Source organism: Tamandua tetradactyla, chromosome X (genome assembly GCF_023851605.1).
Source record: "Tamandua tetradactyla isolate mTamTet1 chromosome X, mTamTet1.pri, whole genome shotgun sequence".
In the NCBI taxonomy this organism is placed as follows: Eukaryota; Metazoa; Chordata; class Mammalia; order Pilosa; family Myrmecophagidae; genus Tamandua; species Tamandua tetradactyla.
The window spans coordinates 106,282,603-106,354,691 of record NC_135353.1 but is presented as its reverse complement, the minus strand read 5'-3'; positions in this window follow the sequence as shown (position 1 = coordinate 106,354,691).

The following is a 72,089-nucleotide window of genomic DNA, read 5'->3' as shown; positions in this document are numbered from 1 at the left end:
GAGGGGCACCCGTTAAAGAATAGGTAAAAGAAACTCAGGTATCATATATTTAACCAGAAGGCATCAACCGTAACACAGCAACACCGAGGTAAATATTGTAGATAAGGACAAGAGTTAAGTGGAGGCTTGGGTTATCTATTTGGTGAGGGTGTATTTATTGGTTATTTTTCTCTTGGAAACAATGAAATTATCTCAAATTGAGAGTTTTGATGGACTGCTGCCTTTGGACATTATACATGATCCCGAATGAGTGGAGGTGGCTGAAGAATGCACTGAGAAGTAGATTGGTGAATGATTGTGTGTGAGTGTGTGTGTGTGTGTATAATCAAATATTGTGCTGTTACAAAAAGGAATGAAGTGCTGAGGCATTCAATGATGTGAATGAACCTGTGGTTCATTTGATGAGGCAATACAAGCCAGAAACAAAAAAGCAAATATGGTTCAGTCTCATTAAAAAACACCTATAAAAAATCAGAGGGCCAGATTGTAAACTCTTTTACCAGTCACATTTATTCCAGAGCAGTGATTGTTATTTCTGGAGTTTGAGAGGCTTATATATGCATGACTTGGTATTTAGACATAATTTTGAAGCCGATCAGGTTAGGATTAAAGTAATTTCGAATATAGGAGTAAGGAAGACATTGTCTGTATTTTGGAACTTCATCTACTCTTTGAGACCAAAAGAAGAAAGGTTTATTTTCTCCAGAAGCCAAATTTTCTGCAGCATATAATCCAACTCAATCTTTTTGGATAGATCACTTAAACAATCCAAACACAAGGAGCCCAGAGGAAGAATGAGGACCTTTAATAATGTATACCTTAATGTAGTGCTTGGAGAAATCCAAGAGTATGCTAATCAGATAACCAAAATGTATTGACAGAGTCCTTGAGAGATGGGAGAAAAATATATGAAACTATTAAACTTTACCAACAGGGAATCCCCTGATACTGTGTCAAGCATTAAGGATATTCAAATCAATAGGCTAAGCCCTTAACCTTGACAGGGAGTGTTCAGATAAAGCTCATTTGTGTAGCATAGAAGCTTTGGCACTTATAGGTATGCCTAAAAGTGATTTCTGGAGGACCTCTTCTTTTGCTCAGATAAGGCCTCTCTTTCTCTAAGCCCAACTCTGCAAGTGAAATCATTGCCTTACCCCCAACATATGACATGACATCCAAGGGGGGGAAATTCCCCCTAGTAGCATTGGAGATGACTCCCAGGGAGGAATCTGGCCTTGGCACCATGGGTCAACAATGCCATCCTCAACAAAAAGGAGGAAAAGAAGTGTAACAGGTAAGATATCAATGGCTGAGAGTTCAAATAGAGTTGAGAGGTTACTCTGGAGATCACACTTATGCAAGCTTCAGTTATACATTGCTACCTACCATAACTTCCCAAACCCCAGCCAAAACCATTCTTGCCAATCCTAAAGAACACCTATGGCACTCTACAGGATTCTACAAAGTTTCTGTGCACTAGGGTAACTTTCCAGAAACCTACATTCTCCAGATGAGTCCCTGGAACTGATAAGTCCTGAAATGCAGAGTGGCCAGCCTCTCCAGAACTTCAAGTAGTTCCATCCTCCTATTCCATATTATCAATGGCCCTTTCAACATGAAAAAGTTAGAATGGGCATAGCCCACATACCCCTAGAGAGTGAGAGAAAGATCAAAGTTCTTGGTGCAGTTATACAGAGAAGTTAGGGTTTAACAAATGAATATGATTGCTGAATCATTATATTGATATTTCTTTTAGTCTCCAGTATCTTAGAGCAGCTAGAAGTAAAGACCTAAAATTGTGGAATTGGAACCCATACCAAACTCTGAAATCTGTTCTACAACTAATTGTTGCAAGGTGTTCTGAAATTTATTGTGCTTTTTGAATATATATATATATATATATATGTACATATTCTTCACAAAAAGTCAGTTTTGATGATAAAGGAAAAGCTGTATGATCATACTGTGAACCATTGATTGTACACTTTGGATGAGTACATGGTATGTGAATATATAACATATATCAATGCAAATTAAAGATTAAGAAGTGCAGACAAACAAATAAAAACACAAGCAACAAAGGAAAAAATAGATAAAATGAACTTCATCAAATTTATAAATTTTGCATCTCAAATGACATTATCATTAAAGTGCACTTACAGAATGGAATAAAATACCTGCAAAAAAATAAGAACTAAATAAATTCATGTATCTGAGTAGAAACTAAAGAGATTGGGTCAAAGAATAAAGTAATAACGATGTCTATCATTTGTTGAGTCCTGTCATGTGCCAGATGGTGTTTTAATCACTTTATGCAGGCCGTCTTCTTTCATCTTCATATCGATTCCATTAGGTAGGTACTATTATTATCACTTTTCTCATTTTTCCATAATACCTACATCAGAGGAATATTTTGATGATTAATGTGATGATGCATGTGTCATGATCTGGTTCATGTGTCAACTTGGCCAGGTGGTGGTGCCCAGTTGTCTGGTCGGGCAAGAGCTGGCCTATGTGTTGCTATGAGGACATTTCATGGACTTAAATCATGACCATGTTGGCTGTATCCAAGGGGAGTGTCTTCTGCAATAAGTGACACTTAATCTAATAAACAGAAAGCTTTTAAGGAGGATTCAGAAGAGGCAGTTACTCTTCTGCTACATACAGATAGCCTCTTCTGAGAGTTCATTGAGGACCTTCATTGGAGATGTCAGTTCATGGCCTGCCCTTACAGATCTTGGATTTTTACATCCACATGATTGCCCAACCAGCCTCTCCTGAGTTCATTGAGGAATTTCAGGGAGTTTCCAGCTCATGGCCTCCCCTATAGACCTTAGCCTCTACATCCCCATAGTCATGAGAAACACTTTTATTATTTTTATATTTACAGGTATCTCCTGTTGATTCTGTTTTTCTAGAGAACCTTAGCTAATATAACTTGGTATCAGGAGTGGTTCTTAAGGAATAGGACCTTAAAAATTGTTTTTTATGGTTGATTTTCTACTCTGACTAGATTCAAAGGCACTAATGACTCTATTTCCTCTAATAAGAATAACACTACCAATCCGTGGAGTGAGCTGGCAAAATATATAGTCAAAATATCACCATTTAATTCTGCTAGTTGTTCATGTCTATGAAGCCAGGCTCTGGGTGTGTCATGGTCAGGTTCATGTGTCAACTTTGCCAAGTAGTGTTACCTGTTTGTCTGGTTGGGCAAGTGCTGGCCTGTCTGTTTCGATGGGGACATTTCATAGAATTAAATTCTGATCGTGTCAATTGCATCCACAGCTGATTCCATTTGTAATCAGCCAAAGGGGAGTGTCTTCTGCAATGATGATGCTCAATCTAATCACTGAAAGCCTTTTAAGGAAGATTCAGAAGAAACAGGCTCTATTCCTGCTTCGGCTGGTGAGCCTCTCATGTAGAGTTCACCCTTTATTAGTTAGGGTTCTCTAGAGAAACCTAGAGAATCAACAGGGAACACTCACTAATATAAAATTTATGAAAGTGCCTCAAGTGACTGTGGGAACGCAGAGTCCCAAATTTTCAGGGCAGGCTGTGAAGCCGATGACTCCGATGGTGGGTCTGGATTAACTCTACTGAGAGTTAAATAAATTTTTGAAACTAGCTCCATAATCCTTGAAGAGCTGTGTAGTCTGCCTTCTCAACAGGTCAGATATTACTGTGAGAACTGATGTCACTGAGCTGGAATCCTGAAACAAAAAGGTGATGATTGGATTCGAGTTGGCAGAAGTCAGGTGACAACACTTAATGGTCAAGATCAAGGTGAATGTGGCTATCATAATGGACAGTAGACTCAAAGCAGGAGTCAGAATAATGTGACTCACAGAAACTTGTGGCATTGACTAGTAGATCACGGGGTACTTAGAAGTACAATAGAAAGAAAATCTATTAAACACTTGTTTGAGCTGTATAGGCAGAAAAGTTCTAGGTTAAGTGAATAGAAATCTAACTTGAATTACAAAAACAGAGAGCCGTGTCCCCTTAGTAAATTCCCAGACTTGAGACAGTTTAGAAACCCAGAGTCCCTTGAATGAGGGGGAGGCCAGATCCTGTTAGGGGAAGACCCTGTTACACTGTCACAATTTTTACAGTTAATCTTCCTCCAAGCCTTCCCCAAGGAGACCTACAACCTTTTAACAGATAAACTGTGCATTGGTGAAAAGGAAATGATCATATATTTGGGGAATTATTAAACACTGGTTCAGAAGTGACACTGATTCCAGGAGTCCCAAAATATCACTCTGGTCTACTAGTCAGAGTAGGGGCTGATTGGGGTCAGGTGATTGATGGAGTTTTCACTCAAGTCCATGTTACAGTAGGTCCAGTGTGTGCCTGGACCCATTCTGCAGTTATTTCCTCAGTTCCATAATGAATAATTGGAATATACATACTGAGAAACTGGCAGAATCCTCACATTGGCCCTCTGACTCATGGAGTGAGGTCTATTATGGTTGGAAATGCCATGGGGAAGCCTCTAGACCTGCCCCTACCTAGAAAAATAGTAAACCAGAAGCAGTAATGGATTTCTGGGGGGATTATACAGTAATGAATGCCACTCTTAAGGACTTGAAGGATGCAAGGGTGGTGATTCCCACCACAGCACCATTCAACTCTCCTATTTGGCCTGTATGGAAAACCTATGGTTTTTGGAGAATTACAGTGGATTATTATAAACTCAACCAGGTGGTGACTACAATTGCAGTTGCTTTTCAAGATGTGGTACGAGCAAATCAACATATTCCCTGGTACCTGGTATGCAGCTGTTGATCTGACAAGTGCTTTTTTCTCAATAGCTGTTAGTAAGGACCACTAGAAAGAGTTTCCTTTCAACTGTCAAGGTTAGCAATATACTTTCACTGTCTTATCTCAGGGGTATATCAACTTCCAGCCCTATGCCATGATCTTGTCCACAAGGAACTTGATCGTTTCTTCCTCCCACAAGACATCACACTGGTCCTTCAATTTGAGAAATCATGTTGATTAGAACTAGTGAGCAAGAAATATCAACTATCCTAGTCTTATTGGTAAGACGTTTGCATGTCAGATGATGGGAGATAAATTCAACAAAAATACTGGGGCCTTCCACCTTATTGAAATTTCTAGGTGTCCAGTTTTGTAAGGTATGTCAAGATATCCCTTCTAAGGTAAAGGATATGTTTCTACATCTGGTCAAAAAAAGAAGAACAATTCCTAGCTTGTCTCTTTGGATTTTGGTGATAACCAGCCCGTTTACTGAGTGACCTGAAAAGCAGCTACTTTTGAGTGGGAACCAGAATAAGAGGTGATTCTACAACACGTCCAGACTGTTGTGCAAGCTCGTCTTCCATTTAGACCACATGATTCAGCAGATCCAATGGTTCTGGAAGTGTCAGGGGCAAATAGGGATGCTGTCTGGAGGTTTTGGCAGGCCCTATAGGAGAATTGCAATGCAGAGCTTAACATTTCGAAGCAAAGCCTTACCATCTGTTGCAGTTAACTACTCTTCTTTTGAGAAACAGCTTTTGGCCTGATACTAGGCCAAACTGAATGCTTAACCAACTTACCATGAGCCCTGAGCTGCCTAACATGAGCTGGGTGTTGTCTTAACCACCAAACCAAAAAGTTGGCTATGTGTAGCAGCACTCCATAATAAAATGGAAATGGTATATATGAGATAGGGTGAGTGCAAGATCTGAAGGCACAAGTAATTTACATGAACAAGTGACCCAAATGCACATGGTCTGCACTCCTGCCACACTAACTTCTCTTTCCCAGACCAAAGCTATGGCCACTTGAAGAGTTCCTCACAGTGAATTGACTGAAGAAGAGAAAACTTAGGCCTGGTTTACAGATGGTTCTGCATGATATGTAAGTACGTACCTCCCAAAAGTGGACAGATGCAGCAATACAACCCCTTTCTGAGATGCTCTTGAAGGACAGTGGTGAAGGTAAATTTCCCCAGTGAGAGAACTTCGAGCAGTGCACATGGTTGTTCATTTTTATTTGAAGGAGTACTGGCCAGAGGTGTGTTTGTATACTGACTCATGGGCTATTACTAATAGCTTGGCTGGATGGTCAGGGACTTGGAAAAATCATAATTGGAAAGTTGGTGACAAAGAGGTCTGGGGAAGACGTATGTGGATAGACCTTCCTGAATGGGCTGAAAACGTGAAGATATTTGCAGCCCATGTGAATTCCCACCTTAAGGTGACTTCAGCAGAGGAAGTCTTTAATACTCAAGTGGATAAGATGGCCCTTTCTGTGGATACCAGTCAGCCTCTTTCTCCAGCAACTCTTGTCATTGCCCAATGGGCTCATGAAAAAAGTGGTCATGGTGGTAAGGATGAAGATTACACATGGTCTCAACAACGTGAACTTCCATTCACTATGGCTGACCTGGCTATGACCATTGCTAAGTGCCCAATCTTCCGGATGCAGAGACCCACACTCAGTTCCCAATATGGCACAATTCCCTGAGATAATCAGCTGGCTACGTGGTAGCAAGTTGATTACATTGGACCACTTCTATCATGGAAGCAGCAACTATTTGTTCTAATTGTAATAGATACATACTCTGGATATAGGTTTGCTTTCCCTGAATTCAGTGCTTCTGCCAAAACTATTATCTGTGGTTTTACAAAATGCCTTATCCATTATCATGGTATTTCACACAGCATTGCTTCTGATCAAGTATCCAATTTCACAACAAATGAAGTGCAGAAATGAGCACATGCTCATGGAATTCTCTGGTCTTACTATATTTCCCATCAATCAGAGGTAACTGGATTGATAAAACGGTGGAATGGCCTTTTGAAAACTCAGTTATGGAGCCATTTCTGTGGCAATATCTTGCAGGGATGGGGCAATATTCTCCAAGAGGCTGTGTATGTTTTCAATCAGAATCCACTGAATGGTGGTGTTTCTCCCATAGCCAGGATCCATGGGTCCAGGAATCAAGGCTTGGAAATGGGATTGACATCACTCACTACTACCCCTAGGGATCCACTAGGAAAATTTTTGCTTCCTGTCCCTGTGATCTTGAGCTCTACTGGTCTGCAGGTCTTAGTTCCAGAAGGCGGAGTGCTTCCACCAGGAGAAACAATGATACCATTGAACTGGAATCTGAGACTGCCACCTGGTCATTTTGGACTATTCATGTATCTGGATCAACAAGCTAAGAAGGGGATTAGTTTACTGGCTGAGGTGAATGACCCTGACTATCAGGGGGAAATAGAACTATAACTACACAATGGAGGTAAAGAAGAGTTTTCCTGGAATATAGGAGATCTCCTTAGGCATCTCTTAATATTACCATGCCCTGTTATTAAAATCAATGGAAAACTGCAACAACCCAATCCAGGCAGGACTACCAATGGCTTTGAAACTTCAGGAATAAAAGTTTGGGTCACCCCACTAAGTAAAGAACCACGGCCAGCTAAAGTGCTTGCTAGGGGTAAAGGGAACATGGAAAGGGTAGTAGAAGAAGGCAGTGATAAATATGAACTATGACCATGTGATCAGTTATAAAAATGAAAATGGTAATGGTATGAATATTTCTTCCTTGCTTTGTAATGAGTATCTATGTATTTATACATGTTTTCCTCTTGTTGCATTCACTTTATCATATGACATAAGCTGTTTTGTTCATGTTATAGCATTTAAGTTGTATGATATCAAGTTAAAGAGTGAATATCATCCAAAGATTTGCATTCTATTCTGGAGGGATCTAATGCATTTCTGGTTGTACATGGGACAGTGGAGTATTGTCAGGTGAAGAAAAAATGTGTCTGTTATTGTTTTCTATTTAGAGATTAAGTATGGTTTAATTATGGTGTACAGCTGCCTAGTTGACAAGGGGTGGAGTGTCATGGCCAGTTTCATGTATCAACTTGGCCAGGTGGTGGTGCCTGGTTGTCTGGTTGGGGAAGCATTGACCTGTCTGTTGCTATGAGAACATTTCATGGTCTTAAATCAAGACCACATTGGTGCATACACAGCTGGTTGCATTTGCAATCAACTAAAGGGATTGTCTTCTGCAATGAGTGATGTTTAACCTAATCACCAGAAGGCTTTTAAGGAGGATTCAGAAGAGACAATCACTCTTCCTGATTCAGCCAGCCAGCCTTTTCTGAGAGTTCTTTGAGGACCTTCATTGGAGCTGCCAGTTCATGACTTACCTGACTTACCCTACACACCTTGGACTGTACACCCCCACATTTATGAGACATTTTTATAAATTTTGTATTTGAAGACATCTCCTGCGATTCTGTGTTCTAGATAGCTAATACTCTTGCAATATACCTAGTAACTATTCCAACCTACTGAATCTTGGTAGTTTGGTTCCAATACCCAAGCTCTTAATCTCTGTGTTATTGAATAAGGTACATAAGGAGTAAGTGGGAGCAGAGAATACCTGTCTCTGGAAGTCAAGTACTGGGAGAGACATATTGCTATGGGAGCTAGGTTTGAGTTGTGAAGGAGTAAGAGATAAAATACCATTAGGCCTGATGGCAACTAACACCAGAGTGTTGGAGCATTTGTAGGGCTACTGCTTCCAATATGGTAAGGGTCAGGTAAAATACAGAATTTATCCCCTCATCCTTTCATGTATTGAACAAACATTCACCAAGAATCTAACTATGCTGTGTTATGAGAGATACACAAATAAGGCATTGATCCTCATCCCTTGGAGTTCATGACATATAGAACATATCCCCGGACAAAATACTGACATTATTAGGCAGTAAGTGATCATGCTTGAAGGTGCAGTGGGAGTTTAGCTTCATGTATGGGATGATCAGAAAAGTCTTTGGAGGGGAGAAGCCATTTGATATAAGCCTTAATGGATGAGTAGGTGGTTGACAATAGGAAATATGGGAAATAATATTCCAGGAAGAGGAAATAGAATGAGCAAAATCAAGGGAGAAATTGTGTATCATCTGGAATGCAGTACAGTTTATTTTGGATGTAGCATGGGATAAGAAAACAAGAAATAATAGCTAATGCCCCTAAACCATTTAATCCTCATGTCCACCCTGTCATTACAGCAAGGTGCTGTTATTGCCTCTTATATCAATCAGGGTTCTCCAGAGAAATGGAAACAACAAGATTAGATGTATAGATAGATAGATAGATAGATAGATAGATAGATAGATAGATAGATATAGATATAGATAAAAGAAGATATAAGATAGGGTCACACAATTATAGGGGCTGGCAAATCTAAATTCTGTAGGGCAGGCCACAGGCTGGAAGTTCTGGTAAATGTGATGGCAAAGTCTTGAGTGTGAATTCCTTAGGGGAATTTGGATGTATGGATATTCTGGTCAAGTTGATAACGAAGTCATTAGGCAGAAACTCTTCTGACCCCTATAACTCTTAGTTTTTGTATTAAAACCTCCAACTTGTTGGGTGAGGCCTACCCACATTATGGAGGGTAATCTCCTTTACTTAAGGTCAGCTCAATGTAGATGGCTAATACCATCTACAAAATATTTCAATGATAACAACTAGGGCAGTATTTGACTAAACAGCTGGACACAATAACCTAGCCAAACTAACATATATAATATATATAACTTCATTTTGTAGATGGGCAAACTGAAAGTCTAAGAGATTAAGTAATTTACTATAGGTCACACAAACTAAAGAGTGGTGAAGCTAAGATTAGAACTAGAAAGGATGGTTCAAGAAATCATGTGTTGAATATTAAGGTGTCTGGACTTTACTATGAGTAAAGGGAGCCACTAAAAGTGTTAAAGTTGAATTGGATTGAACCAAATTAACATTTGGTATCTCATTCTGGTAACTAGATAGGAGTGAGGTGAGATGAAGCAGATGATCCATTGGGAGGATATGGAAATTTAAGTGATTTGGACCAGAGAGGATGGAAAGAAATTGATAGGTTTGAGAGATACACTATGATTTCAATAAGCACTGAGCAAAGGCTTGAATAATATATTGAAGACTGATGTCATGAGGCCAATAGAGCTGAATTCTGCAGAATCCCTGTCCTTGAAATCATCACACTTTTTACAATTTGTGACCTTCAGACCTGAAGAAAAACAAATCAGGAATCCCAGGAAGGAAAAAGCTTGTACCCCAATTGTGCAGGTTATTCTTAGTTTTCTCCCCTAGATCCATTCTATGCCCTCCTCTACCCTGTTCCGTGACCTGGGAGGCTTACCTCTATAGATTACCTGGGTTTCTTTGCCCTCTCATTTCTGGTTGTTTTCACTCAATGAGAAACACTGACAGGACATTGGGAGGACAGAAAAGAGGTCTGGGTACTTATCTCCCTTCTCTTACTCACAAGGCCTACTCCCTCCCACCACAAACTGTCTTGGTGGTGGCTGCATACTTCTAGAAATAATAGGCACCTAAACTAGAAACAAAAAAGTAAAACTCTCACTATTTGCAATGACGTGATTCTATATTTAGAAAGTCATGAAAACTACACCAAAGCTAACAGAGCCAATTAATGAGTTCAGAAATTTAGAAAAACATGCAAAATTCAAAAATCGGTCATATTTATACACACTAGTAAGGAGTACTCTAAGGAGGAAATTAAGAAAAAATTCCATTTATTATAGCAACTGAAAAACTCAGATACCTAGAAATAAATTTTAACCAAGGATGTAAAGGACTTATACATAAATAACTTCAAAGGTTATGAAATGAAATTTTAAAAAAACGGAATAAATGGATTGGAAGAGTAAATTCATGGAATAAATTCATGGATTGGAAGAATAAATATAGTTACGAAGTAAATTCTACGCAGATTCAATGCAATACCAATTAAAATTCTAACAGCCTACATTGCAGAAATGAGAAAACAAATAATCAAATTTATTTGGATGGACAAAGGGCCTTACAGAATCAAAAACATCTTGTTAAAGAAAACAAAGTTGGAGGATTCACATTTGCTGACTTTAAAACATATTAAAAGGCTTACAGTGGTCAAAAACTGCATGGTAATGGCATAAGGATATATATATCAATGGAATAGAATTGTGAGTCCATAAAAAGACCCTCACATCTATGGTCACTTGATTTTTGACAAGGCAGCCAGGTACATTCAACTGGGACTGAACAGTGTTTTCAACAAAAGGTACTATGAAAGTTGGATATCCTTACCTAAAAGAATGAAGATGACCCACATCCCATACCTTATATGAAAATTAACTCAAAATAGATCAAAGACCTAAATGTTACAGCTAGGGCCATGAAACTTCAAGAAGAAATTGTAGGGAAGCATCTTCAAGATCATGTGGTAGGAGGTGGTTTCTTAGATCTTACACCCAAAGCACAAGCAATGAAAGAAGAAATAGATAATGGGGATCTCCTCAAAATGTAATGCTTTTATGCTTCAAAGGACTTTGTCAAGAGAGTGAAAAGGCAGCCTACTCAATGGGATAAAATATTTGGAAACTAAATATCTGATAAGGGTTTAATATCCAGACTATACAAAAAAATTCTACAACTCAACAATAAAAAGACAACCCAATTAAAAATGGGCAAAACAACTGGACAGACACTTTCCCAAAGAGGAAATACCAGTGGCTAAAAAGCACATGAAATGTTGCTCAACATCACTAGCTATATGCAGAGATGCAAATAAAAACCACAATGAAATATCATTTCACACCTATCAGAATGGTCATTATTAAAAAAAGAAAACTAGGGGGTGTAAGGGTAGTTCAGAGGTAGAATTCTTGCCTGCCATATGGGAGACCCTGGTCAGTTACTGGTCCATGCACTTCCCAAACAAACAAATAAGCAAGCAAAATAAACAAACAAAAATTCAACAAGTGGTTCTGCAATAACAGAATACTCAACATGGAAAAATAATGAAATGTGACCCCACCATACAGCATAAGAAATAATATCATAAAAAAGCAGAAAACTATAAGTTCTTGAGAGGATATGAAGAAATAGGAGCACCTATTCACTGCTGGTGGGAATATAGAATGATGCACATGCTTAGGGAGGCAGTTTGGCAGTTCCTCAGGAAGCTAGGCATGGAAACTGTCATATGATCCAGAAATCCAGTTACTAGGCATATATTCAGTAAAACTCAAAGCAGGGACATGAAAAAACACTTACACTCTGATGTTTATAGTGGCATCATTCACAATTTCCAAAAGGTGGAAACAATCCAAGTGTCCATCAACTGATGAGTGGATAAACAAACTGCTATATATACACACAATAAATACTATCCAGTTGTAAGAGGGAATCCTGCAACAGGGATAAACTTTGAGAACATTATCTTGAGCAAATAAGCCAGACACAAAATGATTAATATTGCTTGGCCTCAGTAACATGAATGAATTATAATGAGAAAATCCTGAAAGTTAAACTCCAGAATACCAGTTATCAGGAGATAAAAAGAGGGTAGACAATGGGAAGATGATGTTTAAGGTGTACGGAAATTTTAATAAAGTTTACGGTTTATTGAATATTTGGAAATGGTTAGAGGTGATGATAGCACAATATTGTAAGTGTAGTTATCAGTCTTGAGTGTGAATATGCTTGGAAAGGGGAAGTCTAGGGTCTTGTATGTCACTAGAATGAAAGCTAAAGAATAAAATATCAGACTGTGTATAACAACAAACCCTCTTGTGTATGATGACTGTGTTTCATTGTGCAATTATAAGAACATTCTTACAAGAACTTGAAAAAATATTCATCATTATTACACGGTGTTAATAATGAGGTGGTTGTATCAGTTTGAAATAATTATTACCCCAGAAAAGCCATGTTTTAATCTAAATTCAATCTTGTGAAGGCAGCCATCCTTCTAATCCTGATTCAATTCTGTAGGTTGGAAACTTGATTAGAATATCTCCATGGAGATGTGACATGCCCAATTGTGGATGTGAGACATTTGATTAGCTGGAGATGTGACTCCATCAATTCCAGGTGAACCTTGGTTAGTGTACTGGAATTCTTTAAAAGAGGACACATTTTGGAGAGAGTCAGAAACAACAGAAACTTCAGAGCTGACAGGCAAGGAGCCAAGAGAAATTTCAGAGCAGAGCTGACACAGATGCCAACACTTGGAGAACAGAGACACAGATGTTTGGAGATACTTGGAGTTAAGCAGATGTTTCTATGAGATGCTAAGCAAACCAGAATCTGGACATAGCCAAGGGAAGCCAAGAGATGAAAGCCAGCCTTGGAGAACTAAAGTGAGGAACCCCCACAGGAACAGAGGGTGAAAGCAACAGGCCCAAGGAGCAAGGGACCAGCAGACACTGGCCACATGACTTTACAGCTGACAGAGCTATTCCTGACCCTCCAGTTTTTCTTGAATTAAGGTATCTTAACTTGGATGCCTTAGTTCAGACATTTTCATAGGCTTAGAACTATAAACTTTGTAACTTGTTAAATTCTCCATTTGTGAAAGCCATTCCAGTTCTGGTACATCACATTCCAGCAGCTTGCAAATTAACACAGAGGTATATGGGAGAAATACAATTAACAATTGTGGTTAACAGTAGCATTTTAAGATTCTTTCATAAATTGTAACAAAGGTCTATATTGAAGCTAAGCATCAATATTGGGGAGTACAAGTAAGTGTTATAGGGTTTTTTTTTCAAAGCAAGGAGAATATCCTCAAGTTGATTTTAGTAGTGAATGCACAACTCTCTGATTACACTGAGAGGTATTGATTGTATACTTTGGATGGATTTTATGGTACGTGAATACAATTGTTAAAAAATTCCTATGAGGTAGACATTACTACCTCTATTTTACAGATGTGGAAACTGAGTTTCGTATAGGTAATGTAATACTTTCATATCCCACAGCCAGAAAGTGGCCAAACCAGGGTTCAAACTGTTGCTGTTAAAGTGTAAGCACTTTTTAATATGGTGCACAGAAAACCATGGATTGTAACAAAGACATGATGCAGGAGTTCCAGACTCCAGTCTTGGCTCTGCTGTATAAACTTGGATAAATAATTTCAACATTCCAAGCTTCAGTTTCCTCATCTAAAAACTGAAAATAATAACATATGTTAAATGGGTTGGTGTATTGCTGTGTGCTAAGTATCAAGAAATGCCAAATATATACAAAACTTACCCAAAGTACAAGATGCAGGGCACATCAGAGGGATTATCATAAATAGGATGTGACAAAGACAGACTCTGCATCCTACACTTGATTTCCTGTCCATTAGCAATCTTCCAGGGACTTGGAGACTACTGTTTTTTTCTTTTCTCTTTTAATCTTGGAATCTTACTTTTAAGTAAAACTTTAAATGAAAGCCTGATGTGTGAAGCAAAGAAAAACAATTTGTGGTCAAAGTGCAGTGAACTCAATGCATTAGACTGTAGAGCCCAGTCTATACAGTTGCCACTAGTAGTGCTTAAGACAGTGCTTAGTGATTTGCAGCTTGTGCTGGTTTGAAAGGATGTATGTCCCCTAGAAAAGCCATGTCTTAATCTAAATCCAATTTTGTAGATGCAGAATAATCCCTATTCAACACTATATGTTTGAATCTGTAATTAGATCTTCTCCCTGGTGAGGTAACCCAATCAAGAGTGGTTTTTAAGCTGGATTAGGTGGTGACATATCTCCACCCATTTGGGTAGGTCTTGATAAGTTTCTGGAGTCCTATAAAAGAGGAAACATTTTGGAGAATGAAGGAGATTTCTGAGAGAGCAGAGAACAACATAGCCATGAGAAGCAGAGAGTTTACCAACCAGTGGCCTTTGGAAATGAAGAAGGAAAATGCCTCCTGGGGAGCTTCATGAAACAGGAAGCCGGGAGAAGAAGCTAGCAGATGATGCTGTGTTTGCCATGTGCCCTTCCAGATCAGAGAGAAACCCTGACACTGTTCACCATGTGCCTTTCCAGATGAGAGAGAAACTCTGTGTTCTCCATGTACCCTTCCTCTTAAGAGAGAAAAGCTGAAATTTATTGGCCTTCTTGAACCAAGGTATCTTTCTGTGGATGCCTTTGAATGGACATTTCTATAACTTGTTTTAATTGGGATATTATCTCAGCCTTAGAACTGCAAACTGGCAACTCATTAAATTCCCCTTTCTAAAAGCCATTCTGTTTCTGGTATATTGTATTCCAGCAGCTAGCAAACCAGAACAGATTTTGGTACCAGAGAGTGGGGTGCTGCTGTGGTTTGCAAATACCAAACATGTTGGAATGGCTTTTTAAATGGATGAGGGGAAGAATCTGGAGGAATTGTGAGGAGCTTGATAGAGAAGAACTAGAATGTTTTGAAGAGAATCTTGGTAGAAATATGAACTCTAAAGATACCTCTGACCAGGCTCTAGACAGAAATGAGACATGTGTCATTACAGACTGAAAGAAAGGCGATCTTTGTTTTAAAATAGCAGATAATCTGGCAAAGTTGACTAGTGGTTTTGGCTGGAAGGCAGATTTTAAAAGCCATGAACTTGGATATTTAGCAGAAGAGATATCCAAATTAAATGTCAAAAGTGCAGCCTGGTTTCTCCTCACAGCTTATAGTGAAACACGACAGGAAAGAGATAAGCTGAGAACTGAATTCTTGGGTACAAAGAAACTAGAAATTGATGTTCTGGAAAATTCTGGGCTTTCAGTAAGGAAGACCCCAGAGAATAGTATTCCACATGAGGTCTTGGCCAAATGTGGAACCAGCCAGCCATTTCAGAGAAAGCCAGGATTGGACATGGAGTTATTCAGGAAGTATTTGTGGAAATTCCTTATACCTGGTGGGCATGATCCAAGGCTACTGTGTAGAAAGTCAATGAGAGCGCTTTGGGACCTGTATAAACAGAGCTGTGGCCAGTCTGGACTGGGGGTTTCAGAGAAGGGACACATTGGAAGAAAAATAACTTCACAGGCAAAACCATAAAGGCTTAGGTCTGATGTCAAGAAGCCTTGGGCCAGGGGAACAGACCCACCCAAGCCCATGGAGAGGGTGAGTTTGCCTCAAAGGCAGAGGATGGCTCTTCCACCTTGTTGCAGTGGAAGATCATGCCACCTCAGGCTTTCCACCACATGGAGGGGTTGAACATGTGCCACGGAGATGGCAGAGAACCAGGGTGCAGCCCTGATGCTTGGAGAGGGTGGAGCCGATAGTAAGGTGGTCTCCCCAATGTCCCTCAAGTTTGCATTCAAAGAAAGGCAGGCCTCTGTGCAGGCCTTTGGAAAGGGTGGGACTGCCACTGTCAGAAGCCCTGAAGATAAACGATTCTCAGACTTTGAAATCTAAGGGCCTTTGCCCCATGGGTCCGGTGACCCGTGTTCCTTCCTCCCTAAGGAAATGCATATGTGTATCCCATGACTGCTCCTCCTTTGTATGTTGGCAGCAAATAACTTGTTTTGAGTTTTTATAGGTCCAGAGGCAGAGGATAATTTTGCCTTAGAACAGACCATGCCTGTAACTAACTTTGATAGGAGTTTGCATGTTTCTAACTTTGTACTTCATGTGTATTGCTACTGAAATGGTTTAAGGATTTATGACATTGTTATGAAATTAATGTATTTTGTATATGGAGAAAACACATCTTTTTTAGAGTCCAGAGGGTGGAATGTGCTGGTTTGAAAGGATGTACAGCCCCTAGAAAAGTCATGTTTTAATCTAAATCCCATTTCATAAAGGCAGAATAATCCTTATTCAATACTATTTGTTTGAATCTGTAATTAGATCTTCTCCCTGGAGATGTAACCCAATCAAGAGTGGTTGTTAAACTGGATTAGGTGGTGACATGTCTCCACCCACTTGGGTGGGACTTGGTAAGTTTCTGGAGTCCTATAAAAGAGGAAACACTTTGGAGAATGAAGATTTCTGAGAGAACAAAGAACAACATAGCCACTAGAAGCAGAGAATTTAGCAGTCAGTGACCTTTGGAGGTGGAGAAGGAAAATGCCTCCTGGGGAGTGTCATGAAACAGGAAGCCAGGAGAAGAAACTAGCAGATGATTCCGTGTTCACCATGTGCCCTTCCAGATGAGAGAAAAACACTGACCGTGTTCACTATGTGCTTTTCCAGATGAGAGGGAAACTCTGTTTGCCATGTGCCCTTCCACTTGAGGGAGAAACCCTCAACTTCATAGGTCTTCTTGAACCAAGATATCTTTCTCTGGATGCCTTCAATTGGACATTTCTATAGACTTGTTTTAATTGGTACATTTTCTTGGCCTTAGAATTGTAAACTAGCAACTTATTAAATTCCCTTTTTTAAAAGCCATTCTGTTTCTGGGTATATTGCATTCTGGCAGCTAGCAAACCAGAACACAGCCCAATTTAGTGATATTAAAAGAAATTTCCTGGGCCAAGGTCATCATTTTTAAAAATTAGAAAGACTAGAATGAAATAGAAAATAAAATTTCAGAATGCATCACAGAATGAGTGGGTAGGAATGAAAATATTTTTTTCCATTTGTAATGTTTGTGTCATAGGCCAGATATAAAATGCATTTCACATTTATTTGTTCCAAAAGTTTGAGGATCACTATCCCAGCGGAATGTTAAACTCAGTTTATAAATCATGTTTTAATAGGTGATGCAAATGTAGTATATGACCAACTTGAATACAAAGTGGGCTGCCATAAGTTCTAGTATATGGCTTTGGAAGCAGAGAGAGCTTCTTTTGACATGGACACAACTTTGACCTGGGCCTTGTGGGGGTCAGTAGGGGTCTTCTCTAAGAAGAAGGTTGGGATTTCAGGGTTGTGGAAGGCATCCATATGTCAAGATAAAGATGTCTGAGCTCTATTTACAGACAAAATGATTTTATACTTAGAAAATCCCCTCCAGAATACAGCAAAGCTACTTTATCTGATAAATGAGTTCTGCAAAGTGACAGTATACAAAATCAACATATAAAAATAGGTGGAGATTCTATATACTAGCAATGAGTATCCAAGGAGATATAAAAAAAAACATTCACAAATAGAAACTAAAAGAATCAAATAACTAGGAATAAACTAACCAAGTATGTAAAAGATCTGTACACACAAAATCTACAAAATATGGCTAAAAAATCAAAGAAGACCTAAATAAATGGAAACATTCTGTGTTCAAGGAATGGAAGGATGACAATTCAATAGAAGAAAATATTTGAAAACCAAATATCTGATAAGGGTTTGATAACCAAATATATAGAGAAATCCTAACTCAGCAATAAAAACGCAAACAACCCAATTTTAAAATGAGCAAAAGACGAATAGACAGTTTTCTAAAGAGGAAATTCAAATGGCTAAAAAACACATGAAAAAACAATCATCTTCACTAGCTATTAAGGCAATGCAACTCAAAACCACAATTAGATAACATTTCACACTGCTGCTAAACAAACAAGAAACTACAGGTGCTGGAGAGGATAGGAGTTAATGGAAACACTTATTCACCACTGGGGGAAATGCAAAATGGTATAGGTGCTGTGGAAGACAGTTTCGCAGTTCCACAGAAAACTAAATATAGTTACTCTGAAATTCTGCTACTTGGTATATACCCAGAAGATCTGAAGGCAGGAATATGAATAGAAACTTGCACACCAATGTTCATAGCAGCATTATTCACAATTGCCAAAATGTGGAAGCAACCCAACTGTCCATCAACTGATGAATGGATAAGCAAAGTGTGTTTTGTATGTGTTGCTTTGAGGCTGTTATGTACCCCAGAAAACCCATGCTCCTTTAATCCAATCCTGTGGGGACAGACCTATTTTTCATGGGACCTTTTCATTAGGTTGTATTCATGGAGACGTGACCCACCCAATTGTGTATGGGACCTTTTGATTAGATTGTTTCCATGGAGATGTGTCCTTACCCATTCTATGTGAATCTTAATCCTTTTACTTGAATCCTCTATGAAGAGAGCAAAAGGCAGAAAACATAGAGAGAGCAGAGACATGAAACCAAGACAAAGACATCTGGAGAGAGCCGACACACAGAAGCTGAGAGAGAAAAGCAGAGAAGCTGAGAGAGTCATTTTGAAACCAATCAAGGAGAGAAGGTGAGCAGAAAGCACCATGTGCATTACCATGTGGCAGAGAAATTTCAGGCATGATTGGCGTTTCTTGAATGAGGGAAACCTCTTGTTAATGCCTTAATTTTCATGGCCTTAGAGCTGTAAATTTGTAACCTAAGAAACCTCCTTAGCATTGTAAATTTTTGTCACCTAAGCCAATTCATTCCTGCTACACTGCATTCCAGCAGCATTAGCAAACTGAAACAACATATGATGGAATATTGTTCAGCAGTAAGAAAGAATAAAGTCCTGAAGCACACAACAACTTGGCTGGACCTTGAGGACAATATACTGAGTGAAATATCAGACACGAAATAACAAATATATGATCTCACTAATATTAACTAACTATAATATGTGAACTCATAGGCATAAAATTTAGAATATGGGCTGCCAGGAGATAGAATGATGTTAGAGAATGGAGAGTGGTTGCCTAATACATGCAGAATCTTTAGCTAAATTGTACTTAAATGCTTGGAAATGGATAAAGGGAACTACAGTGCATTATTTTAAGAGTAATTAACAGTGCTGAATTCTATGTGAATGTGGTGGAAAGGGTAGTTAAAATGACATATGTCACCAGAAGGAAACCTAGAGGTTAAAATATGGGCATTTATAACACAGTGGAACTGTGATGGACAGTGACTGTGATCACACTACATATATATATATATATTCTTTTATGAACAAGAACAAATGTATGAAACTTTTACAAAGAGTTAATAATGAAATGGCTATATGGGAAAAATCTACCTATTGAAAACTATGAACTATAGTTAACACCGATAACTTTATTTTGAAAGTATTTTTAGTGCCATTTTATTGAGATGTAGTCACACACTATACAAACTATCCAAAGTATACAATCACTGCTTCACAGTAACAACACATAGTTGGGGCTACAATCCCATGATAAATTTTAGAACATTTCATTAACAGTGATATCTTAGTATTATTTCATCAACAGTAACAAATGTATCACAACAAAGCAAGGGGGTCAAAAATATCAGGAGAGAAGGGCAAGTTGTTGGCATAGTGAAATGTGGAATTTAGTTCACTCTCCAGATCAGCTAGTAAATAGCCAGGAACTATATGGTACAACGGTTGGGAGCACACATCCTATACCAGTCTGGGATGGGTGGAACAGCTGAAATTCCACACAGACCCCTCATTAGATAGAGCTGCAAGCACTATCAAGCTTCAACACTGCCCAATTCAAGGGCAGAATTAAGGCATATCTGAGATATTATGTAAATAGGCAAGTGAATGGGCATAATGCCCTAAAAGATATATCTACCCCAAGAAAAGGGAGCCAGGACACAGCTCTAGCCATGGCACTTCTTCAAGAATTTAGGCCCCAATGTCTGGAAAGCAGAAACAATCTAAGCCCACCTGTACTTCAGCCTCTGTCTCAACCACACCACTAGCAGGGTGAGGCTGATGAAATTAATGGCACCACATCATTTTATGCTGGAGGGGAGCTTCAGGCTGACAAATACCACATGCTTGGCAGGATAGGAAATGCACAGAGTCCAGAGGTTTCATAGAAAGATCTGCCAACCTGCTGGATCTCGCCCTCAGGGAAATATGATACAGGCTATTTTCACATTGTGAGCCTATCTAGTCTGGGAAAATCTGACTGGGGTCAATAATATCTGAGAAGATCCACCTGAAAAAGAAGGTTCCACACAGTCAGGGCAAGAAACAGAACAAGAGCTGAAAATTTTGATCAGTTAAACAAAACCTATGCCAGAGATCTAGAAACAGTTGAACTGAATGCCAAAGAACAGATACAGAGTTTCTCAACATTCAACAAGAAAAACCTAGGTCAACGAGTGAAAACAACCTCCAGAATAAATCAATTAAGGAAACCAAATGCCTAGATGCCACCAAAAAATAATGAGTGATACTAGGAAAATCAAAGAAATGGACCAGTCAAAGGAACAAAACAACACTTCAAATTAGATACAGGAGTTGAAAGAACTAATTCAGGATGTTTGAATAGACATGTAAAATAGCAAAAGAGATGAAGGATATAATGAAAACATTGGGCAAACATAAAGAAGAACTCAAACGTTTGAGAAAACAAATTGCAGACCTTATGGGAATGAAAGGCAAAAAGAAAGAGATGAAAAAACAATGGAGACCTACAACAGTAGATTTGAAGAGGAAGAAAAAAGGATCAGTGAACTAGAGGATAGGATATCTAAAGTCTACACACAAAAGGGAAAAGAATGGAAAAATATGAGCAGTGTCTCAGGGAATTGAATGATACCATGAAGTGCATGAATATACATGTCATGGGTTTCCCAGAAGGAAAAGGTAACATAAAATCTTCTGGAAGAAATAATCACTAGAAATTTTCCATCTCTTATGAAAGACATAAAATTACAGATTCAAGAAGTACAGTATAACCCAAATAGAATAGATCAAAATATACCTACTCCAAAACACTAGTTAATCAGATTGTAAAATGCAAAAGACAAAGAGAATTTTGAAAGCAACAAGAGAAAAGAAATCCATCACATACAATGGAATCATGAAAAGACCATGTGTGGATTTCTCAACAGAAACCATGGAAGTGAGAAGGCAGTGGTATGATATATTTAAGATTCTGAAAGACTAAACATATCAACCAAGAATTCTATTCCCAGCAAATCTGTTCCTCAAAAGTGAGGGAGGACTAAAATATTTTCAATGAACAGTCACTGAGAGAATTTGTGACTTAAAGACTGGCTCTACAAGAAATACTAAAATGAGCAATATATGCAGCTCGAAAAAGACAGCAGAGAGAGGTCTGGAGAAGAGTATGGAAATGAAGAATATCAGTAAAGGTGAAAAGAAAAAAGATAAGATATGATATATGTAATCCAAAAGACAAAATAGTAGAAGAAAGTACTGTATTTACAGTAATAAAATTAAATTTTAATGGATTAAATTCCTCAGTCAAGACATAGACATAGACTGACAGAATGGATTAAAAAATGGACCCAACTATATGCTGTCTACAGAAGCCTCAATTTAGTTCCACTTTTTAGATTGAAAGTGAAAGATTGGAAAAAGATATTTCACACAAACAGCAATTAAAAAGCAGAGGAGCTATATTAATATATGGCTAATCAGACTTCAAATGTAAAACAGTTAAAAGAGACAAAGCAGGACATTATGTTTTTAAAAAGGACCAATTCAACAAGAAGATTCAACATACAAATATTTATGCACCCAGTCAGAGTGCTCCAAAATAAATGAGGCAAATGCTGACAACACTGAAGGGAGAAAGAGACACCTCTACAATAATAGTTGGAGATTTCAATTCATGCTCACCTCAATAAATAAGTTTGACTTTACAGACATTTATAGAATATTACTCCCCACAACAACAGGCTATTTCTCAAGTGCTTATGGATTATTCTCAAGGATAGGTCATATGGTTGGTCACAAAGCAAATCTCAATAAATTTTAAAAGATCCAAATTATACAAAACACTTTCTCAGATTATAATGCAATGAAATTGGAAATTAAAAAAGTAGAGGGCCATAAAATTCACAAATACATGGAGGCTAAACAACACATGCTTAAGCACCCAGTGGATCAAGGAAAACATTACAATAGAAATCAATAAATATCTCGAGGTAAATGAAAATGAAGACACAGCATATCAAAACATATGGGCTGTAGCAAAGGTGGTGCTTGGAGGGAAATTTATGGCCCTGAGTGCCTATATTACAAAAGAAGAAAGAGCAAAATCAAGAATTAACTGTTCACCTGGAAGAACTAGTGAAAGGACAGCAAGTTAAACCCAAAGGAAAGAAATAACAAAGATTAGAGCAGAGGTAAATGAAATTGAGAATATGGAAACAATAGAGAAAAAATAACAAAACAAGAAGTTGGTTCTTTTGAAAAAATCAATAAAATCGATGGCCATTTAGGTAGGCTGACAAAACAAAGAGAGAATGTAAATAAACAAAATCAGAAGCGGAAAAGAAGACATAACAACTGGCCATGCAGAAATAAAGGAAGTAATGAGAGGATACTATTAGAAACTATATGCCAATAAACTAGACAAGGTAGATGAAATGGGCAACTTCCTAGAAAGGTATGGATAACCAATACTGACTTGAGAGGAAATAGATAACCTTAACACACCAATCATACACAAGGAAATTGAATCAGTTTCAAGAAGCTCCCCAAAAAGAAAGACCAGGATCAGATGGCTTCACATGTGAAATCTACCAAATATTCAAGAATGAATTAGTGCTAATCCTGCTCAAATTCTTCAAAAAAATTTGAAGAGGAGGGAAAGCTACCTAACTCATTCTATGAAGCCAACATTACTTTAATATCTAAGCCAGACAAAGATACTAGAAGAAAAGAAAATTACAGACTAATCACTTTGATGAAAATAGATGCAACAATCCTTAACAAAACATTTGCAAATTGAAATTTGCAGCACATTAAAAGAGTTATACTCCTTGACCAAGTGGTATTTATTCCAGATATGCAAAGCTGTTTCAGCACAAGAAAATCAATTAATGTAATACACAATATCAATAATTCAAAGAGGAAAAACCACATGATCATTGTGATTTATGTAGAAAAGGCACTTGAAAAAATTCAACATGCTTTCTTTCTGAAAACACTTCAAAGGATGGGGATAAAAGGAACTTCTTCAACATGATGAAAAGAATGTATGAAAAACCAACAGCTAACATCATATTCAACGTGGAAAGACAAAAAGCTTTCACTCAAAGATCAGAAACAAGACAAGGATGCCCACTGTCACCATTGTTGTTTAACATTGTGCTGGAAGATCTACCTGGAGCGATCAGACAAGTAAAAGAAATAAAATGCATCCAAACTGGAAAGGAAAAGTAAAAGTCCCACTGTTTGTAGATGACATGATACTATATATATAAAATCCTGAAAAACCTATAGTAAAACTACTAGAACTAATAAATGAGTACCATAAAGTGACATGGTACAAGATTAACATGCAAAAATCAGTGGCACTTTTATATACCATTGTGATGGTTAGATTCTGCTGTTAACTTGGCCAAATGATTATGCCCACTTGTCTGGTCAAACAAGCACTGGCCTTACCATTGCTGCAATGATAATTCATTGCTGGTTGATAAACTGGAAGGCTGGTGTATTAAGTCACCAGTCAGTTGATTGCATCTGTGACTGATTACATCTTTGATCAACTGAAGCATGTCACTGACAACAAGATAATTCAATTAGTTGAAAGCTTTTAAGTGAGAAGAGAGTCTAGTTCACTGCTTCTTCAAAGAGTGACACTTTCCTATGGAGTTCATCCAGACCCTTCATCCAAGCCGCCAGCTTCACAGCCTGCCCTATGGATTTTAGATTCTCCCATTCCCATGGTTACATGAGACACCTTTATAAATCTCATATTTACACATATCTCCTGTTGGTTCTGTTTCTCTAGAGAACACTGACAAACACAAATTCATACCAGCAGTGCTTTTTGAGAAACACAACCTTAAAAATAAGTTTTTACAATAGGTTTTCTACTCTGACTAGACTCAGAGGCACTAATGACTCTGTTTCCAATAATCAAGACGGCACTGATGGTCCATGGGGGTGAGTTGACAAAAGAGATACTCAAAATATCATCATTAGGTTCTGCTAATTGTATGCTTATACAAAGGGAGGCTTAGGGTGATAATGTTTTTGAAACCTTTTGGAATTTTGTGGAATCTAGAGGTATAATGATAGTAGTTTTTGTTACATACACTGGATACAGAGATAAGGGAAAGGAATGAGCTGAAGGCTTCAAATTTGAAACTTCGGTGCTGTATAAATGATGTAAAATTTCCATGTGTGCCCAGAAAGGGAACCTATTTCCTTTGTTCACAGACTTTTGAACTCTGAAAACAAAATGCAAAGCCTCACTGTGCACGTAGCAGATTTTCAATGTATGCTAAAATCTCAAACTTGCATGACATTGCTGTTAAAGTAAGGAATTTGATTGGAAAAGAATGGGATCCTGAACTGTGAGATGGTGACATGGCTTGATAATGATGGCAATGGGTAGATGGGATCCCTGGAATCTGCAGAAACTGTGCTAGCTAGATCTGTAATGAACTGCCTTGAGGAAAAGCTTCCCTGCCTCTAGTCTCCTCTAAAAGCCTGCCATCCAACTCCACAATTTGAGTTTAGCCCTTCATTGACTGCTAACCCTGCAACCACCTCCCCTGTGGGAACTGCCTTCACTCCTCTGCCTGGAGCAATTAATATTGGTTCAAGAGATGATATTGCAATGGAATGCCATGAGGTAATAAGTGTGAAAGATACTTCTATTACCTTTTATGACCGACCCCATCATCTCTCTTTCCTCTAAGACCTGTAACTAGACTAAAGTTCCAACAGATCCAAAAAAAGTGAGGTACAAAGTGTGACCCATGAGGAGGTATACTACTACAAAGCATCTTAATGAGTTTTCCAATTTATGTAGGCATAAATCAGGGGAATATGTGTGGGAATGGACATGAAGGGTATGGGATAATAGGGGAAGGAATATAAAGTTGAATCAAGCTGAATTTATTGAAATGGGCCCACTAAGCAGAAATTCTGTATTCAGTGTTGCAGCTTGAGAGGTTAAAAAGGACATTAACAGCTTGTTTGGGTGTTGGCTGAAACATGAATCAAAAGGTGGCCAGCATTACTTGAAGTTGAAATGCCAGAACTTCCCGGTATAATGTAGATGAAGGGAACCAGAGACTTGGACAGATTGTAATATTAGAGTGGATTTATTATGGAAGACCTGCTCACACACCACAGAAAAGTCCAGAGGACATGTCTTTCCCCAGAATCTTGAGAAATGAATTCGTGAGACTAACTCGATCATTCTTGAAGGTATCTTTAGTCATCCTACTCTATAGGTCAGAAATTACTGTGGGAACTGCTGTCACTGAGCTGGAATTCTTAAACATAACGGGGACGATCAGTTCCCCAGTTGGCAGAAGGCACCGAATCACTGTAGACAAATTGGATGTTGACACCATAATGGAAGGCAGACTCAAAACAGCAGTCAAAATGATCTGACCCCAATGAGACCTATGGCATTGGCTAGTAGATCATGTTGTCCCTAGAAGTAAAATAGATGGCCATCTACAAAAGTCTTTTTTGAGTTGTATAAGCAGAAGAGTATTAGCACAAGTGGACAGAAGTCTAAACTGAATTACAAAAACAGAGAGTCATGATCCCTTAATAAATCCCCAGGCATGAGCCAGTTTACAGACCCAGAGCCCCTCAAATAATGGGAGGGCCAGTTATCTTTGGGGAAGGACCCTTTACACTGCCTAAAATTTTATAGTTAACCTTCCTCCCAGACTTCCCTAAGAAGATCTACATCCTTTTACCAGGGTGACTGTGCACAGGAAAAAAGAAATGATCAGATATTTGGGGGATTATTAGACACTGGCCCCCAAGTGACACTAATTCAAGGAGACTCAAAACATTGTTATGGTCCACCAGCAAAAGTAGGAGCTTAAGGAGGTCAGGTGATTGATGGAATTTTAGCTCAGGTCCATGTCACAGTGGGTCCAGTGAGTCCCCAAACCCATTCTCTGGTCATCTCCCCAGTTCCACAATGCATAATTGGAAGCATAATACTCAACAACTCGCAGGAGCCCCACATTAGTTCTCTAACTCATGGAGAGAGTGCCATTATGATAAGAAAGACAAAGTGGAAGTCACTAGAATTGCCCCTACCTTACAAAATATTGAATAAAAAACAATACACATTACTGGAGGGATTTCAGAGATTAGTGACACTCTCAAGGGCTTGAAGGAAACAAGGGTGGTGATTCCAACATATCATTCATATCATTCAACTCTTTTATTAGGCTTGTGCAGAAAACAGATGAGTCTTGGAGGATGGCAATGGATTATCATAAACTTAACCAGATGGTGACTCCAGCTGCAGCTGCTGTTCTATGTGTGGTATCATTGCTTGAGCAAATCAACACATTGCCTTGTACCTGGTATGCAGCTATTGATCTGGAAAATGCTTTTATTCTCAACAACTGCCAGTAACAACCACTGAAAACTGTTTGAATGAAGCTGGAAAAGCCACCCGTATACCTTCACTGTCCTGCCTCAGGGGTATATCATTTCTCCAGCCCTATGTCAAAATCTTTTCAACAGAGACCTTGATTGTTTCTCCCTCCAACAATACATCACACTGGTCCATTATATTTATGATACCATGGTGATTGGACCTAGTGAGCAAGTAATAGCATCTACTGTAGACTTACCAGTAAGGCATTTGAAGGTTAGGCAATGGGAGATAAGTACAACAAAAATACAGGGACCTTCCACTTCAATGAAATTTCTAGGTGTCCAATGGTGTGAGGCATGTTTAGATGTCCCTTCTAAGGTGAAGGATGAGTTGTTGCACCTGGCCTCATCTATGACCAAAAAAGAGGCACAATGTCTAGTTGGCCTCTTTGTATATTGGAGATAACATATTCCTCATCTGATATGCTACTCTGGCCCAATTACCAAGTAACCAGAAAAGCTGCTAGTTTTGAATGGGGACCAGAGCAAGAGGTGGCTCTGCAATAGATCCAGACTGCTGTGCAAGCTGCTCTGCCACTTGGGCCATATGATCCACAGATGCAATGGTGCTGAAAGTGTCAGTGACAAATAGGGATGCTGTCTGGAGCTTTTGGCAGGCCCTTATAGGAAAATCACTATTCAGACCCTTAGCATTTTGGAGCAAAGCTTTGCCATCCACTACAGATAACTTATCTGAGAAGCAGCTTTTAGCCTGTGGTTGGGCCTTAGTGGAGACTGAATGCTTAACCATGGGCCACCAAGTTACCAAGAGACCTGAGTTGCCAGTCATGAGATGGCTGTTGTCAGACCATCAAGTCTTAAAGTTGGGCATGCACAGGAGCACAACATCATCAAATGGAAATAGTATATTATAGATAGGGCTCAAATAAGTCCTGAAGGCACAAGTAAGTTACATGAGGAAGTGGCCCAAATTTCCATGGCCCCACACCTGCCACATTATCTTCTTATTCCCATACCAAAGCTATGGCCTCTTGGGGAGTTTCTTAGAGTCAACTGAGGAAAAGAAAACTCGGGCCTGGCTTACAGATGGTTGTGGATGACATGCAGAGACTACCTGGAAGTGGGCACCTGTAGCACTATAATCCAATTCTGGGATGTCCTTAAAGGACAGTGGTGAGGGGAAATCCTATAAGTGGGAAGAGTTTCAAGCAGAGCACCTGGTTGTTCTTTGGCTTGGAAAGAGAAATGGCCAGAGGTACATTTGTATACTGACTCATGGGCTGCTGCTAATGGTTTGGCTGGATGGTCAGGGATGTGGAAGAAGCATGATTGGAAAATTGGTGACAAAGAAGTTTGGGGAGGAGTTATTTGAGTAGCCCTTTCTAAGTGGGCAAAGAACTTGAAGATATTTGTGTCTCATGGGAATAATCACCAGAGGAACATTTTAATAATCAAGTGGGTATGATAAATCTTCTTGTGGATACAAGTCATCCTCTTTGCTCAGCCAATCCTGCCATTGTCCAATGGGCTCATGAACAAAGTGTACATGATGGTAAGGATGGAAGTTGTGAATGGGTTCAGTAACATGGACTTCCACTCACCAAGGCTGACCTGGGTAAGGTCACTGCTGATTACCCAATGGTTTAGCAGCAGAGACTCACACTCAATTGCCAGTATAGCACCATTTTGTGAAGTGATCAGTCCACTACCTGGTGGCAGGTTGATTGCATTGGACCACTTCCGTCATGGAAGGAGCAGTGATTTGTTCTTATCGGCATAGACACGAAGTCCAGATATGAGTTTACATTCCCTGCATGCAATGTTTCTGCAAAAACTGCCATATGTAGATTTAAAGAATGTCTTATCCACTATCATGGTAGTCCACACAGCATTATTTCTGATCAAGGAATCCACTTCACAGCAAATGAAGTGCAAGAATGGGCACATGCTCATAGAATTCTCTGATCTTACCATATTCCCCATCATCCAGATTCAGCTGAGTATATAGAATGATGGAACGGCCTTTTGAAGACAGTTATGGTGCCAGCTCTGTGGCAATACCTTGCAGGAATGGGGCAATGTTCTCCAATAGGCTGTGTATGCTCTGAATCAATGTCCACTCTATGGTGGATTTTCTCTCATAGCCAGGATTCACAGATCTAGGAAACAAGGGCATAGAAATGAGAGTGGTACCATTCACTATCATCCCTAGTGATTCACTTGGAAAAGTTTTGCTTCCTGTACCTGAAACCTTAAGCTCTCCTTGTTTACAGATCTTAGTGGAACACTCCTTCTAGAAAACACAACAATGATTCCACTGAACTGGAAATTAAGACTGCCATTGAACTTGAAATTAAGACTGGCACATGGCCACTTTTGGCTTCTCATGCTACTGAATCAAAAGGCATGAACGAGGATTACTGTTCTGTCTTGGGTGAGTGATCATGACTATCAAGGGGAAATAGGACTGCAAATACACAAGGGAGATAAGGAAGTGTTTTCTTGGAATACAGAAGATCACCTAGGGTATGGCTTTGTACAACCATGTCTTGTGAATAATGTCAAAGGAAAAATTCAACAACCCAATCTATGCAGGACTAACAATAGCCCAGAAACTTCAGGAATGAAGATCTTGGTCACCCCACCTGGCAAAGAACCATGGTCAGCTGAAGTGCTTGCTGAGAGTAAAGGGAGTCTAGAATGGGTAGTAGAAGGTAGTGATAAATATAAACTATGACTATGTGACTATTTCAGAAACAAGAACTGTGATTGAATATTTCCTCCCTGTTTTGTTATGTGTATGTTTGCATTTGCACAATGTTTTCTTCTTATCATATGACATATAAGTTGTATTTTTCTTGTTTTCCTTTTATCATATTACATAAGTGGCTTGTTTATAAACTGGAAAGCTGGTATCATGAGTCATGAGTCATCAGTCAGTTGACTGTATCTGTGACTGATTACATCTGTAATATACTGAGGCGAATCTCCAGCAGAAGATAATCCAATCAATTAAAGGCTTTTAAATGAACAGAGAGACTCTTTTACTGCTTTTTCAGTCAGGGAGCCACTCTTTCGGAGTTCATTCAGTCCCTTCATCAGAGCCACCAGTTTCACAGCCTGCCCTATGTATTTTGAACTCTTCCATTACCACAGTTGCTTGAGAAATCCTTACAAATCTCATATTCACAGCTCTCTCTTGTTGGTTCTGTTTCAGTAGAGAACCCTGACTAACATAACTAGTAATGAGCAATCAAAAGAGAAATAAAAAAAATCCATTTACAAGTTCAACCAAAGGAGTAAAATATTTAGGAGTGAATTTAACTAAGGACTCAAAAGACCTATACACAAGAAACTGCAAGAAATTTCTAAAAGAAGTCATGGAAGACCTAAATAAATAGAAGGGCACAGCATGTTCATGGATTTGAAGAATCAATTTAGTTAAGATATTCATTCCACTCAAATTGATTTAAGGATTCAATGCAATTCCAATTAAATGCCCAACAAGTTGTTTTGCAGAAATGTAAAACCAACAATAAAATTTTTTGGAAGGGCAGGGTGCCTTGAATAGCTAAAAAAAATCTTGAGAAAGCAAAGTGAAGTTGGAGGTGTCACAGAACCTGACTTTATAGTATATTACAAAGCTACAGTTTGCAAAACAGCATGCTACTTTCATAATGATAAATATACTTATAATGGCATAAAATTGCATCTCCTCAAAATTAAACAGTTTTTTGAATAAAAAACTTTGTCAGGAAAGAAAAGGGCAGCCTATATATGGGAGACAATATTTGGAAAGCACATATCGTTAAGAGTTTAATATAGAAAATATATAAAGTGATTGTTTAACTCAAAGCAATAATACAAACAACCCAATCTAAAAATGATCAAAAGACATGCACAGAAACTTTTCAAAGAAGAAATATGAATTACTGAAAGGTATATGAAAAGATGCTCAACTTCACTGGCTTTTAGGGAAATGCAAATCAAAACCACAATGTGATATCATCTCACATCCACTAAAATGGCCACTATAAAAAAAAAAACAGAAAACAAGCAGTGTTGGAAAGAGTGTGGAGAAAGAGGCACACATATTATTGTTTGTGGGAATGTAAAATGGTGCAGTTGCTCTGGAAGGCAGTTTGATGGTTATTCAGGAAGCTAAGTACAGAATTGCCACATGATCCAGCAATCCTATTACTAGGTATATGTTCAGAGGAACTGACTGCAAGGACACAAATGGACATTTTCACAGTGATATTTATAGTAGTAGCATTATTTATGATGGCCAAGAGATGGAAACAGCCCAAAGTCCATCAGTGGACAAGTGGCTTAATAAGATATTATATGTGTATGATGGAATATTACACAGCTGTAAGACAGAATAAACTCATAAAGCAAGTAGTAATGTGGATGAACTTTGAGGATATTATGCCATGTGAAGTTAGCCAGAAACATTAAGACAAATGCTTTATGATCTCACTAATATGAACTACCATTAATGAGTGAATTTTGTGGATTAAAGTTAAGGATATTGATTATCAGGAGACAAAAATAATGCAAATATTGGTCATTTAGTGCTAAAGGAGTACAGAATAGGCAACAGGAGTGAACGCAAAAATTCAGAAATAGCACAATATTATCTGATTGTAGCACAATAATATAAATGCAGTGAATGAAACTGAATGTGAGGATGATTGAGGGAGAAGGCCTGGGAGCACATGTAACTCCAGATGCAAAGACAGAGTATAAAGACTTAGATGTTATAACTTAGGAATGCTTAGGGTGGACAATGAGGGTGATTAAATGTACAACTATAAGAACGTTTTGTGTGAGGGTGAAAAATGAATGTCAAATTGCGAGGTGTTGAGGGCAGGCCATGGCGGCTCAGCAGGCAGAGTTCTTGCCTGCCATGCTGGAGGCCTGGATCAATTCCCAATGCCTAACCGTGCACAAAAAAAAAAAAAATTGCAAGGTGTTGAAAATAGGATGTGTTCTAGTTTCCTAGCTGTCAGAATGCAGTATACCAGAAACAGAATGTCTTTTCAAAAGGGGAATTTAATAAGTTGCTAATTTACTGTTCTGAGGCTGAGAAAATATCCCAATTAAAGCGTCTCTAGAAATGTCTAATCTAAGGCATCCAGGGAAAGATACCTTGGCTCAAAAAGGCCTCTGAAGTTCAGGGTCTCTCTCTCTCAAGTGAAAAGACACATGGCACACAGGGGCAGGATTTCTCTCTCATCTGGAAAGGCATGTGGTGAACATGGCATCATCTGTTAGCTTTCTCTCTCCTGACTTCCCTTCACGAAGGTCCCCGGGAGGAATCTTCCTTCTTCATTTCCAAAGGTCTCTGGCTGGTAGACTCTCTGCTTCTCATGGGTATGTAATTCTGCTCTCTCTGAATCTCTAGCTTTCTCCAAAACGTTTCCTCTTTTATAGGGTTCCAGTAAACTAATCAAGACCAATCCAAACGGGTGGAGACATGCCTCCACCTAATCCATTCTAACAACCACTCTTAATTAAATCACATCTCCAGGGAGATGATCTGATTAGTTTCAAACATACAGTACTGAATAGGGATTAGAAGAAATGGCTGACTTTACAAAATGGAATTGAGGTTAAAACATGGCTTTTCTAGGGTACATACATCCTTTCAAACCAGCACAGAATGCTATGCAGGAAAAAATATAATCAATGCAAACTAGGATCTGTTGTCAACAGTAACATTATAATATGTTTTCAGTGAATGTAAAGGTATTATACAAAAACCAAATGTCAACAAATGGGGGATATGGGGGAGAGGTATGGGATTCTTTGCAAAAGAAAAAAAAATGTCTACATATAGATTGTTGTTGTGAGGCATGGCTATGTGGTTTTACCAGGAACCATTGATTTTTACTAGGGCTGGAGTATTAGATGTGCAAATAAAACTGTTTGAAAATGAACAGAAAGAAACAAGTGCTGGAGAAAATGTGGATAAAGAAACATACCTATTTTCTGTTGGTAGGGAAGCTGAGATGTGCAGTGACCCTGGAGGGCAGTGTGATAGTTCCATAGGAGGCTAAGAGTGGGGTTGTGCAACCTCATTGCTAAGTATATACCTGGAGGAACTGAGAGTGGGAACTTGAGTGGACATTTCACAGTGGTGTTTATGGTGGCAGTATTTGCAATTTGCAATGGATGGAGGTGGCCTAAGGGTACAATGATGGAGGAATGGAAGGGGGAATTGTGGTGGATACATACAGTGAACTACTGCGTGACTGCAAAGTGGAATGAAGTTGTGAGGCATACCACTTTGTGAATGAAACTGAGGACAGTATGTTGCATGAAATATCAGAAACAGAAAGACAAATATCATGCCTCACTCATGTAGAGTATAAAGCCAGAGAATTAATGTTGAGAGCATGGGTTATAAATTGGGGCATGTTTTGAATGGTCTTAGATTGTAAGCTCTTAAAGCAGTCACATTTAGTCTGCAGTTGTAACTATTGTTTCTAAATTCTGAGATACTGAGCCCTTTGTGTATAGCCTGGTCATTCCCTGAAAATTTGGGTGTTTGTGTGACACCTGTGAAACAAAGCTACATTTCTGCACCTATGAACGAAAACATTACCCTATACAGCAACTGTTTAAAACACTGAAAAAGTGATCAGACTTCAATTAGATATATAAATGAAGCTGATTTGGGCAGGGCTAAGGGAAATCAGAATACAGGGTAAATGATGACATGGCCCACATTTTAAAATTTCAACTTTTGTGTGAAGCTAAAGGAGATGTTTATTTGATGAAAATTAATATATTGGGTAGTTCATTGTTCTAGTTTGCTAGCTGCCAGAATGCAACACACCAGAGACAAATTGGCTTTTAATAAAAGGGGATTTATTTTGTTGGTTCTTCAGAGGAAAGGCAGCTAACTTTCCACTGAGGTTCTTTCTTATGTGGAAGGCACAGGATGGTCTCTGCTGGTCTTCTTTCCAGGCCCCTGGGTTCCAACAACTTTCCCGGGGTGACTTCTTTCTGCATCTCCAAAGGCCTGGGCTGAGCTGCAAGTGCTGAGATGAGGAATGCCGAGCTGCTTAGGCTGTGCTACATTGCGTTCTCTCATTTAAGCACCAGCCAATTAAGTCAAACGTCACTCATTGCAGCAGACACACCTCCTAGCCAACTGCAGATGTAATTGGCAACAGATGAGGTTCACATACCGTTGGCTTATGTCCACAGCAACAAGATTAGGTATGCTCACCTGGCCAAGTTGACAACTGAATCTAACTAACACACTCATTATCTAATTTAACTTGTACGTTCAGTTTATTTGAACACCATAATTACATGTAATCTTGAATAGGGTGAGAGATGTTGTTTTGTATATGTTAGTGTGATGCCCCAATATATCCCAGAGTAATTCGGTCAGAAAAAAAAAACAGTATTTGCAAAGTCCCTTTGGGGGACTGTGGAGAAAGGAGGAAATACTAACCTTCCCGGACATCTGGGAAAGTCCTGATATTCTCACAAACAGTGGGGACAGCCAATTCAATAGGCTGAGCCCCTGATCTTGTGATTTGCCCCTATGAAACTTATTCCTGCAAAGAAAAAGCTAAGACTACTTATAATTATGCCTGTATCACCCCCAGAGAACCTCTTTTGTTCCTCAAATGTGACTTCTCCCTCTAAGCCAACTTGACAGTTGAATTCACTTCCCTCCCCTGTACATGGGACATGACTGCCAGGGGTGCAAATCTCCCTGGCATGAGATTTGCTCCTGGGAATGAGCTGGGACCTGACATCATGGAATTGAGAAAGCCTTCTTGACTAAAGGATGGAAGAGAGAAATTAAACAAAGTAAAGTTTCAGTTGCTGAGAGATTTCAAACAGAGTCAAGTGGTTATCCTGAATGTTATTCTTATGTATTATATAGATATTCCTTTTCAGTTTATGGTGTATTGGTGTGGCCAGAGGGAAGTACCTGAAACTGTTGAACTGCATTCCAATAACCTTGATTCTTGAAGATGATTGTATAACTATATAGTTTTTACAATGTGACTGTGTGATTGTGAAAACCTTGTGCCTGATGCTCCCTTTATCCAGGGCACAAATAGATGAGTAAAAAACTAAGGATAAAAACAAATAAATAATAGAGGTAGATAAGGGGAAAAATTGGGTAGATTGAAATGCTAGTGGTCAATGAAGGAGAGGGGTAAGGGGCTTTGAGATGCATGAGTTTTTTTCTTTTTATTTCTTTTCTTGAATGATGCTATGTTTTAAAAATGATCATGGTGATAAATACACTCATCAAACTATGTGATGATATTGGGAGCTGTTGATTGTAGAGTTTGGATGGACTATATGTATGTGAAGATATCCCAATAAATATATATATCTTTATAAAAACAATAGCAGGAGATAAGGAATCTGGGATATTTGGGTTTTCCTTTTGTGTTTTTCTTCTTCTTTTTGGAATAATGAAAATGTTCTACAATTTATTTTTGTGATGAATGCACAATTATATGATGATACTGTGACCTATGGATTTTATATTTTTGATTGATTGAACAGTTTGTGAATATACTTCAATAAAACTGAATTAAACAAGTGATAGCCAAAGGAAGAGAGGATTCTGATGTGGTAAAGTAATGCCTGACTTGATTTTGTAGCCCATCAGCAATACTCCCACAAGCACTACTAGAAACACTTGGAATGACTTTGGGTGACAAAACATAATGAAATTTTTCACAGGTTTTTTTTTGGGGGGGCGGGGGGTTGTGTGGTATGGGAATCAAACCCGTGTCTCCTGCATGGAAGGCTCACTCTACCACTGAACCACCCATGCATCAATCTTTCTCTGTAAATAAGCATTCCTAATTAGAGAAGCAAACCTTGGAGATACCAAGAGAAGACATTACAAAGTAAAGCCTCTCCATTATGTACAACGAGTAGGGCTGTCCAGGGCTTGTTATATGTCCAGGCATACTGAGAAGCAGGGAAATAAGACAAACCTCATGGGAGGTGAATATATCATCTCTGAGTGAAAAGGCTGTAGTAGTGAAAATTCAAGTGATTTTCAGGGGAGAAAGCACAACTGATCATTTCATTCAGTTTAAATGTCCACACATTATAGGAATTTCAGGGCTAGGAGGTCACACATATATTGTCTATAGAATTCTAAGTGGATTCACATGTAAAGATAAAAGAAATGTATCCCTTCTCATTTAGTATCACTCAAATATAAAAGAAGCATATTCCTTCTTGGAAAAAAACTTCCTTATTGATAAAACCCAGCAAATCAAGATACAAATTAAAATAAATTTAAAAAGAAAAATAAGAACAAGGAACGGATAAACTATGAAAAAATAGTGTTGGTGAGCATAGATGCCATATAATTATAGCAACATAATTCAATAATTGCGGGACATATGGTTGTAAAAGAAAATATAAATGTTCTAAATTTTGCCCCAGTAAAATAATTGCATAAAATTTGGAAAGAAGAGAGAGCTAGGACAAAGTGTAAGAACTCTAAATATATTGTTGTTCATTTTATATAAACAGTCTATTTTGTTTAACAACTGAAATTACTTTTAAAAATTATTTCAAGTTCATAAAGATATTCAGAATACATTTTCATAGTTTAAATGTTAATTTTGGACAATGAATTTCTCGTGGTGAAGAAATAATCTGAATTTTACCAATTATTTAATATCTTTCCTTTCTTTTAAATTCTTGTAAAATACATTTAGTGCTATTTTTTTTAAGTGCATGACCTAAGGTAGGATATGTGGAGAAGGTGATGGGCCGCATGAGGATCCACCAGATTTCTCTTGGATTTGTTCACAGAAACCAAAAATTGAATCAGAGATGCTCTTGTCAGTACAGCTGGTAGAAAACACTTTCCTCATAATCTTAAATGTCTGCTCCCTTGAGAGTCATGAGAGCAGGGATGTGGCATGACTTCAGAGACTGTACACCATTTCTAGTCAGTGACTGAAAGCATCATTTCTAGGACAAAGGAAAGGACTTCAATCACAATGATGGGTGGCTTTTTGTTTAAGTGTCCTTGGTCAAATGGGGCTGTGCTGGTGGAGAAGGTGGTCCATTCTGGGATCTGTAGATAGAGCAAGTGGCACTGAGATGACCTGCAAGATGCCGATCTTGAGAATCAGGAAATATGGACCATATGGGGAATTGAAAAAGCTTTCTCTCTGTGTTGGAGGGAGTGTCTGTTGCAGAGATTGAAATGCATTTAGCCAATTTCTAAGGCAAGCCTGCTAGTACTTTGTTTTAATGAAAGGCATGAGGGGGCTTCCTGGAAAGGGTCCATTCTACAGGAACGACTATCAAGCATGGAAAATTGGCCCCATCTTAAAGGTTGCGTGTAGAAGAAAGAAATGATTCTAAACATAGTTTAGTAATTACTATTTGAATTTGACCCCCACAGCTAAGCCTACTCTCCAGGACTTTAGCCCAATTGCCACTGCATCTAGACATAGAATAAATGTCTAGTAATAGTATATTTTTGCACTACACAGAAGAAAATGGTGTCAACAATGGCAAGCATGAGGTAGCCTGAGGTAGTCTAAGTTAGTATCTTGGATGGCAGAGACCTTGGCTATGTTACCTGCAAAAGGGTGATGGAACAGCAGAAGGGAGAAATGGTGGACCTCACAAGGCTGGGGGATAGGAGAACAACTATCTATCAACCAGTGTGGAAGTATATCTGTAGTTCCACATTTGGCATGTGCAAATGAGTTTGACAGTGTAGTGAAAAGGATGTAGGCTTAGCAAGCAGATAGACCTGAGTTCAAATCCAGATGGAGGAACATAGGAAGAAACTAGTTCATGGGAGGATTTTATCCTCCCATGCATATCACTTCCACATACATTATTTTGCCCAAAGTTCAGACACACAAGTGCATCTATTTACAAAGGAAACCGAGAACTGTAGCATAGCTCTGTGCTCAGGAGGAAAGGAAAATAGGTTTGGTAAACAGCTAGCCACTCTGCCATAGCACTGCACTCAGCACTTTACATGGACTATCTAATTTAATCATCCAATAATCCTTTTGAGGCAAGTGTGATTATTACCCCCATTTTATAGGTGAAACTGAGAAGGCTGAAAGGGGTTTCATCAATTTGCTTGAGGCCAATCATCTAGTACACAGCAAACCCAGAATTCAAGTCCAGATCTATTCGGACTCTCAAAAATAAGGTTTCCTATGTGTTCATAAAACCTTTCAGGGGGTTTGCTAGGAATTGCATTAAAACTTTAGATTCATTTGGAGGCAACTGGCATCTTTACTATGTTGAGTCATTCAATCCATGAATGTAATATGTCTCTCCATTTATTCAGGGCTTTGATTCTTTTTCATCAGCATTTTGTAACATTCAGTATATATATATACTGTACATATTTTCTAATGTATACCTATTTTATCTTTTTTAAGAAATTGTAAATATTATTATGCTAATTTTTAATGAGGAAAGTTGTAGGCTTACAGAAAAATCATGCATACAGAACAGAGTCCCCATATACCTACTCCCATACACAAAATTTTCCCTATGATTGACATTTTGCATTAGTGTAGATGACACAATATTCTTATAATTATACTATTCACTACTGTCCATAGTTTATGTTAGGATACAGTCTTTGATTTGATTGATATGACATTTAAAGTTTTGTTCTAGAAAGAAATATACAACCTAAAACATCTCATTTTAACAATTTTCAAATATACAATTCAGGGGCAATAGTTACATATACAATTTTTTGCTACCATCACCATCATCTACTACCAGAACATTTTCAGTAGACCAAATGAAACTCTACCAATAAAGCATTAGCTCCCCATTCCCCATCCTGATGTCAGTTCCTGATAACCTGGATTCCATTTTCTGATCTGAATTTGCTTATTCTAATTACTTCATGTAAATGAGATAACACAATAACTGTGCTACATCATCCATGATGTATCATGTGTCAGAGTCTCATTCCCTTTTAAGGCTTAATGATATGTCACATTTGGCTCATCCATTATCTGTAGATGGACGCTTGTGTTGCTTCCATCTTTTAGCAATTGTGAATAATGTTGCTATGAACCTCAAAGTTCAAATGTCCGTTAAAGTCCCGGCTCTCATTTTTTTTGGCTATATATTGAGAAGTGGAATTGCCAGGTCATATGGTAATTCAATGCTTAACTTTTAGACGAAATGCCAAACTATCTTCCATAGTGCCAGTACCAGTGTACATTCCCACCAACAATGTTTGAGGGTCCCTATTTCTCTGCATCCTTGTTAACTTCCAGTTTTTTTTAAATAATAGCCATTCCAATGGATGTGATATGGTATCTCATTGTGGTTTTGATTTGCATTTCCCTAATGGCTGATGATGTTGAGCATTTTTTCATGTGCTTTTTTGCCATCCCTTGGAGAAATGAATACTGAACTCTGTTGCACATTTATAATTGGGTTGTTTGTCTTTATGCTGTTGAATTGTAGTAATCCTTTAAATATTCTGAATGTGTGTTTTCCAAATATAATCTCCCATTCTGTAAGTTATCTTAAAAAGATAAAAATTTATAAAGTTCTTTGATGCACAAGATATTTTAATTGATGAAATCTCATTTATCAACATCTTTTGTTGGTCTTGTTTTGTTGTAAAGTCAAAGGACTCATTGACTAATCAGGTTCTGAAGATGGTTCTTTCTGTTTTCTTTTGGAGTTTTATAGTTTGGGTCTTTGATCCATTTTGGGTCTTTATTCCATTTGGAGTTTTTTAAATATGGTTTGAGATAACAGCCCATCAGCATTCTTTTGAATATGGATGTCCAGTGTTCCCAGAACTGTTTGTTGAAATGGCTGTTTTTCCCCATTGAGTAGAATCGACACCCTTGTCAAAAATCAGTTGGTCACAGGTGTGAAGTTATATTTCTGAATTCTTAATTCCATTCCATTGGTCTATATATCTATCCATGTGCCAGTATTGGGTTGTTTTGTTTAGTGTAGCATTGCAATAAATGTGAAACTCAGGAAGTGTGAAAATTCAAATTCATTCTTCTTTTTTAAGACTTTTTTGCCTTTTGGGGGTCCCTTACCCTTCCATATGAATTTGATAATTGGCTAGCAATGTGGATTTAAATTTTGTTTTCTGCAAGTCATCATTTGTGTGTAGAAATGCAATTTTCTATATGTTGTTCTTGTATCCTGTGACCTTGCTGAACTCACTTATTAATTTTAGGAGCTAATTTTTTGTTATCTATAAAGAAAATATAGATAACATATGTTATCTTCATAGATAATCATAGACAATCATGTCATCTACAAGTAGGACAGTTTTTTTTTCTTCTTTTCCAAATTTTGTGTCTTTTATTTCTTTCTTTTTCTTAATGTGGTGGCTAGAATACCCATCACTATGTGGAATGAGTGATGAGAACAGACATCTTTGTCTTGTTCTTGAATTGTAAGTAGAAGCATTAAGTCTTTCACCACCAAGTATTATGTTAGCTGTAGATATTTTGGAGAGTCTTTATCAAGTTGATAAAACTCTTGATTAAATTCTTTATCATATTAAGGCAATTACCTTGTATTCTTAACTTGATGACAGTTTTCTTCATGAATGTGTTTTGGATTTTGTGAAATGTTTTTTCTGCATCAATTAGTGTGATCATTTGACTTTTCTTTTCTAAATTGTTGATTGATTTTTAAGCATAGAACCAGACTTGCATACCAGAAATAAACAACACTTCATCACATTGTTAGATATTGTTTGCTAATATTTTCTTGTGTACTTTTTGCTTACATTCATGAGAGATTTTGGCTTGTAATTTTCTCTTTTTTTGAACTTCCATTTTCTCCTTTTGATATCAGAATAATACTGACCTCATAAAACAACTTGAATAGTGGTTTCTCCTCTTGTTTTCTGGAAGAGAATGTGGAGTATTGATGATAGTTCTTTTTAATGTTTGGTAGAATTTTCCAATGAAACAAACTTGGCCAGCAGATTTCTTTTTCAGAACTTTTATTTTATTTTATTAATTCCATTACTTTAAGAGTTAAAGGACAATTGAAGATAGCTATTACATATTGGTTGAGATTTGATAGTTTGTGGTTTTTGAGGAATAAGTCTATTTCTTTTAAATTGTCCAATTTATGAGTATTTTTTGTGATACTCCCTTATAATCTTCTGAATGACTGTAGAACCTACAGTGATATTCCCTGTTGTTCCCTCCATGTGGTGGCAGCCAGATTCTCCCCAATCCCCAAGGGGCATTTTCCATCCTCCCCAAGACCTGAGGCAGCATAACTCTTCCACCACAATCAGGTGGAAGGTCCATTCTCTGCCTTTGAAGCAAACTCATCCTCTTTACGTACTTGAGTGGATCCATTCTCCTGACCTGAAGTTTCTTGACTTTAGACTTTAGCTTCCATAGTTATGGATCTGAAATTATTTTACCTTCACATTGTCCCTTTTCTGAGCCCCCCATTACAGACTGGCATTAAAAACATTAAAAAGAACTAGCATCAATACTCCACATTCTCTTTCAGAAAACAGAAGAGGAGAAAACACTATTCAACTTGTTTTATGAGGTCAGTATTATTCTAATATCAAAAGGAGAAAATTAAAGTTCAAAAAAAAAAGAGGAAGTTACAAGCCAAAACCTCTCATGAATGTAGGCAAAAAGTACACAAGAAAATATTAGCAAGCAATATCTAACAATGTGGCCAAGTGTTGTTTATTTCTGGTATACACATCCCACAGCACTCTTGTTGGCTTTCTATGTAGCAAGCAAGGATCGTGCCCATCAGACAGCATGAGTTTCCACAAATCCTTCCTTAATTACTCCATTTCCAATTCTGGCTTTTCTGAAATGGATAACTGGTTCCACATTTGGTTAAATCCTCATGTAGGGCATTATTCTCTGGGATCTCTCTTCCTAGAAGCCCAGAATTTTCAAGAACATCAATTTCTGGTTTGTTTGTACCAACAGTTCAGTTCTCAGCTTATCCTGTTCCTGTCACATTTCACTTGAAGCTGTGAGGAGAGACCAGGATGCACTTTCCATAATAATTTGGCAATTTCTTTTGCTAAATATCCAAGTTTATGACTTTTAAAATCTACCTTCCAACCAAAGCCACTAATCAATTTTGCCAGATTATCTAGCATTTTGAAACAAGGATTGCCTTCTTTCCAGTTTGCAATAATACATGTCTCATTTCTGTCTAGTTCCCTCACTAGAGGCATCTCTAGAGTCCACATTTCTACCAACAGTCTCTTCAAATCAATTTAGACCTTCTCTATCAAGTTCCTCACAACTCTTCCAGAATCTTTCCCTTATCCATTTAAAAAGATGTTCCAACATGTTTGGCATTTGCAAACCACAACAGCACCCCACTTCTCCAATATCAAAATCTGTTCTCATTTGCTAGCTGCTGGGATGTAGTATAACAGAAATGGATCAGCTTTTAAAAGGGGGAATTCAATAAGTTACAAGTTCACAGTTCTAAGGCCATGAAAATGTCCCAATTAAAGCAAGGCTATAGAAAAGTCCAATCTGAAGAGTCCAGGGATATATACCTTGGTCCATAAAGGCCGATGACATTCAGGATTTCTCTGTCAACTGGAAAGGCACATGGCTAATATGACATTGTCTGCCAGCATTCTCTCCAAGCTTCTATTTTCATGAAGCTCCCATGGAGTGTTTTCCTGCTTCATCTCCAAACATCTTTGGCTATGTGGGTTCTTGTGGTTCTCATTACCGTCTCATCATTCTGAAGTTTTCTTCAAGGTGTTTCCTCTTTTAAAGGATTCCAGTAAACTAATTGAGATCCTCCTGGAGTGGGTGGAGTCACATCTCACTTTAATCCAAGGTTAATACCCACAAATGGGTTAGTTACATCTTAGTGGAGATAATTAAATCAAAAGATTCCAACCTACATTATTGAATAGGGATTGAAAGAAAGAGTTGCTCCCTCAAGATTAGATTAAGGTTAGAGCATGGCTTTCCTAGGGCACATAAATCCTTTCAAACCAGCACACCTGTTTCATTCCTAATACTGGTGATTTGGTTTTATCTCTTTTTATTTTTTTTAATCTTACTAGAGGCATAGTGATTTTATTGAGTTTTGCAAGAAACAACTTTTTGTTTCATTGATTTTCTTTTTTTTAACATGTTCATTGTGAAATATAACCTATATACAGAAAGCAAAAATTCAAAGTACATTGTAGCAAATAGTTATAGAACAGATTTCTGTGTTTGATATGAGTTACAGTTCCACAATTTCAGGTTTTTCCTTCTAGCTGCTCCAAGTCACTGGAGACTAAAAGAAATATCAATATAATGATTCAGCAGTCATACTCATTTGTTAAGCCCTATCTTTTGGATTATAACTCCTCCTTTTCCTTTGAACATTCTTCCAAGTTTTAGGGATATTTGGGCTATGATCACTCTAACTTTTTCACATTGATAATGGGTGTAGGCAATAGGAAATTTAATGATGTTCTTGGAAAAGCTGGCCTCTCTGGCTTTCAGGGCTTATCTAGCCTAAAACCATCTGGAAGTTTTAAGTTTCAGGGAAAAAAATTAAGGCATGAAACTTATCTCAGATAGAGTCTTAGGTGTTCTTTAAGGTTAACAGAACTCATGTTGGTTGGGGTTTTGCAAACCTTGGCAACTAGCAATATCTAGCTGAAGCTTGCATAAGAGTAGCTTCCAGAAAAGCCTCTCAACTCTATTTGAACTCTCTTAGCCACTAATACCTTTTACTGTAACAATTATTTTACCCATTTTGGCAAGGAAGGTGTTGTCAATCCCACAGTGCCAGGAACAGTCTCATCCCTCGGATTGATATCCCATGTTGCCAGGGAGATTTTCACCCCTGGATGTCTTGTTCCACATAGGGAGGAAGCTAATGATTTTACTTGCATAGTTAGGCTTAGTGAGAGAGAGGCCACATCTGAACAACAAAAGGAGTCATCTGGAAGTAAATCGAAGTAGGCTTAGCTTCTCTAACTACAGAAATAAGCTTCACTAGAGCAAGTCTCAAGATTAGGGGTTGGCCTATTGACTTGAGAGTCCCTAATGCTTGAGACAGTATCAGGAGCATTCCTGGTGGTAAAGCTTAATAATTCTATAGTTTTCTCCCATCCCTCGAGGGAATTTTTCAATACTTTTTAATTATCTACTCAACATATTGTGGTATATATCTGAGTATTATATTAAGTTATACAGAATTAGAAGCTCACATTCCCACTCTGGGCTCCGTGTGTTTAGGCTGTTTAAATGAACTATCCAGAGAGGCTGAGTTAGATTTCATGCTACAAAAAAATTAGGTTTTGGACAAAATAAAACTCTATTATTTAGGTCTCGTGCAGTAGGTTAAGTTGTAAAATACAAAGAACATCATCCTTTACCCTGATTTACTTTAGTCCCGACCAGATCAGCTTCATTTTTAGCTCTAATTGAAATCTGATCTCTTTTTAAATTTCTTTAGGATTTGGTTTATGTAGAAAGGCTGACTTTCAGGGCAGCAGGACTCTGAGTCTTAGGTGTCACATAAGAATCCACAGGTCCAGGAAAATGCCAGATTATACATTTTATTGCACAGTATCTCAGAAACTAGAAATTCACTTACAACTCCAGAGTAAATGTGGATGCTATAAGAACTTACAAACTATGTCACCTTTTTCTAAATGCTACTATATAATATTTGTTGTTTTGTTTCTGGCTTATTTTGCACAACTTAATATCCCCAAGGCTCATTAACTTTGTTGGCTGCCTCATAACTTCATTCCTTTTTGTAGCTGTAAACAGTCCATAAAATGTATACACCTCAATTCAATTTTCTGCTGCTCTGTCAATGCACATTTTGGCCAACTTCACCCATTGGGCATTATGGATAATGTTCAAAATAAACAAAGTATTTCTTACAGTATTCTCATGTAATTGTACAATCATTAACACTCTCAATTTTAGACAACTTTCATTAGTCCAAATAGAAAAATAACAGATAAACATACTCTCAACAAATAGCAAATCTAAGCCTTCCCTTAACTCTTGTCCCTCTCCCTCCAATTATTTATCCCTGGTATTGCTGTAGTACTGTTTATGCCTTCTTGTTAACTATAGGCCATAGCATGCAATAGTAATTTCCCCCTGTACTTCTCTATTATTGACTCTCTACAAGATTCATACCTATGAAGTAGTTCATTGAAGAACTTATTTATATTCATATTGTTAATTGGTGGGATACATGGCTCTTTACAGCCCCATTCATTCATATTCACCTTCATTATGGCAATATTACTTATAAACCCACTAATGAACTACCACCAATTCCATCCTTTCCCTTACATCTAAGTTCAACCTCATTGAGTAATTCTTCACACATCTCTGGTTTCCCCTATATTCTACATTATAAGCCATTGAGTTTACCTTTATGAAGGTCATATTCGTGAAATAATACAGTATCTATCTTTTTATGTCTGGCTTATGTCACTCAATATTATGTCCTCAGTGTTCATCCATATTTTCCTATGCTTCAGGATCTCATTTCATGTTCTTGTTGCACAATATTCCATCATAGGTATATACCACATTTTGTTTATCCACTTGTCTGTTGATGGGAATTTGAAATTATTTCCATCTTTTAGCAATTGTGAGTAATGCCACAATGAATATCACTGTGCTAATGCCTGATCATTTCACTGCTTTCAGCTCTGCTGGTTATATACCAAGTAGTAGTATTGATGGGCCATAGGGAAACTTGATATTTAATTTTTTGAGGGACCACCAAATTGTATTTGACAGCACCTGTAAAGTTATAAATTCACAGCAACAGTGAATAAGTGTTCCAATTTCTCTACATCCTCTCCAACATTTTTAGTTTCCTTTTTGCTTAACAGGAGTCATTCTTATAGGTGTGAGGTGATATCTCCTTGTAGTTTTCATTTGCATTTCCCTTATAGCTAATGAAGATGAGCATCATTTCATGTGCTTTTTAGTAATTCGTATTTTCTCTTTGAAAAAATGTCTATTCACATCTTTTGCCCATTTTATAATTAGGTTGTTGAGTTGTATGATTTCTTTATATCTACAGGTTATCAAACCTTTAACAGGTATGTGGTTTTCAAGTCTTTTCTCCCATTGAATTGACTGTCTCTTTACCTTTTTGATAAAGTCCTTTGAGGCACAAAAGCATTTGATTTTGAGGCATTTCCATTTATCTATTTTTCTTTCATTGCTTGTGCTTCATGTGTAAACTTTAAGAAACTACTTCCTATTACTGGGTCTTGAAGATGTTTACTCATAATTTCTTCTAGGAGTTTAATGATACTGGCTCTAATATTTAGGTTTTTGATCAACTTTCAGTTAATTTTCTTATAGCATGTCAGGTAGGTGTCTTCTTTCCTTCTTTTGATCATTGATATCCAGTTCTCCAATGTCCATTTATTGAAAAGACAGTTCTCTCCCAGTTCAGTGGTTTTGAGAGACTTGTCAAAGATCAATTGGCCATAGCTTTGGTGATCTATTTCCACACTCTCCATTCAATTGCATTGGTCAATACTTCCAAATTTGTGTCAGCACCATGCTTTTTTGACCACTGTAACTTTAAAAGTTATTATAAAAGTGTTAGTCCTCCCACTTTGCTCTTCTGTTTACCATACCATTAGCTATTCGAGGCCCCTTTCCCTTCCAAATGAATTTGATAACTAGCTTTTCCAAGTCTTCAAAGTAGGTTGTTGGAATTTTGATTGATATTTCATTGAATCTGTAGATCAATTTGGGTAATATTGACATCTTAACTATATTTAACCTTCTTACACTTGAGTATGGAAAATCTTTCCACTTATTTAGATATTCTTTTATTTCTTTTAGCAATGTTGTGTGTAGTTTTCTGTGTACAGGTTCTTTACAACCCTAGTTCAGTTTATTCATAGATACTTGATTCTTTTAGTTGCTATTTTGAATGGATATTTTCCCTAGTTGTCTCCTCATCTGTATATAGAAATATTACTGATTTTGTGCATTAATATTGTATCCTGCCACTTTGTCGAATTTGTTTCTAGCTCAAGTAGATTTGTTATACATTTCTCAGGGTTTTCCAAGTATAAGATCATGTCATCTGCAAATAATGAAAATTTTGCTTCTTCCTTTCCTATTTGGATCCCTTTTATTTCTTTCTCATCCCTGATTGCTCTAGCTAGAACTTCTAGTACAATGTTGAATAATATTGGTGACAGTGGGCATCCATGTCTCATTCCCGCTCTTAGGGGGAATGCTTTCAAACTCTCACCATTAAGTAAGATATTTACCATGGGTTTTTTCATATAAGACCTTTATGATACTGATGATGTTTTCTTTAATTCCTAACTTTTGAGGTGATTTTATCAGAAGAGGATGCTGAATTTTGTGAAATGTTTTTTTCAGCATGAATTGAGATGTTCATATGATTTTCTCTTTTGACTTTGTTAATGTACTGTATTATATTGATTGATTTTCTTGGATTCCTGTTATAAACTACACTTGGTAATAATGTATAATTCTTTTATTGTGTCGTTGGATTTCATTGTTAGTATTTTGTTGAAAACTTTTTCATCTATGTTCATTAGGGAGCTTGATCTGTAGTTTTACTCCCTTGTAGCATCTTTACCCAGTTTTGGTATCGGAGTGATTTTAGCTTCATAAAATGAGTTAGGTAGTGCTCCTTTTACTTCAGTTTTTTGGAATAGTTTCAGCAGGATTGGTGTCAGTTCTTTTTTGAAATGTTTGATAAAATTTCCCTTTGAAGCCATCTGGCCCTGGGCATTTCTTGTTTCATTGATTTCCTCTGTTTTGCTAATTTAAGTTTCATTAATTTATGCTATCTTTATTATTTCCTCCCTTCTTCTTGCTTTGTATTTGTTTTGCTCTTTTTTCTTAGCTTCTTGGGATAGGAACCTAAATTATTGTTTTGAGAATTAATGCTGTTTCTAATGTAAGCACTTAGTATAAATTGCCTTTCAATGCTGTTTTAGTTGTGTTTTTCATTTTCAATCAGCTCAGTGCATTTTTATTTCCCTTGGGACTGTCTTTCACCCACAGATTGTTTAAATATGTGTTCTTCAACGTTCACATTTTTACAGATTTTCCTCTTGTCTTTTTGTTTTTTATTTTTTAGTTAGATTCAATTACAGTCAGAAACCATATTTTGATTTCAATGTTTTTAAATTTTTATGGTTTGCTTTATAGTGCAAGTTTTGTTCTATTTTAGAGAATTTCCATGGGGCTTGAAAAAATGTATATTCTGCTGTTGTTGGGTAGAGCACTGTATGTATGTCAATTATATTCTGTTGGTTGTTTGCATTGTCTAGATCATCCATATCCTGTGTGATTTTCTGTTTAGTTGCTGAAAGGGACTCTTGATATCTCCAACTAATGATCATGAACTTATCTATTTCTCCTTTTACTGTAACCAGATTCTGCTTCACATATTTTGAGACTCTTTTGTTTGGTGCATAAACCTTTAAGACTGTTATATCTGCTTAGTGATTAATCCTTTTATCTCCTTCATAATTATATAATGTCCCTCTTTGTTTCTAGTAATTTCCCTTCCTCTGAGATTAGTTTATCAGACCTTAATTTAGCCGCTTCTGCTTCTTATGATTAATGTTTGTGGGGTGTATCTTTTACCACCCTTTTAAAGTTCAACCTACCTATGTCATTGTTTCAAGTGGATTTCCTATAAATTGTATGCACTTTTTACCTACTCTGCCAGCCTCTGTACTATTATTGATGTATTTAGACCAATTATACTTAAGGTAATTTTTTATATATTTTTGCTTGTCTGCCCTTTTACTATTTCTCTGGTATCCTCTATGTCTTATTCCTCTTTTACTCTTTTCTTGACTTACTGTGGACTACTTGAAATGTTTAGAATTTCATATTGAATAATTTATAATGTTTTTGAGTATAATGCTTTGTATAGTTTTTGTACTGGTTGCTCTGTGTGATACTATATAGCTTATAAAAATCCATTGTTCTTATTAATTGGTATTAACATTTTAATGCTTTGAGAGAAGTGTACAAAACTTGCTTTCCTATGGTCCCTTTGCCTTCTCCACTTTTATCATTCTCTTGAGTACTTGAGTATCATACTATGTTATACTCTTTGTTTCTACCACCAATTATGATTTAAAATTCATAATAATAATAATCTACTGTTTGTGCCCAAATTTCTTCTCTTTCTGTGCTTCTTCTTTCCTGATATTCTAAGTTTCCTTCTTTTATCTTTCCTCTATGTTTAAAGAGCTTCATTTAGTCAGTCTTTAAGGGTAGATCTTCTAGCACCTATTTCTTTTGGTTTTCTTTTGCCTGAGAATTAAGTTCATTTCCTTTTTATTCCTGAAGGATAGTCTCACTAGATATAAAATTTGTGAATGACAGTTCTCTTCTTTCAACACTTGAAAAATGTCATTTCCCTTTGACCTTCATGATCTCAAATGAGAAATCACCTGTCATTTAAGTTGGTGTTCCATTATATACAATGCCTCATTTCTTTAGGACTGATTTAGTTTATTTTTGCCTTTAATATTCAGAAATTTAATTATGATGGGTCTTGTCATACATTTTTGGGGGTTTATCCTGTTTGGGGTACTCTCACTATCTAGCTCCTCTAGGTTTGCATTTTTAGTCAAATTTGGAACGTTCTCAGCCATTATTTCTTCAAAAACATTTTCAATCCCACTCTTGTTTTCTTCTCTTTCCATTATTACAATTATTTGGATGTTTAATCTTTGGTTATTGTCTCAGGTCTCTGAGACTCTGTTCAGTTGTTTAGTTTTGTTGTTTTTTAATCTATTTTCTCTCTGTTGTTAAGACTGTTTACATTCAATTGATCAGTCCTCTAGTTCATTCTATCTTTTGTCATCTCCACTCTACTTTTGAGCTCATTCAGCAAGTTTTTTTATTTCTGTTATGTTTTTCCAGTTCTATAATTTACATTTCATTCTTTCTTATACCTTTTATATCTTTGTTCACATATACTATTCTGTAATTGTTTCAGGAGTCTTTGTAATTGTTTCATGAAGTATTATTTTATGAAATTTCAACATCTGATTCATCTTTGTGTTGGCATGAACTGAATGACTTTTCTCATTGAAACTGTGATTTTCTTGCTGTTGTTATGATGGGTGATTTTGTTATTGTATTGTGGATATTTTGACTATTATTTTAGGAGACTCTTGGTTCTGTTTAAATCCTTTATTTTATCAGAGAGTTACCTTCTTAGATTTAACACCACTTTTATAGGCTGGGGTTTAATGACAACTTAAATATCAGAAACTTAGTGTTATTATTTTGCTGTTACTGGGGCTCACTATGAACGCAGAGGTGGAATATATTTTCCCTGGCAGAGACATTTTATTTGTCTCTGTTGGGAAGGGCATTTTCAGGTTTGCAGAAACAAAGGGACTTCCATGGTTGCCCATCCCTTGAGTGTAGGAATCCACCCTGTTTATGGTAATAGTGTTTCCCAGATTGGGTGCCTGCTTTAATAGGTTCCTTCTTGCTGGTTCTTCCTGGCTGCCTGTTATTCCTGTAGGGAGGGTTCTTTTAGGCCCACGGGGGAAAGAGACTTACAGAAACTTCTTATTCTGGACTCCACTTGAGGTGGGATGGGGGTGGAGGGAGCTGTCTTTTCTAGCATCCACTTCCCTCCCTTCATTTTCAGACAATTTTGATGAGCAGCCTTGGTTAATGATGCCTGGGAAATTATCCCTGATGCTCTTCTCTTGGTGGCCCTATGAAAGTTTATGAGAAGAATCTTGGACCTCAAAGAGAGGATCTGTGGAAATAGAAGATGGCATTTAATAAGACCCTCTTCTTTCCTTGTGCCTAGGAGCAAACAGAAGCATACAGGCTAACATGTGATGAAATTTGTCCTTGTGATCTGGACTGCATGCAGACTGAGGAGGGTCTTACACAAATCACAAGCATAATATTTATGCTGCTCTGCATGCTGTCATGGGATCAGGTATGTGAAAGTGCTTTGTAAATGCTCAGAGTTGAAAAAGTAGCCCAATTGTAAAATAGGAATATTAAGTTCTATATTACAGAATAAAAATTAGGATGAAATTAAGTCATTAAAAAATGCTTGACAAGAATTGAAATCATGCAGATGGCATGAATAGAGTGTGGGTTCATATCACACAATACTGAGTGAACCCAGTAGTCCATTATGCATTTATCACTCAATTAGTAATCTGTTCAGATGTAGGGCATCCTAAATATCTCTGGGCATATTCCTTCAGAAGGTCAAATGGCTATTGTATAGTCAGACATAAGATTTCCCCTACTGAATATGGAATCAGAGCTTGGAAAGTCAGGTGAATTTATAAAGTGTCCTAAACTGACCAAGGCCAAAAATAAAATGGTTTTGTAGATTAGACTGTAATATGTAAAATTCTTAGATTTGAGCTATTTACTGTCCACAGTAACCTCCAAGTCTCTACTGCTGCAGCAGACATCTCCCCAGACAACACACATACAATCCCCACTCTAACCTCTATTCCTCTTTCTAATACACACATTCCTTAGGCACATTCACACATTCAGTTGTCTTCCATTTGTCCTTTAAGGTGGAAGATTTACATGGTGAAACAGCACAATATTTTTGAAAGTCAACATATTTTCTAATGAACAGGAGCATAACTTTTGCCAAACTCTTAAAAAGGACTGTGAACCAAGAGGTTTAAGTACAACCAGTCTTAAGATGTCAAAGTTTTGAGATGGCAATCTTACTTTCTTCCATTCAGAGTACTCAGAGGGCTCCCTAACCAATGCTTAAGTTCACACAGCTAAGAAATGAAGCTCCTGGAGTTTGAACCCAAACTTGATGGAGTTAAATAAGATCAGAAACTGCTCTTAGGCAAAACTCTAGGTCATTTTTATAAAACATTGTTCCAGAATGATGTAGGGGCATAGTGCCAGTTGTTGGGTCCCCCTTGCCCCTCCTCTCTAGGGCTAGGCCTGTGCAGCCCCAAGTTTCCTGGAATGCTTATGAGACTTCTATCTTTTTCAATCTATTTTTTTTTACCAGCCTGAGTTATAGTTTTCAGCATTTTCAGGGACCTGGTTAAGTCCATATCCCCTGTCTCCAGAATCACATAAGAGATTCACATACCTATTGGAACATCAAGTGTGCCTCACAAAATTTTCTCTTTAAGTAACCAATACTATCAGATATTTCTATTTCAAGTTATTTTCCCATGAATCCAGCTCATTATCAGATTACTAAAATAAAAGAACCAGAAGGAGCTTAAGCCAGAAACAACCATTTTCTGGGAAGAGCTTCGTCCATGGTCATGGAGTGAGTTAGTGGCAGAACCAGACCAGAAGCCAGAGTTCTTGACTCACAGTCAAATGCTCATCTTCAAAAGTGTTAATTGACAGTCAAGTGGACAGTTCTTTTCTAACTTTCTCTCACTCCCCTGACCCTCCCCTACCAGGGTGCTGTTACCTTTGTGAGATGCTAGAAAGAATAAGAAAGGCAAAAATAGGGATAATGAGCATACAAGGATGGACCAAGGAGGAGCGCTGTTCTGCCCAATAGGCTTTGTGGGACTGTCAGGCCCTATCTCTCTCTCTCTCTCTCTCTCTCTCTCTCTATCAGAAGCTCCTGTGATACTCTGTCTTTACTGTAACCAAGCTTAGGGCATTAAATTGCCATCTTGCGTGAAAACAAAATCTCTTAACCCAACAGGCCATGAAAACCCAAGAACATACTTGTAAGACTTCATAATAAATATAGAAATTCCCATTTATTGAATATATCCTATGTGCCAGAGCATTTAAAAATTGTTAAGTATATTTAGCACATTTACTTCTCTCTATACCCTAGAGGGTAAGTACTATCACTATCTCAATGAAAAAACTGATCTCCCAATTGATGAGGTCAATTGCCAAAGGTCACAAAGTCAATTAACACCAATGTTGGAGCTAAAACCCAGAGGCCTGACTATAATGAGCAAGCACTTTCCTAATAATAGGAGTTACCTTAGGTTGAATTTTGTACTATGTGTGGAGCACGGTTCAGGCTCTTAGGTACAATATTAAAGTTCTCACAATAAACCTGTGAATTCAATAATAGTGTTCCCATTTTACAACAGAAGAAACTCAGGCTCAGAAGTAAATGTGGCTTGCCTAAGATCACGTATCTAGCAAGTCAAAATTTCAAGCCATGTCTGTATGACTTCAAAGCCCACATCCTCCACCAAGCTGCCTGTTTCTGATATTTGGAAGTGTGGTACAGAGATGGTAAAGAAATATTTCAAAGGGAAGTCTTCCCTTGATAGTGGTTTGGAAAGCAGATTATAGATCTTACATGTAAAAATTATGTTATTATAATTTTAGGAGGCAAAAATTAACTCAAAGAATAAGAATGTGGGCCAGGGGATGTGGTGTAAACTTATTAGTCTTCTAACACTTACGTCACATTCTAGAAACACTTAGGAACAATAGAATTGGGGAGGACAGAAATGGAAGGATCCATCACTGGGATCAAACTGTGCTGGAACCTCTTAGGGTATTGAACTTCAAACTTCTCTCATAGAGAAGTATCCTCCACCATGCTTACAGGAGCTCATGACATGATTTGCTATAAAAAAGAAAACTTGTTTTTTTTTTTTTCACTTCTGTTCAATGATTTCTTTTCAGTTTATAAAGCAAGATTATCACCACAATTTGTGTGGGGCCAGTCCGAGTCAGAGAGATGTGAACTATGCCTTTCCCCTCTTAAGCATGCAGAAGAGAGTGCTGGAGCCTTGCTACTGGACCAAGGGTTTCTATCATTCTGGTAAACCTACCCCTTCCATCTTTTGTAAGAGCCTCTGGATTTCAATATGATCCTCTCTGAAATGAAGAGTAATGATTGCATGCCCTTATTATTAGCTCTGAGACTAGGATTTGTATCTTTGTGCCTAAAGTAACTTAGCACAGTATTTGGCCCCAAATCATGCTTTGAAGGTGCTATATAAATGAATAAAATCAATTTCACAAAGCATTTCCAAGTCTCATGTCTAGTAGGTGCAAGGCAGGCAAAGCAAAAGCTCAGGGTTTAACCAAATTTCTAAGGTGAGCTCATCTAACCTCCTGTAATAATATTCACCCAACTAGTGTTTCAGTCCCTACTTAAATACCACCTGTTACAGGAGCTCATGAATAAACAACTCACTTAAAAGGTCTTCCTTGTGTTGACCTGAACTCTGTCTCTTTGGCTTCCACCCATGAGTTGTAGGTTTCTTTGGGACTACACAGACCCTGTCTTCTATTCCTTCAACCCTGTGAAAAATTCTCAGCTTCCAATTCCTTTGATGATTCCATATGCTACCTGAACTATTTTTATTTCTTTTCTCTTCAGACCCTTCCTTTGTACCCTTCTAGTTTTGCTCTGTCACTTTTGAAGAATGTAGACCAGAGCTGGAAACAAAACACCAGCTGGGAAGTATAGAATAGAGAAGAATGTTACCTCCTCTGTTCTGAAAATGGGCATCTTTATTGACACAGCCTAAAAAGAAATTTGCTTTATTATGTGTTCTAGTTTGCTAGCTGCTAGAATGCAACACACCAGAGATGGATTGGCTTTCAATAAAAGGAAGTTTATTTAGTCAAAAATGTGTAGTTCTTCAGAGGAGAGGCAGCTAATTTTCAGCTGAGGTTCTTTCTTATGCAGGAAGGCACAGGGTGATCTCTGCTGGCCTTCTCTCTAGGCCTCTGGGTTCCAACAACTTTCCCTGAGGTGATTCCTTTCTGCATCTCCAAAGGCCTGGGGTGAGCTGTGAGTGCTGAGATGAGGTATGCTGAGCTGCTTGGGCTGTGCTACACTGAGCTCTCTCATTTAAGCTTCCAGCCAATTAAATCAAACATCATTCATTGCAGTAGGCACACCTCCTAGATGACTGCAGATGTAATCAGTAACAGATGAGATTCAAATGCCATTGGCTCATGTCCACAGCAATAGAACTAGGCACCTTCACCTGGCCAAGTTGACACTTGAACCTAAATACCACACTATGTTTTGTAGAAGTCACTTCACCTTTTTTATTAAAGATCTGCAATCCATGGTCTGTGGACCAAATCTGGCCACTGCCAGTTTTTTGTAAATGAAGTTGTATTGGAACACAGCCATATTCATTCATTTATGTATTATTTATGCCTGCTCTCTGGCTGGAACTGCAGAGTTGAGTAGTTGCTATAGAGATATATGGCCCACAAAACCTAAAATATTTCATATCTTGCCCTTTACAGAAAACATTTGCTGACACCTATTTTTAATTCATACTAGGGTCATTGATTAAAACCTCCATCATTCATGCCAAACTCATTAGTAAAAGAAAACTGAATTTCCAGACTGAGACTTAGAGAGCCCAAATCTGCACAACTTGTGTGTACCAGAGATGGATTTTGAACCCATGTCTGTTTGTTTCACAGCCCAATGCGCCTTCATCATATGATCTTCTCAGTCCTCACCACCACCACTTCAAAACTAGGATGTGCTATGGTATTATGGCTCCATAGATTCTGGCTCCCATGTTTGAGTTTGTGATATCAACTAGTGTCTGCCCAGTCAACTGCTTTTGGCTCAGGTCAGCTCAGCTTATTTCCCTCATTCCTTCCCCAGCCAACCTGCCCAAACTTATCAAGAGCCGAGCCTCCCCTGTCAGTGAACAGGACAGGCTTTCCAGAGAACAAACCTTTCAATAGCCTTTGTGTACACCAATAGGAAACCAGGCTGATCAAAAACCAGTACATACCAAGGCAAGTAGAAGGCACTGTCTATTCTGTGCCAGGCCCAAGGAGGAGTAACTAGTGGGCTGACTGATGGATGGTGTGCTTTCTTAGACACTATCGCTCATGCCCTTGAATCAGTCAATCTTTTAAGGACAAAACCATAAGAGAAAGAGGTGGAGGGAGGGTGAGAGAGAGAGCAAGAGAGAGAGACAGAGACAGATACAGAGAGAGAGAAAGAAATAAGGAGAGAGAGAGAGAGAGAGAGAGAGAGAGAGAGAGAGAGAGACCTGATCAGGAAGAACAAACTTCCTTTGATTTATCCATGTCCTCATTAATTAATCCTGCTTTTTGTGGTTGGTCACCCATTTAGAACAATTCCTGGCTTCTAGCAGAACTGAGCACAGTTGCCAAGACATTTCTGTCCAAGAGGACCTCACTGAACCTCAAGGAAGGGGCCCAACTATGGCCAATCCTACTCCAGGACACACAGGCAAGTGGAAGTGTGAAAGAGAACCAGCCAACATAGACTTCTTTCGGGCTTTTACCTACCCCTGATCCTCACTCCCTTTCCCCTACTTACCTGCAAGAGGTCCCAGCAATGAAAAGCAGGCATGCATAGGAAAACTAGGACCAAGGTATTGTAGCTATCCTCTAAACCTTGGCATCAAATAATTCAAATGGCCCTAAGGGACCATGTTGTCCAATCTTCTAATTTTACAAATGGGGAAACTGATCCCCCAGCAGATCAATTCAAATGCACAGAAACCTTGATTTTTCAGGCTGAAAGAGCCTTTAGAGGTCATTTGTTTAATCTCCTCACTTACAGATAAGAAAACTGAGGAGCAAACCACTTTCTTCCAGGACAAGAGTTGTGCCTGATACATTTATGTATCTCTAGACCTACAAAGTGCCTTGCATATTGAAGGACTCAAGAAGTGTTTCTTGAAACAAAGAGACATCAAATCATAGGGAAGAATCTTTGACACTATATTGTCTGCCCATTTAATAGGTGAGTACACTAGGGGGCCAAAGAAGGAAATGGTTTGTTCTAGATGAAGTCAGAAATAAAGCTGGGACTAGAACACAATTAACTTAGGGCACAGTCCAATAAGATCTCAAGACTATTTTTCTGCGCAAAACTGCTGGTAGGGACAGTGCTCAACATCTAGGGAAGAACATGCCTGCTGGTTGGATGTATTTCTCTATAGCAACTGGTCTGCAGGACTCATGCAATTATAAGATGACCCAATAAAATGTTAACATACATATAGTCCCCAACTTGTCCCAGGTAATTTCTCCTGGAAGATTCTAGGGAAGCACTTCCTTTCAATTGAGCTTAATTAGTTTTAAGCCAAGCCCCTCAGTGAGCTTGGGCAAATCCCTCTCTGGCAGGAATTTAGAGTGGTAGTGTAGAATAGAGAAAGAGCATATGCATTGACACTAAACCACTGGAAAACATGGGTTTGAATTCCAGTTCTGTTATTTGCCAGTTGAGTGACCTAGTTAAGTTATTTAATCTCTGTGAAATTTAGTTTTATTTTCTGAAAAAATGACAATAATAATTTCTGTGCAGTTTACCTCACAAAGTAGTAGTGAGATTTGAATAAGAAGGTAATGTGTTGAAAAATGATTTTAAAATTAACACTTTAATTAACAGGAAAGATTAGTTAAAGGCAAAATTATTGAGCACAAAAGCATACAATTACAGTAAGAATGATCATCTTTTACATAATAGTAATAATACTAAAAATGATACCTCTCATTTATTGAGTCTCTGTCAAGTATCAAACATTAAGCATAGTCTTTCATTGAATTTCTGAAGCAAACTTTTACTTAGGTATCAGTATGTCCATTACACAGATGAGATAACTTGTGGCCTATGGGTGTCAAGCAATATGCTGAAATTCTCCTGGTCAGCATATGGTCTTGTAAAATGAATCATTTTTTTCCCTACAGAGATTTTACATTCATGCCTATCTGCCTTCTTTCCTTCCTTCTTTTTTTCCTTCTTTCTTCAAATATTTCATGAACACTCACCATGCATTGGGGAATACAGTAATTCATAAATCCAGCTCATGCACATAAGGGGATCAAATCTTATGAAAGACACAGACATGAAAGTGGGAATTACAGTACAGTGTAAAATGTACTCCAGTTGAAATCAGAGGTATGAATGCCTAAATCAATCTGGAGAAATGGTGGAAGTTTTTAAAAACAATTGACATTTAAGCTGGCTTAATATTAGAAGTTCATCAGAAATGAAAATTTGGAAAGAACAATCCAGGTAGAAAGGATAGCATATGCAAATGCATGTCATGTTTGCAGAAGGCTGACATGGGCAAAATTGGAGGAGGCTTTAAGGAGTAGAAAAGTGAGAAAGAGCCAGATTATGAAGGGCTTTGAATAAAAGGCAAAGGAGCATCAAATCTAGTCTGAAGGTTAACAAAATTTTTTTAAGTAGAAGAGTGATCTAGTCAGGTTTGTAGTATAAACTCATTATGTAAGAATGTGGACATTTTAGGCCTGGGCCTCTTTTTCCTGTCACAAGACATCCCTGACCCTTCTTGTGTGTTCTTTGCTTCAGTGTCAGGAATAGTAGACATTGAGTCCAAGATCCTCACTCTGCTTTTTAAAACTTCACTGATCACTCAGAAGGTTCTATTCTCTTGCCTTCTCCTCTGATTGTTTCTTTCTCAGACTTAATGGCCTGGATCTGTAGAACAGTGTGTAAAACATGCACTGGAAAGGAATAGAAGGCCTGACTTTAAAGCTTTTTCTGTCACTTCAATTGTGTCCATGGAGGGCTGTGAAAGAAAGAATTGGGCAGAGGGCAGAATCAAGGAAAATGGAAAATAACAGGCAAGAGAGTTTCTGGAAAAGAAGAGAATCTTTATCTAAACAAGAATGTAACTCCACTATCAGGACAAGCAGTCTTTGCAATTTTTGTCCAGCAAGATCCATTAATTACTAAAGATTAGTGTCTGTTGTGCATTTCCCATGCTTTTGTTTCCTGAAGGAGAAATACTGTTGTGGTATTCAGTTTCTATTTCAGCATTATTTTTGGAGTGTGGGTGAGAGACAGATAACTTGTCGTTTAGTTTATAGGTTATTGGATCATGGGGAGCCATATTTGGAGTTGATGAAGTTGATTACATGTTACAAAGAGTTCCTGAATTTTGAGATGGGTAGAGTTACTGCATGGAAATTTGGGTTATTTCTCATAGGGAGGAGGTGAAGATATTTGGTATGAGTGAAGATGTATGTATTTGAATATATGAGGATGTAAGAGGAATGAACAGTGGAACAATATGTTAGTTGTCTAACAATCTCCATTCTGCCCTTCTTTCTTTAAAGAAAGAAACCCTAAATTTTAGACAGCTACATGGCCATCCACTGAATGACTATATTTCCCAGTTTCTGTTGAAGCTAGGTATGATTATGTAACTAACTTCTGGCCAATAGAATGTGAATGGAGGTAATAAAAGTTACTCTAAGGTTGTTCCTTAGAGGACAGGTAAACTACACTCTCTTTACCTTATCTGAATTCCTGATGACTGGAAATGAATAGATTTATAAGAGTTGGAGCAACTATCTTAGACTATGAAATGGAAGCTCCATGTTATGGTTGGCAGAGAAAAAGCTAGAAAAAACCTGGATTTCTGCATGACCTTGTAGAGGAGAGAACAGCTTGAGATACCTACCACTTGAATAATACATGAAAGATGAATACATTTGTATGTAATTTAAGCCAATGATCTCTTGTGGTCTCTTTGTATGACAGCTTGGATTGTACTTAACTTATAAAGTGGCAAGTACGGTTACTATCTCCATTTCACAGAATAGGAAACAGAATTTCTGAGAGGTCAAGTGATTTAACAAAAGTAATCTAGCTGGTAAGTGGCCGAACTGGGATCCAACTGGAGATTTGTTGCAACTTGGCAATTCCCTCTACCTAGAATACTCTTCTTTTAGGCATCTAAATTTCTTCAGATATTTACTAAAATGTTGTCTTGTCAAGCAAGGCCTTTCCTGACCACTTCATCTAAAATAGCAACCCTAAACATACATACTGTTCCTTTCCTCTTCATAGCACATATTACTAGCATACTTTTTACCATTTTGGGAGTATGCTCCCCTATAGTATTTAATCTCTGTGATAGATATTTCTAAATAGTCCACCAATGTATCCCTAGATCCTGATATACCATAGGTATACAGAATTATTTGTTAAATGAATGAACAAATGAGTGAATGAATTTGAAACCTGTAGTAGCTGCAGAAGACAGTCAGGCATGAGGAAGGGAAATTGGAAAAATTATCTTATGCAGCAGGAGCAGCATTTACAAAAGCTCAGAGGTGAAAGAGCATTAGGTGAACTACAGATAGTTCAAACTGACTAGAGCCTATTTCTTTGAAAACAAGGTGGAGAAGTAGTGAGATAGAGGCTACTCTTGAAGGACTTTGTAAACCACATAAAAGATTATAGAATTGATTCTGAGGCCAATGATGAACCAGTGGAAGGTTTTAAACAAGTGAAAGACAATCAGATTGGAACTTAGCAATAACTTTAAGTCCTTTACTGGTTGATGCTTTTAACGAATGAGAACTCTGAAACTCAAATAAGTTAAACTGCAAACCCAGTCACATAGTGAATGGCAGAGATGAAGCTAGAATCTAGGCTTCTTTGACCCAAAATATTTAGCTTAATTTCTAATCACTATGTCTATAAGCAAATTGCTGTGAGTGGAAAAAATAATTCTAGACTCCACTTCATCACCTGTTAAAGGAAAGTAATGACAATACTTACCTCCAGCAGTTGTAATGAGTATTAAAAACATAAGTAAAGCTCCAATCTCAAGGCACATATTAGGTACTAAATTAATACTTATTGGCTGGAAAACTCTGCTCAGTTTTATTTTGGTGAAGTGGTACAGTAACACAAGTGGAAAGAACTCAAATGTTTTGAAGTCAGGCACACCTGGGTTCAAATCTCATCTCTACCATTTCCTTGCTGTGTGACTTCATTAAGTTACTTATCTGATCATCAGCTTTCTTTTCCCTTATGAGGGGATGGTAACATCTGACAACTCCCAAATGAGGGCCTGAAGTCACAAATTGTCATGCCTCATTGAAAGGCTGTGTTGGAATGCTGCTCTTATGTGGATTTCAGGGTAAATTCTAGGATGCAATGTTGCCAGGCAGAAGTGGAGAAGCACACGGCATACCTCTCCTGATCACAGCCACTGCATGTTAAGTTCACACCCTACTGTCACCTATATTTCAGCATCACCCTCTCTGAACTACAGCAACCAAAGTTAGAAAGCATGAGATTCTAAAAACTGGCACATTTGGCCTAAAAGCAAAATCCCAGTATAGATTCAAGGTCTTAACCATAACTAGTGATACAATATTCAAATCAATCTTACATGAATGTAAGTCATTAGTGCTCAATATAGATGCTTAACAGAACCATCTAAGGTAATTAAAAAAACACAAGTATTTGGGTCTCATTCTCAGAATGCTAATTTAGTAGTATTGGGGGTGAGCTTGGGAATGGATATTCCACCCTTCAACAGCACTCCTGTTATAAAACTCCTGTGAGTCTAACATTCATGCATAGTGGAAAACAAATATTTAAAGGTCTATGCTGAATCAGACATGACTTCATAAATCCTCAAAAAAACTTGCAATGTAAGTACTATGTACCTCATTTTACAGATGAGGAAACTGAGGCTCAGAGAGCTAAAATGACTTGTTCAATGTCACAAACATAATAGATGGCAGAAACAGAATTTTAGCTTAGGCCAATCTGAGTTCAAAACCTTCCAGCCCCCTACCGTAAAGCCTTAGAAGTCCAGCCAGAGGAAGGATTAGGACTTTGGAAGAGCTACAACTATAAGGTTCTACTTGAGGTGGGCCTCAAAGTATGAGAAGAAATTCCCTGTACTGTAACATCTTGTATGCAGCAACATAGCATACTGGGTCAAAGCATAACTGCAGAAGCCAATCATTGTCTAGGTTCGGTTCTTAGCTCTACCACTTCTTAGGTAAATGTACAGGCTGAGTAATCTGTCTCAGTTTTGTCAGTTGTCATAATAGGAATAATAATGGTATTTACCACACAGGATTATGAGGAGGATTAAATTATTTTAATATTTGTAATGGGTTGAGAACAATATCTGATGTAGAATAAGTGCCATATAAGTTTTTACAAAATAACTAAGAATAGAAACATATTTCAAAGTCACCTCATAACCCTACTCCCGTCATCACTGAAGACATTGATGTTATTAGTGAAGGCAATATAAAACTGGATAAATTCAACTTAATTACACAATATGAAAATAAATATAAGATCTGGCAAGGTAATAAACACAACAGAAAAACCCAATGCCATTTGAGCAGACCCAGAGTCCTCAAATAGATGGGAACAAACAGAAAAGGTGAAAGGGCAGGCCTGCATAGAAGACAATAAGCAGAATCACTGGACTTGGAAAGATCAAAGCCCAACTCTATCACCCAGGTGAAAGAATGAAATTACTAAGATCATTTACCACCAAGCCTTGGTTATCCAAGGGAAGAGTAGTGGAATGAAAGAATTGGAGGCACAAATGAAAATCATTGGTAAAGTTTATAACAACAATTTACATTTTTCTTAGATAGCTCAAAACAATTACCTAACATGTAGTGAGTCTTCAGTAAATGATACTTTTATTTGTTATTGTTATTATTTCTGTGTTCTTACAGATGGGGGACATCTCTGATATATATAGGCTTGATTAATGCCACACAAGCATAAGGAATGAATTGAAGAACAAGGGCTTAAATCCTGACACCAAGTATCCATTCTAGCTACCATACCGTTTTCTAATTTCCAAAGGAATTGAAAAGACAGTGAAGCGCACTGTGCCAGTTTAAAGAATTATGTACCTTAGAAAAGCCATGCTTCAGTCCTGATCCATTTTGTGGAGGCAGTCATTTCTTTTAATCCCTATCTGGCACTCTAGGTTGGCAGCTTGATTAGATTATCTCCACAGAGATATGACACACCCAAGTGTGGGTATTAACCTTTGATTAGAGGGAGATGTGACTCCACCCATTCCAGGTGGGTTTGATTAGTTTAATGGAGTCCTTTAAAAAAGGAAATATTTTAGAGCCACGAGATTCATGAGAGGCATAAGAACCATGACAGCCCCACATAACCAGAGACCTTTGGAGATGAAGAAGGAAAACACCCCAGGGGAGTTTCATGAAACAAGAAGCCTGGAGAGAATGCTAGCAGATATCACCATGTTCACCATGTGCCTTAACAGTTGAGAGAGAAACCCTGAACCTCATCAGCCTTCTTGAACCATGGTGTCTTTCCCTGGATGCCTTAAATTGGACATTTCTATAACTTTACTTTAATATGGACATTTTTCACACCCTTAAACTGTAAACTTGCCACTTAATAAATTCCCCCTTTTAAAATCCTTTTAATTTCGGTTATATCGCATTCTGGTAGCTTGTAAATGAGAACCGATTTTGGTACCAGAGAAGTGGGATGCTGCTGTGGTCTGCAAATACCAAGCATGTTGGGACATCTTTTTTCAATGGTTAAGGGGAAGATTCTGGAAGAGTTGTGAGAAGCTTCATAGAGAAAGTCTAGAATGCCTTGAAGGGACTGTTGCTAGAAATGTGGACTCTAGAGATACCTCTGATGAGGCTTTAGACAGAAATGAAGCATGTGTTATTGCAAACTGGAAGGAAGTCAATGCGTGTTTTAAAGTTGAAGAAAATTTATCAAAACTGACTGCTGGCTTTAGATGGAAAGCAGTTTTTAAAAGCCATGAACTTGGATATTTAGCAGAAGAGATTTCCACATTAAATGTGGAAAGTGCAGCGTGGTTTTTCCTTGTAGCTTATAGCGAAATGCAACAGAAAAGAGATAAGTCAGGAATTGAACTCTTGGGTACAAAGAAACCATAAACTGATGTTCTGAAAAATTATGTGGTTCCAGGAAAGGAGACCCCAGAGAATAAGCCCTACAATTTAACCAAATGTGGAACCATTCGGTCATTTCAGAAAAGGCCAGGATTGGAGGTGGAATTATCCTGGAAAGATTTGTGGAAACTCCTTCTGTCTGATGGGCATGCTCCAAGGCTACTGCATAGAAAGCCAACAAGAGTATTGTGGGATCTGTATAAATGCAACTGCTACCAGTCTGGACTGAAAAGGACAGAGAAAGGACACATTGAAGAAAAAATGACTTCAGAGGCAGAGCTATGAGAACTTAAGTCTGAAGTCAAGAACCACTGGCCAGAAGAGCCAACCACCCCAAGAAGTCGGAAAGGGTGAGTGCCCTGAAGGCAGAGGGTGAGCCTTCTACCTCATTGCAGTGGAAGAGTTGTGCCATTTCAGGCCTTGGAGAAGGTAGAGTACATTCCTTGGGGTTTGGGGAGAGCCTGGCTGCCACCACATGGAGGGGTTGAGCATGTGCCCTGGAGATGGCAGAGCCCTGGTGTGGCCCCGATGCCTGGATAAGGTGAAGCCAAGAGAAAGGTGGTCTCCCCAATGTCCCCCAAGTTTGCATTCAGAGAGAGGTGGGCCACTGTCTAGGCCCTTGAAAAAGGTGAGACTGCTGCTTTCTAAAACCCCAAAGATGAATGACTCTCAGACTTTGAAATCTAATGGATGTTGCCCTGTAGGTTTTCAAAACTGCTTGGGTCTGGTAACCCTCATATTCCTTCCAATTTCTCCCTATGAAAATGGGAGTATTTATTCTATGAGTGTTCCTCCTCTGTATGCTGGCAGCAAATAACTTGTTCTGAGTTTTCAAGGTCCAGAGCCAGAGGAAAATTTTGCATTAGGAGAGAGCATACTTGTAGCTGATTTTGATGAGATTTTGTACTGTTTATGACATTTATTGCATTTGTTTTGTACTGAAATGCTTTAAGTCTTTCTGATGTTATGATGGAGTAAATGCATTTTGCGTGTGGGAAAGCATGTCTTTTTTTAGGATAAGATGGTTAAAATGTGCCAGTTTGAAAGGATTGTGTACCCTAGAAAATTCATGCTTAATCAAGATTCATTTTGTGGAGGCAGCTGTTTCTTTTAATCCCTATCCAGCACTCTAAGTTGGCAGTTTGATTAGATTATCTCCAAGGAGATGTGACAGGCCCAATTGTGAGTATTAACATTTAATTTGGGTGTGATGTGACTCTACCCATTCCAGGTGGGTCTTGATTAGTTTAATTAAATTCATTAAAAGAGGAAACATTTTATAGCCATGAGGTCCATGAGAGCCACAAGGACCATGATAGCTCACACAACCAGAGACCTTTGGAGATGAAGAAGGAAAATGCCCCAGGGGAGCTTCATGAGACAAGAAGCTTGGAAAGAAAGCTAGCAGATGTTACCATGTTCACCATGTGTCTTTCCAGTTGAGAGAGAAACCCTGAATTTCATCGGCCTTTCTTGAGTGAAGGTAAACTCTTGTTAGTTCTTTAATTTGGATATTTCTATAGCCTTGCTTTAATATGGACATTTTTCATAGACTTAGAACTGAAAAACTGCAACTTAATAAATTCATCTATTTAAAACAATTTAATTTCTGGTATTTCATTTCATTCTGGCAGCTAACAAACTAGACACAAATCAAAGGTAAAACCAGCATTTCTAAAACTCTAATATACCACAAGATTTTCATAGATATTAACTGAGAAATGAAAAATTTCCTTGGTCAAATGAGTTTGGAAGGATTGAATTAAACATTAAACAGGTTTCTTTACAAAAACTTATCAGAATGATTAAAATGTGTTGGTTATTGTGAATCTCCCCAGGAGGAAAGAGAATGCAGGTTTCCCAAACATATTTCACTGTGGAAATTTCTGTCTATGGAACACTTTTTGACACTTTCCATAACGCACTGGCATTAGTGTGTTCTACTGAATGCAATTTGGGAATTTGCTGAGGGAAAATTTGCCAGGCTTTACCAAGTGAACAGTCTCACTCCTCAACTGGCAAGCACCACTGAGGTTGGAAGGGAGGCAGTACCAAAACCTTCAATATCAATCTGAGTCCACAAGTCCAAAGAAAGGTCAATCAGGTTCAAAAGTCCATATTAATTTCAAAATCTGGGTCACCAGAATGAAGAAAGGCAGATCAGGAAACAAGGCCAAGTTGAAACAAATAAGGAATACGAACTCTAAGGTAGTCATGGGTAACAGAGCTGAGTCAGAGGGGCAGGTCACAGTCAACAAAAAACAGCTTTTTTTTTAAAATTCAGTTTTACAGTCAAGTTTGATGGGGATAAAACTGACTCCACTCAGAGTGGCACTTGAGATTGAGGGAGTACTGCCATTTGACATCTGTACTTCAGCTTTTGGCTGATGGTTAATATAAATTCACAGAATGAGAAAATTGGAAAGATGGAATGCTGAAATTGCCTTATATAATATTTATACCTTTTGAAATGCCAGGAGCACGATAAGTGTTTGGGTTACCCTCTACCCATTTAGCCTAACAGCCAAACTTTTGACTATAGATAGTATTGGGAGCACCTGCAACTACTTCAGCTTTTTCTGCTATGGTTTGGTTCAGGCCCACATGGTTTCTTACCTGGACTATTGCAGTATCCTCCTAGCTAATCCCTTTGCTCCATACTTCCCTCCCAAAAATGTATGAACCACATTTCCACCAGGTTGTCTTTGACCACTGCATCCCTGATTATATTACTTCCCTGTTTGGGTGGCTTCTCATTGCTTTCTTGGCTTCTTGGCCTGGCTTAAAACTATGTCATTTATCTGGACATTGTTTGCCTCCAAGGCTCTTCTTACATCACCTTATTCCTTTTTGAAAACATTTTTTTTATTGTGAATTATAACATAGATGCAAAAAAATCAATAAATTTCAAGGTACATTGAAACAAGTAGTTGTAGAACAGACTTCAGAGTTTGGTATGAGTTACAGCTCCATAATTTTAGGTTTATCCCTTCAGCTGCTCCAAGACACTGGGAATAAAAAGAAAATCAACATAATGATTTAGGTTTCATACTCATTTATTCAATCATATCTTCTCTATTATGACCCCATATTCATCTTTGATCTTTCCCTAATATTTAGGGGCATTTGGGCTATGCCCATTCTAGCTTTTTCATGTTGGAAAGAGGTGTCAATAATATAAGGAGGATGGAACTAGTTGATGTTCTTGGAGACCCTGGCCCTTCTGGATTTCAGGGCTTATCTGGCCTAGGAGCTCACCTGGAGGTTGTAGGTTTCTGGAAAGTAATAATAATTCATTAAACTTTTGTAAAATCTCAGATAGAGCCTTAGGTGTTCTTTAGGGTTAACAGGAATGGTTCTGGTTGAGGTTTGACAAACCATGGTAATTAGCAATAGTTAGCTGCAGCTTGCATAAGAGCAGCCTCCCAGAATGGCTTCTTTTGTTGAATTCTCTCAGCCAGTGATACCTTATTGTTACTTTTTATTGTGAAAATAACATGTACAGAGAACAATAAATTTCAATGCACATCACAGCAAGTAGTTATAGAACAGATTTCAGTGTTTGTTATGGGTTACAGTTTCACGATTTTAGTTTTATCCTTCTGGCTGCTCCAAGACACTGGAGACTAAAAGGAAAATCAACATAATGATTAATAAGTTATACTCATTTGTTAAATCGTATCTCCTCAAGGGTTCTGGGAAGATGGCCAAAAAAGGGTAGATGGAGTTCAGCCCTGCCCCAAGGAAAAGTTAGAGAAGGAACAGGAGGGCGACTGAGATGGTGATTCAGTTGTGTGACTGACCTGGGAGAGCCTTCTGCACTACATAGGGTGGCCCTGGTTGCAGAGGCTGAGGAACTGAAAGGCAGGGTACTGGAGCCTAATGCAGAAGCGTGAAACCCACAGGAGAGCACAGCTGGGGAGACCGGGACTAGAAAATAAGCCAAGCTGCATTCCTTGAATGCACTACCCTCATCAGTGTAGTTCTGTGACCCACGACTCACCCCACACCCCCATCAACCACCCCTACTCTCCATACGCCAAGTGCCTCTACCCCACCAATCCCCAGCACATACCTGCCCCACCCCCCACCACAAATGCAGCACAACCCACCATTCCTGCATCCCTCCAGAGCACTACCTCCATCTCCCTGCTCTCTGCAAGCTGTCACCAGCACATAAAGGCTGCGGGCTCAAACCTCCATACCCAGGCTACATCCAACTCCCACCCATAATGTTGCACAGCCTCATCCCACCCCACCAGTTTATGGCACTCCTAGACTGTGCATATGCATGGCCCTCAATCACACCCTTTAGCTCTGAGAGTATCACTTTATAATTCTCCTAGATGTGTGCATGTACATGGCCCTCAGTCATGCTTCTCAACTCTGAGAATGTGCTGACCTGCACAGCCAGGTCACATCTGCCCCCAGTCCATGAAAGCATAATGCTGACCCACTACCATAGCTCTGCTCATGTGCACAAAGGGCCCCATACCTTAGACCACTGCACACCAGGGTTAAGCCCCCCAGACCTGTGTACCCACACAGCTACATTTGCCCTGGCTGCTGGACACTCATGTTCACAAGCACCAGCATAAATTCCCCAACCTGCACCTATACTTGCTCTGCAATGCATCATCACACTGTTGTGCCCCACCCCATACCCTGCATCCTGCTACACATCAAACCCCACAAACACAAGACTTTAGACTACTGAAGGAAATCAACTGCCAAAGTAAATAAATCAAAATATTTACATATAGTGAGAAGAACAAATCACTAAGCATATCACAATGCAGACAGGTATAGCCTAGCCAAATGACCAAATTAAAACACTAGAGGAGACATAGATGTCACAACAACTAATCAAAGATGTTCATATAACTATACTTAATAAAATAAGTGGGATGGCTAATGACATAAAGGAGATCAAGAAGACAGTAGACGAATATAAAGAGGAATTTAAAAGAATAAATAGAAAAATAGCAAATATCACAGAGATTAAATACACCGCTGATCAAACAAAAAAATACTAGAGGCACACAACAGCATATTTGAAGAGATAGAAAGAATAAGTGATATAGAGGACAGGATAACTGATTTTGAACACTCAAAATAGCAAATGGCAAGAAAGGTGGAAAAAATCTAATTGTATCTCAGGGAAATGATAGACAAAACAAAGTGCATAAATACAAGAATCATTAGTGCCTCAGAAGGAGAAGAGACTACTAAAGGGCTAAGAAGAGTGGGTAAGGATATAATGGGGTAAAATTTTCCAACCCTTATAAATATACAAGTCAAAGAAACCCAATGAACTTCAAATAGAATAAGTGTAAATAGACTTTCCCTAAGACACATACTAATCAGTCTGTCAAATGTTGAAGAGAAGCAGAAAATTCTGAAAGTGGCAAGAGAAAAACAATCTACTACATGCAAGGGGAACCAAATAAGACTGAGTTAAGTCTACTAAACTGGAACCATGGAGGTGAGAAGGCAGTGTTATGATATATTTAAGATTCTGAAAGAGAAAAATTTCCAGGCAGGAATTCTGTACCCAGCCAAATTGTCCTTCAAAACTGAGGGAGGGAATAAAATATTCACAGATGAACAAATCCTGAAAGAATTTGTCACCAAGAGACTGGCCCTGCAGGAATTACTAAAGGGAGTTCTGCCAGATGAAAAAAAAAAAATAGACATGAGAGGGAGGTCTGGAGGAGGGCATAGAATTGAAGAGTACCAGTAAGGGTAACTAAAGGATAAAAAGAGAAAAGAATATACAGATCTGACAAATAAAATAAAATAAGATAGGGGATTCAAGAAATGCTATTTCAGTAATAAATTTGAATGCTAATGGATGGAACATACCAATTAAAAGATAAAGATTGGTAGAATGGATTAAGAAATATAATCCAGTTATATGCTGCTTACAAGAGACTCACCTTAGACACAAGGATACGAATAAATTGAAAGTGAAAGGATGGAAAAAGATTTTCCATGCCAGTTGAAACCAAAAGAAAGCAGGTGTAGCTATACTAATATTGGACAAAATAGACTTTGAATGTAAAGACATCATAAGAGGTGATAAAGCAGGACACTATATATTAACTAAAGGGACAATTAACCAAGAAGATATAACAATCATAAATATATATGCTCCCTATCAAGGAGCTCCAAAGTACATGAGACAGACATCAGCAAAACTGAAGAAAGTGATAGATGTTTCAATAATAATACTAGGAGACCTCAAAACACCACTCTTTTCTATAGATAGAAGTAAAACTGAAAGTTGGTTCTATGAGAAAATCAATAAAATTCATGGGCCACTAGCAAGACAGACAAAGAAAAAAAAAGAGAGGATGCAAATAAAGAAAATCAGAAATGACAAGGGATGTGTTACCACAGACCCTGAAGAAATAAATCATAAGATGATTGTGGTATTTAGATTCAGTTGTCAAATTGGCCAGGTGAAGGGGCCTAGTTATACTGCTGTGGACATGAGCCAATGGCATGTGAACCTCTTCTATTGTTGATTACATCTGCAGTCAGCTAGGAGGCGTGACTGCTGCAATGAATGATGTTTGACTTAATTGGCTGGTGCTTAAATGAGAGACTCAAACGTAGCACAGCCCAAGCAGCTCAGCATGCCTCATCTTAACACTTGCAGCTCAGCCCAGGCCTTTGGAGATGCAGAAAGAAGTCACCCCAGGGAAAGTTGTTGGAACCCAGAGGCCGAGAGAGAAGGTCAGTAGAGATCACCCTGTGCCTTCCTGCATAAGAAAGAACCTCAGTTGAAAGTTAGCTGCTTTCCTCTGAAGAACTAATGAAATAAATCCTCTTTTATTAAAAGCCAATCCATCTCTAGAGTATTGCATTCCAACAGCTAGCAAACTAGAACAAGGATACTATGAACAACTATACACCAATAAACTAGGCAACTTAGATGAAATGGACAAATTCCTGGAGACATACAAACAAGGTACGCTGACTCAGGAAGAAATAGAAGATCTCAAGAAACCAATCACAAGTAAAGAGATTCAATCAATCATCAAAAATCTTCCTAAAAAGAAAAGTCCAGGGCCAGATGACTTCACAGGTGAATTTTATCAAACATTCCAGAAAGAACTAACACCAACCCTGCTTAAACTTTTCCCAAAAATTGAGGAAAAAGGAACTCTACCTAACTCATTTTATGAAGCTAATATCATTTTAATACCAAAACTGGGAAAAGATGCCCTAAGAGAGGAAAATGGCAAGCCAATCTCCCTAATGAAACTAGATGCAAAAATTCTCAACAAAATATTAGCAAATTGAATCCAGCAACACATTAAAAGAATTATACATCATGACCAAGTGGGGTTTATAGCAGGAATAAAAGGATGGTTCAGCACAAGAAAACCAATTTAATGTAATACAGCACATTAACAAATTGAAAGGGAAAAATCACATCATCATCTCGATTGATGCTGAAAAAGCATTTGACAAAACTCAACATCTTTTTTTCTGATAAAAACACTCCAAAAGATAGAAATCAAAGGTAAATACCTCAATATGATAAGGGGAATTTCTGAAAAAACTGATAGCCAGCATCATACTCAATGGAGAGAGACTGAAAGCCTCCCCCCCAAGGATCAGGAACTAGACAAGGATGCCCACCATCATAACTATTATTCAACATTGTGCTAGAAGTCCTAGCTAGAGTAGTCAGGCAGGACGAAGAAATAAAAGGCATCCAAATTGGAAAGGAAGAAGTAAAATTTTCGCTATTTGCAGATGATGTGATACTATACTTGGAAAATCCTGAGAAATCTACAACAAAGTTACTTGAGCTAATAAACAAATTCAGCAATGTGGCAGGATGTAAAATTAATGGGCGAAATCAGCAACATTTATATGCACAGCAATGAACTAACTAAGGAGTCAGTTAAGGAATAAATTCCATTCAAAATAGCAATTAAAATAATAGAGTATTGAGGAATGAACTTAACTAGGGATGTAAAGTACTTGTATACTGAAATCTATGTAACATTGCTAAAAGAAATCAAAGATCTAAACAGGTGGAAAGACAGTCCCTGCTCATGGATAGGAAAGCTAAATATAATTAAGATGTCAATTCTACCCAAATTAATCTACGGATTAAACACAATAATCAAATTCTAACAACCTATTTTGAAGACTTGGAAAAGCTAGTTATCAAATTCATCTGGAAGGGAAACAGACCCTGAATAGCTAAAAGCATCCTAAGAAAGAAGAACGAGTGAAAGGATTAACACCCCCTGACTTTAAAACCTATTGTAAAGCCACAGTGTTCAAAACAGCATGG